We start from the raw sequence: 72,089 nt of genomic DNA on the forward strand, positions 1-72,089 counted from the left end.
GGCTACTACAAATTCGGTATCACGTAAGGCTTAATAGTGTCGTGTAGCTTGGCTAATAGGCTATATGTCACATGCCTGAAAAAGTTCATTTTTGCCGTTTGACTTGGAGATAATGATTTTTGAATGGGGATTTGGAATAGTTTCAATTCCATTTCCTTTAAGTACATTTTCTGGCTACTACAAATTCGGTATCACGTAAGGCTTAGTAGTGTCGTGTAGCTTGGCTCATAGGCTATATGTTACATGCCTGAAAAAGTTCATTTTTGCCGTTTAACTTGGAGAAAATAATTTTTGAATGGGGATTTGGAATTGTTTCAATTCCATTTCCTTCATGCACATTTTCTGGCTACTACAAATTGGGTATCACATCAGACTTAGTAGTGTCATATAGCTTGGCTAATATGCTATATGTTTCATGCCTAAAAATGTTAACTTTTGCCGTTTAACTTGGAGGTAGTAATTTTTGAATGGGGATTTGGAATAGTTTCAATTCCATTTCTTTCAAGTACATTTTCTGGCTACTACAAATTAGGTATCACGTAAGGCTTAGTAGTGTCGTGTAGCTTGGCTAGTAGGCTATACATTTAGAAGTTATTTGTCCGCACTTCTATATTATAAGAGGTGATATATTGGTGTGGAATAATAAGCACTTTATAATTAACTCCGTATATTAAAATAACCAGTTAACGTTACAATGGTCGGAGTGAGACTGGCGTCTCGTTCTCACATTGAAAGGATATTGCTTTTGGCTAGTCAGCTCATATCGCGGTGCGCACGTACTTGAATATGAGCTGACATAGCTATACTGTTCCTACATTACTTCCCCTTAGGGAAGAAAAAAAATTACATAAAAAATTACATACAATTGAATAGTATCTGATATTTGTTACACCCTGTATGTTTCGTATGTTGTGGCTATTCAGCTATCGGACAGGTGCGCGTTTCGCTGACATAGCGTGACGCGCAGCTGTGCGATATGAGTACAATGTTACACAATGGAGGTTGTATTATATGATTACGTTACACAACTATAATTAGATATTAGAACTAAGTTTATTACAAAAATGTTTGATTTTTTTTTACAAACATGTTCATTTATATACTGAATACACTTGATCATTTTGATAGCACTGAATTATTTGTTTTATTTATAACACTTCACTTAGTAAATCACAGGTTGTTGTTTCGGTTGGGGTTGGGCTGGTTCCCTGTGCACTACGACTGCTGTTGGCTGAACTCTAGCTACTGCTTTTAGTAACCAACTTCTTATACATTGTCTGCATTTGGACTGTATGAAATACAAGAGAAACAGTGCCAATATTACTGAGATAATTATGAGGATTATTCCAAAATAATTCAATTTCGTGTCTACTTGTCCAGTAACACTATGGACTTCAGCAATTGCAATACTGTTATGTGAACCATCCTCTTTGCTCTGTGCATAGCCCATTTTAATTATATTCAAAATTTACTTTTATTACACGATAAATATATGACACACGTTGTGTGTTGTTAGTACCAATATTTTACGACAATTGCTTATAGTTGACACAAATACATATTTATAAGACAATATATTAGTAACACATACATTGCAAAATTCATTTAAATTAGTACAAAAATAATTCTGTGATCAAAGTTCATACTTTCACAATACAATCTCTTCAGCATTTTATGCTGTTATACATAACGTAAACACTTACGACATCATGACTAACGCTACCCAGCCAGTACTGTAACCGCTATGCTTTGCTATAAAACAACATCACATCATTGCCTTACTATGATAAATAAGACGGATAATGTCTGTTTTGACCGTTCGTATGTAATATAAGTCCCGTTACTGACGTAAAGTTCAACTTAAAACTTAAAGTATCTGATTTCCTAACTAGGGTGCGGAACATCATGTTGCAGAGTCCGACTTGAAGCTGATTATACCGGTGTAATGAGTTTGAACGTAGTCTTCCCTCTCGAGAGATAAACTACCGATGCTACTTTTCGGAAAACAGGAAAAAACTTCCTGCTCCCGGGGTCCAGGCTCCATCCAGGAGATGCTAAATTAAACACAGTAGCGGACCCGAATGTCACGTTCTCTTATTCATCGATTAAAAACCTTACAGGTTTATTTATAACCCTACCACTTTTAGTGGTCCGCGGTTTCGAGTTAGCTTCGCTTTCGCTCTGCGTTGTAGTGGAGTCGCTTACCTTACGTAGGTTCACGCTATCGTTGACGTCATCATTCCAAACGTGAGCTGGCTTCAACCTATCAATTGAAATGCGAGCTTGCCTATTTTGAAATTGGATGAGAAATACTTTATCGTCTCTTTCTAAAACTTTAAATGGTCCCATATACGGTGGTTGTAAAGATTTCCTCACGGTATCGTCTCGTACGAAAACATATTCACAAGTTTGCAACTCTTTGTGAACAAATAGAGTACGGTTATTGCGAGAACCAATAGTTATCGGTTTGTATTGAGCTATTGTATCGCGAATGTTGTCAACTAAACTACAAGGATCGCTAGGTTCGTTTGACTGTGTGCTGAAAAAGTCTCCGGGCAACCGTAGTGCCCGTCCGAACATCATTTCTGCGGCGCTTACGCCGTTATCGCTACGTCCTGCGGCACGCAGGCCAAGCATCACAGTAGACAATTCGTTTTCCCAAGAGCCGTTGTCCATTCTAGCCATAAGGGCTGCTTTAAGGGTGCGATGGAATCTTTCCACCTTAGCATTGCTCTGGGGATGGAACGGTGTGGTCCTAATTCTATCTATGCCTAACAGTTTCATAAGCTCGCGGAACAAGTTACTTTCAAACTGGCGTCCTTGGTCTGTCGTAAGTCTGGTCGGACAACCGTAACGTGCGATCCAACCGTCGAATATAGTTTTGGCTACAACCTCTGCTGTCATATCCTGTATGGGAAATGCTTCCGGCCAACATGTACGCCTATCTATTATTGTAACTAGGTAACGGTTTCCATGTGGAGATGTCGGAAGGGGTCCGACTAGGTCTACATGGATATGTGTCATACGGTCGGCATCTTCAAACGTTCCTAATTTAGACATCGTGTGACGATTAATTTTTGATTTCTGACAAGCGATGCAACATCTTGCCCAATTAACTACGTCTTTGTTCATGCTAGGCCAAAAGAATTTCTTTGTAACTAGCTTACGAGTAACACGCGTTCCAGGATGACTTAAGTTGTGCACACTTTCGAATGCTGTACGTCTAAACTTTTGTGGTAAATACGGTCTTGTTTCTTCTAAAGAAATTTCACAATAGACAGATTTACTACATGTAGGTATCGCTATTAGTTTTAATTTTATATTGCTATTTCCGTCGTGCTGATCCGATTGCGTCATGTTTTTTAACCATTCATCTTTTGCTTGCTCGTCGGCGAGTTCTGCGTAGTCAAGTGATGTGGGGCAAACAATGGTCTCTATGCGAGAGAGTGTGTCAGCAACAACGTTCTCTTTCCCACTTATGTGCCGGATGTCAGTGCTGAATTCGCTAATGAACAATAGTTGCCTTGTTCGTCTTGGTGTTTCGTTATTATTCTTGCCTATATTTTCGAATGCTCTACATAAGGGTTTATGGTCCGTGTAAATTATCAGCGGCCTACCTTCGAATGATTTACGAAAATGTTTCAGTGACATGTAAATAGCTGATAGTTCGAGATCATATGCAGAATAACTTTTTTGAGCTTTAGTCAATTTTTTTGAAAAGAAACCTAAGGGTTCCCATTTCCCGTCAACCAATTGATTCAAAGCTGATCCTACTGACGTAGTTGACGCGTCAGACATTAAGGCTAAGACTGCGTCGGACCGAGGGTGGGACAACGTAACGGCTTTTTTAAGGCCCATTTTACATTGCTCGAACGCCTCTTCGGTCTCGCTCGTCCAAATTATAGGGGTCTTGTCTCGCTTTTTCGCGTTAACTAAATATCGGTCGAGTTTAGCCTGCATGTTCGCTGCTCCAGGGACGTGAGAGCGATAAAAGTTTAGCATTCCTAAAAATCTACGTAATTGTTCTACGTTCTGTGGTTTTGGGTAGTCGACTATGGCTTGCACTTTCTCCTCTAACGGCCTAATGCCCGTGGTAGTTACCTCATGTCCTAGGAACTCCAGCTTCGATTGTCCAAAGCTACACTTGGCTAAATTGATCGTTATGCCGTACTTGTCGAAACGCTCGAAAACCAGTCTAAGATGGTCCCTATGTTGCGCCTCATTATCGCTCGCGATAAGAACATCATCTAAGTAATTGAACAAGAAGTCGAGACCTTCCAGAACTGAACTGTTCATGAAACGCTGAAACGTTTGAGCAGCACACCGAAGCCCAAATGACATTACTGGAAATTCAAATAACCCAAAAGGGGTAATTATGGCGGTTTTTTCAACATCCTGTTTAGCTACTGGAATGCAATGATACGCCCTATTTATGTCTAACTTGGAAAATATCTTTTTACCTGCCAATATGAACGTAAAATCATGTAATCTCGGTATTGGGTATCTATCAGGCTTAGTTTGTGCATTTAAGGCACGATAATCACCGCAAGGGCGAATTTCGCCGTTCTTTTTTGTTACAACCGTTAAAGGACTGGCCCATTGACTTTTGCTAGGCCTACAAATGCCTAACTCCTGCATACGACGAAATTCCTCCTTAACTTTTTTATACCTGTCAGGTGGTAATGGTCTAGCCCGCGCGAATGTTGGTGCACCCGTCGTTTCGATATGGTGTACCACATTGTGTGTGGGTGTTTCCTTGTATGTCGGTGGCTTTGTTATGCTAGGAAACTGCAATAACAAATCATGATACGGGTGGTTACCATTGACAGTATTAATAGTTGGTTGGTTGCTACGTACGGTCGGTGCGGTTATATTAAGAAAAGTCACCAGATCATGCAATTTGCGATCAGTTAAATTTACTACTAACTTGTGATGACTCAAAAATCGGCTCCCAGTATTGGCTGTTTAACGTCGGCTATAACAAATTCCCATTTGTACGGTCTACGTAACCTTAAATCTAACGTTAAAACTTTAACACCGTATGTTTTGATTTCTGAGCCATTTGCTGCAAACAGTTTTAGATCAGAGCACTCACCCGCACGTTGTTTGTTCTGCACTGGTAATAAGGAAATGTCAGCACCTGTGTCCACTAAAAAATGCAGTCCAGTGTTTAAGTCTGTTACGCATAAACGACGGCTTGGTTTGATAGTACAGATCTCCGTCCTAGTCGCACTCTGTACTATCTCCGCTAGTTTTCCTGTTGGTTGAGTACCCATGCGCAGGGTTGGCGACATTTGGTGGCGGCAGGACCGAATCGGAAATGGTAGTAACAAAGCCAATCTGGTCTCCTCTCGGCTTGGTTCCGGTGGCGTGACGTACTCCTTGGTCTGGACGCTGAACGACCTCCGCGTCCTCTCCTTCCGTAACTGCGACCTCTTGGCCTTGCCCGTTCCAAGTCCATCATTCTGACGCTTAACTTGGCAATCTCAGCGAGTATCACTGCTGTATCTGCGGTTCCTGAGGTGTTCGCTGCGGCTCTGTGCGCCTGACTCTGTGGTACTGCCGCTGCTGCCACGTTAGGGATTCTAGTGGCTTCCGATACGTCATCGGCGATGTTGGCCAGTGTGTCAAGATCGCTCTCCCTGGATGCTACCAAAACTGCGCGCACTGCCGTAGGTAGGTGATTCTGCCACATTATTCTCAGTGTGGCATCGGGGAAGCTGTCCTTAGCCAGGTTGCGCATCTTGGCCAATAGCTGGGATGGTTTTTGATCGCCCAGGTCCATTTCCCCGAGGACCTTCTCTACTTGCCTGTTTTTGGAATCTTCCAACATCTTCAAGAGCTTCGCCTTAAGCTCCTGATATCGGTTGGTGGCGGGCGGGTTTGTTAGAAAATCCGCCAGCCGCAGTATTACGTCCTTTGGCAGCTTCGACACCACCATGTCGAATTTGGCGTCGTCCCCTATCCGCTGTGGTGTTAATACTGCTTCCGTCCGGATGAACCAAACTCTGGGCTGGTCCACCCAGAAATCTGGTATCCGGCTCGACACTGAAATGGCTACCACATCGGTCGTTTCTGCTGCTGGTACATTGTCCGCGCCCGGTTGAGTCTCACTGCCCGAAGTTAATTTATTGGGATCCGGACTCATTTTTAATCACTTTAACTGTTTTTATTATTCACTGATCGTCCACTGATTCACGTCGGGAGGTCACCACTTTAGAAGTTATTTGTCCGCACTTCTATATTATAAGAGGTGATATATTGGTGTGGAATAATAAGCACTTTATAATTAACTCCGTATATTAAAATAACCAGTTAACGTTACAATGGTCGGAGTGAGACTGGCGTCTCGTTCTCACATTGAAAGGATATTGCTTTTGGCTAGTCAGCTCATATCGCGGTGCGCACGTACTTGAATATGAGCTGACATAGCTATACTGTTCCTACAGGTAGTAATTTTTGAATGGGGATTTGGAATAGCTTCATCATGTACATTTTGTGGCTACTAAAAATTAGTTATCACAACTTAATACTATAAGTTTTATTAAGGTTCTAACTGGCTATTGAAATCTGTTTTTAGTACAGCTGTACCTTGTTTACTTTGAACGCAATCACTTAGCAGCCGAATTCATTCCAAATGGGGATTTGGAATAGTTTCAATTCCATTTTCTTTCATGTACATTTTCTGGCTACTACAAATTCAGTATCACGTCAGGTTTAGTAGTGTCGTGTAGCTTGGCTAATAGGCTATATGACTAATGCCTGAAAAAGTTCATTTTTGCCGTTTGAATTGGAGATAATAATTTTTGAATGGGGATTAGGAATTGTTTCAATTCCATTTACTTCATGTACATTTTCTGGCTACTACAAATTCGGTATCACGTAAGGCTTAGTAGTATCGTGTAGCTTGGCTAATAGGCTATATGTCACATGCCCGAAAAAGTTCATTTTTGCCGTTTGACTTGGAGATAATGATTTTTGAATGGGGATTTGGAAAAGTTTCAATTCCATTTCCTTCAAGTACATTTTCTGGCTACTACAAATTGGGTATCACGTAAGGCTTAGTAGTGTCGTGTAGCTTGACTCATAGGCTATATGTTACATGCCTGTAAAAGTTCATTTTTGCCGTTTAACTTGGAGAAAATAATTTTTGAATGGGGATTTGGAATTGTTTCAATTCCATTTCCTTCATGCACATTTTCTGGCTACTACAAATTGGGTATCACATCAGACTTAGTAGTATCATATAGCTTGGCTAATATGCTATATGTTTCATGCCTAAAAATGTTCACTTTTGCCGTTTAACTTGGAGGTAGTAATTTTTGAATGGGGATTTGGAATAGTTTCAATTCCATTTCCTTCAAGTACATTTTCTGGCTACTACAAATTAGGTATCACGTAAGGCTTAGTAGTGTCGTGTAGCTTGGCTAGTAGGCTATATGTCACATGCCTGAAAAAGTTCATTTTTGCCGTTTGACTTGGAGATAATAATTTTTGAATGGGGATTTGGAATAGCTTCAATTCCATTTCCTTCAAGTACATTTTCTGGCTACTACAAATTCGGTATCACGTAAGGCTTAGTAGTGTCGTGTAGCTTGGCTAATGGGCTATATGTTACATCGCTGAAAAAGTTCATTTTTGCCGTTTAACTTCGAGATAATAATTTCTGAATGGGGATTAAGAATTGTTTCAATTCCATTTCCTTCATGTACATTTCTGTCTACTACAAATTCGGTATCACATCAGACTTAGTAGTGTCATATAGCTTGGCTAATATGCTATATGTTTCATGCCTAAAAATGTTCACTTTTGCCGTTTAACTTGGAGGTAGTAATTTTTGAATGGGGATTTGGAATAGTTTCAATTCCATTTTCTTCAAGTACATTTTCTGGCTACTCCAAATTTGGTATCACGTAAGGCTTAGTAGTGTCGTGTAGCTTGGCTAGTAGGCTATATTTCACATGCCTGAAAAAGTTCATTTTTGCCGTTTTACTTGGAGATAATAATTTTTGAATGGGGATTTGGAATAGCTTCAATTCCATTTCCTTTAAGTACATTTTCTGGCTACTACAAATTCGGTATCAAGTAAGGCTTAATAGTATCATGTAGCTTGGCTAATAAGCTATATATTACGTGCCTAAAAACGTTGACTTTTGCCGTTTAACTTAGAGATAATAATTTTTTAATGGGGATTTGGAATAGTTTCAATTCCATTTCCTTCAAGTACATATTCTGGCTACTACAAATTCGGTATCACGTAAGGCTTAGTAGTGTCGTGTAGCTTAGCTAATAGGCTATATGTTTCATTCCTGAAAAAGTTCATTTTTGCCGTTTAACTTGGAGATAATAATTTTTGAATGGGGATTTGGAATAGAGTCAATTACATTTCCTTCATGTACATTTTCTGGCTACTACAAATTCGGTATCACATCAGGCTTAGTATTGTATTGTAGCTTAGCTAATAGGCTATTGGTGTCATGCCTAAAAAAGTTCACTTTTGCCGTTTAAATAACTTGGAGGTAGTAATTTTTGAATGGGGATTTGGAATAGTTTCAATTCCATTTCCTTCATGTATATTTTCTGGCTACTACAAATTTGGTATCGCGTAAGGCTTAGTAGTGTCGTGTAGCTTGGCTAATAGGCTATATGTTACATGCCTGAAATAGTTCATTTTTGCCGTCTGACTTGGAGATAATAATTTTTGAATGGGGATTTGGAATTGTTTCAATTCCATTTCCTACATGTACATTTTCTGGCTACTACAAATTCGGTATCACATCAGACTTAGTAGTGTCATATAGCTTGGCTAATATGCTATATGCTTCATGCCTTAAAATGTTCTCTTTTGCCGTTTAGCTTGGAGGTAGTAATTTTTGAATGGGGATTTGGAATAGTTTCAATTCCATTTCCTTCAAGTACATTTTCTGGCTACTACAAATTCGGTATCACGTAATGCTTAGTAGTGTCGTGTAGCTTGGCTAGTAGGCTATATGTCACATGCCTGAAAAAGTTCATTTTTGCTGTTTGACTTGGAGATAATAATTTTTGAATGGGGATTTGGACTAGCTTCAATTCCATTTCCTTCAAGTACATTTTCTGGCTACTACAAATTCGGTATCAAGTAAGGCTTAATAGTATTATGTAGCTTGGCTAATAGGCTATATATTACGTGCCTAAAAACGTTCACTTTTGCCGTTTAACTTAGAGATACTAATTTTTTAATGGGGATTTGGAATAGTTTCAATTCCATTTCCTTTAAGTACATATTCTGGCTACTACAAATTCGGTATCACGTAAGGCTTAGTAGTGTCGTGTAGCTTGGCTAATAGGCTATATGCTACATTCCTGAAAAAGTTCATTTTTGCCGTTTAATTTGGAGATAATAATTTTTAAATAGGGATTTGGAATAGAGACAATTACATTTCCTTCATGTACATTTTCTGGCTACTACAAATTCGGTATCACGTTAGGCTTAGTAGTGTCGTTATGCTTGACTAATAGGCTATATGTTACATTCCTGAAAAAGTTCAGTTTTGCCGTTTAACTTGGAGATAATAATTTTTGAATGGGGATTTGGAATAGTTTAAATTTCATTTCCTTCATGTATATTTTCTGGCTACTACAAATTCGGTATCACTTCAGGCTTAGTAGTGTCGTATAGGTTGGTTAATAGGCTATATGTTTCATGCCTTAAAAAGTTCACTTTTGCCGTTTAGCTTGGAGATAATAATTTTTGAATGGCGATTTGGAATAGTTTCAATTCCATGTTTTTCATGTACATTTTGTGGCTACTACAAATTCGGTATCACATCAGGCTTAGTAGTGTCGTGTAGCTTGGCCAATAGGCTATATGTTTCATGCCTAAAAATGTTCAGTTTTGCCGTTTAACTTGGAGATAATAATTTTTGAATGGGGATTTGGAATAGTTTCAATTCAATGTTTTTCATGTACATTTTCTGGTTACTACAAATTTGGTCTCACTTCAGGTTTTCTGTTGTCGTATAGTCCTAATAATAATATATACGATTTGCGTCTAGAATAGTTCATTTATGCCGAAACTCTACCTCATTCAGTTTACGCTTTCACTCAGTGGCCGAATTTATTTCATTAATCTTTTAATTTTTAGGTCTAGGTGTATGATTGGTTTCGCAACATTATAATATATGTTTTATTTGACTTCTAACTGGCTATTTGAATCTGTTTTTAGTAGTGCTGTACCTTGTTTACTTTGAACGCTATCACTTGGCAGCCGAATTCATTCCAAAAACTCGTTATTTCTTTTCATTTTATTTTTCTGTCTACTACTAATCATGTACTATTTTAGGCTTATTTTTGTCGTATAGTGTGACTCACTGGATATACGGTTTATATTTAGAAAAGGTTTATTTATTCGTATTAAATGGAGATGATAATGATTTAATGAGGAAAAGTTTCATACTAGGTATTTATTGATTATGTTAATTTCTGGCACCTTGAAAATCGGTATCACTTAAGATTTGTTTTTGTCGTAGGTATAGTCTTTCTTACGGATTACACGTTATTTCCCCTTAAGGTAGTCCTAAGGTTACAATATATGAGTTAATATAACTTGTTTGGCCGCTGATAATAAAAGTTAGCAGCCGAGCTCAAATGTTATGTTTTTCTGATTTTCAGTGTATTCTTTTATATTTACTTCATAAATATCATATTTGGAACAAATTAGTAGCTTTTATGCACCAAATTGTAAAAAAAAAAATTTACTTCTTAATTTGGTCGGGTTATCGGCGGCTGCTAACTTTGGCTGCTAACTTCACGCCGGTGACGAAACCCTGTTTTTGAAAAAGGACGGTTACTCATTTTAAATGTTATTAAAATTTAAATCGCTAGCAGTGGAGATATTTTTGAACGAAGTTCACGAAATCGAATGGTCGACATTCAAAAATCGGCCCCCTGGTTATACATTTTTATTCTAGAGAATAGTGTTTCTTTTTTAATACCGTATACAGAAGATTCGTCGACCGAATATTCAGCATGATATTATTATTCATCAATTTTGAATCACAATTATTATAAAAACCATTCGCCAACAAAGTACAGTGCTTTATTTTGATATCTTTTAATATTTTGCTGATTTAAACTAGTGAAAGATCTTGGAATCAATGAAATCGTATCCGTGATAAAAACATTTTTGAATCAACATTTTGCTCATAACTTGGTCTTCGTATTTCAAAACTTTCCGACAATTCCTTCGAAATAGAAAATATAGAGGTAGGTATGGGCAAACCCTTTAATTTTCTTTTTTAACCCCCGACGCAAAAACGACGGGGTGTTTAAGTTTGACGTGTCTGTCTGTCTGTCTGTCTGTCTGTCTGTTTGTCTGTGTGTGTGTCTGTCTGTGGCACCGTAGCTCCCGAACGGGTGAACCGATTTCGATTGAGTTTTTTTTTGTTTGAAAGCTGAGTTAGTCGGGAGTGTTCTTAGCCATGTTTCATGTAAATCGGTCCACTATATCGCGGTCGGGGGTTTTTTCAAAATTTTAATTTTGTGGTTAGGTTATTTCAGTTAGGTGTAACATATATTCGGTACATTGACTTATGAAGTCTGGTATGAAACTTTCTTTTTTTGTTACCGAAACTGTAAATAAATCTGGTAACAATCGTAAACATTCCTGGAACATTTTGGGAAATCTGGTAGAGCATCATGTAATACTGTATCAGCCTACCAATTTTGATCTATATCAAATACGTCGTCCAAATGTACAAACTTTTTGATAATTGCTCTAATATGGCTTATTCCTTTATCCGTTTTGTAGATGCCATTTTTGTCCAAGGGGAAAGAACAATATTTCCTTATTTACTCAATTTACAGTGAAGTGGAGACATGATAAGATTGACGTTGATGAATATTTCATTGGATTCGAACGTTGTTGTGATCAGTGTGCGTATAGCCAAACGCACAAACGCTCACGAACCGCTCACGATAATATCTCTTTCGTAGCTATCTATCTCTATCGCTCTTGTGTATTGGCGCAACAGAGCCAGACTACATTTCTGCGGCGTTTTGGTGGCGTTTTGCGTCGCAGAAATTTTATTCGGCTACGGGGCCGGGGGCCGAGTTTTGAGTTTCACGGCATTCGAATTCAGAAAATTGTCACTGAAAATAATAGGCAATTCACCATTTTCAACCGGTATTTTAGTGACAGTGAGACTCAAAAATCGGCCCCCTGGATGTAATATTTTCCTTATAACAGAGACCAAGGTTGAAGTTTCAAGTAGAGACATTAGATGAAAAGACTAACTTTTTCCATGTTAAGTTTTACAAAATGTCCAAAATTTAATACTATGTCAATCTTATATGGTGCCGAAATATGTCATCATCCTCCATGCGCTTTTCCAGACCCATGGGAGTATGGGGTCGACTTTGACAACGAATCCCAAGATGCGTCGTAGGCACTAGTTTTACGAAGGCGACTGCCATGCGCTTCTTTGTTATGTATTGTTGTAAAATTTGTCTCCTTAAAGTGTCAGTGAAAAGGAAGGTGTAAGTTTTATATGGGGTAACAATAATCTCTAAACCGATTTACTACGACAAGATGGCCCGTCGATTATTTTTTTTTTATTTACTGCTTTTTAATATAAGCTTGCAGTTATGTTTAATGATACTAACGAATCATCCTCCTTGCGTTATCCCGGCATTTTCCACTGCTCATGGGAGCCTGGGGTCCACTTTGACAACTAATCCTAAGATTTGGCGTAGGCACTAGTTTTGACGAAAGCAACTGCCATCTGACCTTCCAACCCGAAAGGTAAACTAGACCTTATTGGAATTAGTCCGGTTTCCTCACGTTGTTTTCCTTTACCGAAAAGCGACTGGCAAATATCAAATGACATTTCGCACATAAATTCCGAAAAACTCACTGGTGCGAGCCGGGTGCGGGTTCGACCGCGACCTCCGGAACGAAAGTCGCACGTACTTACCGCTAGGCTACCAGCGCTAATACAACAACGAATATGGACACATAATTGAAGCTCACTCACAATCAAAAACCTTAGAAACGGGGCCATCTTAGGCGCCAGATTTTTACAATTTTATTATTACAAAATACAAAGTAGGAGTATTCATTTTCTAAGAAGAACTTTGTTATTACAGAATATATTTGCTATTCTTTCATAAAAAATCAGAGTATGTTTTCTATGTAGACGAACGACTGCTAACGTATACGGAGAATTCTTGTCATTGTTAGCAAGTTTCCAAGCTTCGGTTTGTTTGTGATTCGAGTTTCGAAATTCAACATTTCGCTCTTCAAAAGACTGGGTAAGAATAATGTTTTCTAGTGATTTTTAGCAAACTTCAATAAAAGAGTAAGTCCGAAATTTATCGTCGATTCTGTTGGAAATACTTACGTTTGCTTAAATAATACATTGACAGTCGAATGTGACTTTCAAACCCGGGGTTGTGAGCTCGTAGTTATCTTTGTACTAATTTGACCGATCTGGCTCAGTCCGTAGTGACCCTGCCTGCTAAGCCGCGGTCCTGGGTTCGAATCCCGGTTTGGGCATTTGTTTGTGTGATGAGCACAGATATTAAATTTGTTCCTGAATCATAGATGTTTTCTATGTATATAAGTATGTATTTATCTATTTAAGTATGTATATCGTCGCTTAGCACCCATAGTACAAGCTTTGCTCAGTTTGGTGTTGATCTGTAATGTGTCCCCAATATTTATTTATTTACTGTATCCTTATAGCAAGTTTAGATTAAATCTCATGTACCTAAGACTTTGAAAGACAACTAGTAAAACTGATAGTTTAATCCAGTACATAACATTGGTATTGATTAATGAGACAACATTATAATGTCGCAGCATGACGGCTGCGTATGATGGATGGTCAAGTATGGAAAATGGTCTATACTTGAGTTTGACTGCGATACAGCATCTGTTATTTGTATGACCCGAATAACTTTTAAATGGATTGGTTCCTGGCTGGTAGTGATGACATTGATGACAACCGAAGTGATGGGCGTCATTTGTTTTTGACGTGAGAGGAACCGTCAGTCAGATTCGAATTGGAAAGTATCGCAGTCAACTGCACTGAATTCCTTTAAAAAGATTTTCAGGTCTATTTAACGAGGCTCCAGTCTGAGCCACCGACAATATTTTTTAAATATTGACACACGATTCATGTCATACGAAGAATAATATAATAAGCGTTAGTAGGGTAGCACCGTGCTTTTTAATATTTTATAACTTAATAAGTGGGTGAATCAACTTTTTTCTTGCCTGTTGCCATGGTTACGGTCCCCTGAGTCACGCTGGTTTTATGCAAAATTATGCTACTTAAACTATGCATACATGCATTTTTCTGGTGTTAACAAGCCCTTTTCTTAATTTGCCACCTACAAACATGGACTACATGCATGCGTGCATAATTTCAGTAGCATAATTTTGCATAAAACCAGCGTGACTCAGGGGACCGTAACCATGGCAATAACAGGCAAGAAAAAGTTGATTCGCCCAAGTATAATATAGCTTGAGTTCTTTACCGACTAGAAACCCTCGGTGCGTGGCTTCCACTTATCAAATTGATTACCCCCAGTGCAGCTTTCTTCCTGCACTCGGCGTATTTGCTGCGTAAATACTGCGCGGCGTCTGCCGAGGACGCAAATATTTGTGGCTCATTAGTGTAAGCGGAGGGGACTAAACATTCGTTTTCTGCTGGCATGTGTACTTGGTGACCATACCTCGAGAGTTTAGTGTTTAATGCATGTAATGCAAACGTTTTATTTAGAAACTAGTTTTTGCTCGCGGCTTCGCTCGCGTTATAAAGAGACAAAAAAACCGGCCAAGAACGTGTCGGGCCACGCTCAGTGCAGGGTTCCGTAGTTTTTCATATTTTTCTCAAAAACTACTGAACCTACCAATTTCAAAACAATTTTCCTAGAAAGTCTTTATAAAGTTCTACTTTTGTGATTTTTTTCATATTTTTTAAACATGTGGTTCAAAAGTTAGAGGGGGGGGGACGCACTTTTTTTTCCTTTAGGAGCGATTATTTCCGAAAATATAAATATTATCAAAAAACGATCTTAGTAAACCCTTATTAATTTTTAAATACCTATCCAACAATATATCACACGTTGGGGTTGAAATGAAAAAAAATATCAGCCCCCACTTTACATGTAGGGGGGGTACCCTAATAAAACATTTTTTTCCATTTTTTATTTTTGCACTTTGTTGGCGTGATTGATATACATATTGGTATCAAATTTCAGCTTTCTAATGCTAACGGTTACTGAGATTATCCGCGGACGGACGGACGGACGGACGGACGGACGGACGGACGGACGGACGGACGGACGGACGGACGGACGGACAGACAGACATGGCGAAACTATAAGGGTTACTAGTTGACTACGGAACCCTAAAAAGTAGCCTATGTCACTCTCCATCCCTTCAACTATCTCCACCTAAAAAAATCACGTCAATTCGTCGCTCCGTTTTGCGTTTGAAGAATGTTACCGTTTCTCGGCTCCGTTGAATAGAAAAATAGTACCTATACACACCATGGCCAGTAACTAAGAAAGTCTCAGATCACATATTTTTTAATTTTGGCTCCGCCTTGACCGACAATTAGGTGTGATAAGATATTTCTTACTTTACTGGCCTAATCTAGTATTTTACTACTAAGGTGAATCAATGGGGGGAAAACAAGCTATGTGATATAAACAATAATTCTTAATCTATTTGATGGCTGTCAAATACCTAAATAATAGTGCCCCATATCCACCAGTTTCGAGTCATCAAAGAACTGCATTAACCAAGCAACCGTGTTCGTTAATCATGCGAACAGTGCGTTTGTGAGCAACGTAATTCTTTAATTGTTTCCTACGATTCAAATTCCCCAACAGTATCCACCTCACAATACTGTCCAAACATTTTATAATTATGTTAGGGCCCGATTGTACATGTTCCAGGGGTGAGCAGTCAGAATAAATTATTTTGTAAATCAGGTAGCCAGTGTTCCTATGCCAAAACGGAAAAAAAGTTGTTAATAGCATTTGTTGGTTCAGTCAGCTTTGCCGGGCCACAGCCAACAATGAAAAAATACGCCAGTTTTATAATATTAACTTCTACATACATAATATCAGAATATTGTTCTCTGATTTGTAGCCGGCTATCACAGTAAGATATAATATGTAAAAAAAATTAAGGTGCCTTTCTTTTGACATAAAATTTTCAATTTTATTTTATTATTGTATGTGGCACATTACTTAGTTGGCGACGAATAGGCAAATACATCTCTATTGGATTTTTATTGACAACGTGTTGTGTGAGTGGTGGCCTTTAAGTAAGTAAGTTTTAGCTCAATACAATTACCTAGGCATAAACTTATTTTGCACGCTTCTGTGACCGTATCGTGGACGTTTTTTTGTCACTTGTCATTATCTTGCGTCACATCCGCACTTTAATACTTCTAAGAACTTATAACGTGACAGATATGGAGAAAAATGATAGACAGCCGGTCATTATATGGTAGCCCTGCTGACAAGACCAAAGATCCGAGGACTTAACATTGAGAATATTTCCGTACTGGGCGGGAAGAAGTTGACATCTTCACTTACGTTATTTTTTTTTTATTGGCGCAATCGATTCCAATGGGTCTATATTTATATGTATAAAAAAGACAGCCAGTTTAATACATTAATTTTGAAGTTATTGGTTTTGAAATCAAGTGAATATCTCGAAATTGAACGACATTTATTTGACGAATCGAGTTATTATGCCTTTTGTTTTATCACTTCTCGGTTCATACATGAACATGTCTTACTGTTAAACTTCGCTAAAATTTATAACATAGTACATCATTTGACATATTTACTTATGATTTTTGTCACTATCATTGTATTCTTAACTTGCATTTTGACATAACGACATATCAAGTTTAGTGAAATGTTATGCTATGATATAACGACATATCAAGTTAAGTGAAATATTATGCTAAGCGTGCAAAACCGAACAAATGAAGATATCAAATTGGACTTATTAAGCCCCTCCGCTAACATTTGAACATGTCTTTATATGAAATAAAGTTCAAATGCGAATCACAGTGCATAATCGTATAAACCTACTTGTACAAATAGTAAATTGTTTGAATAGAATAAAAAAAAAATGATAAACTGAGATATCAAAGCGTAGCCCTCAATGCTATTCTGTTAAAATGTGAATATTTATTTAAATGTCAATTGGCGCTCAAAATAGAAATCAAATGCGTAATAGGATTTGAACATCGAAGGACATTATGAGGTTCAAACTAAAATTATGGAGCAATCAAGTTACACATACTCCTGAGCCTATGTGTAAACTCTTTAGTAAAACTGTATTCAATTGTAATTAATTATTAACATCAAATGTTAATCATGTGCATGCATGTCAAAATATCTATTGAAAACCAACTAAGTGTACTTATATTGACCTTCCAAGATGATCACTTATTCCTTATAAACAAGTGTAGTGTAAATCATGTCAGTCATGATCATACCAATAAAATAAACCTCTCCTGATAGGAACATGACTATTAATCTAATAAACCGCCTTAATGTTTTAATTGTGTAATAAACCATACTTATCTGAAAAAAAGATGAAAATAAAAGCCTAAAATGTATAAATATCTTGTTTCGGTGTATGCAGAAAACTTTTTTTATTAACTGTAAGTGCAGCTAAGATCACAACGAGCTAATTTTAAGCGGTTACTTAATATTTTACTCAATTGATCAATAGAAAAACTTGTTCCTCTTATAACATCTTTCAGGTAAACAAATGTCTTATATTGCATATTTTAAGTTATCAACATTTGCACGGTAAAATGTTACGGAAACTTATTGAATAGATCCATATATCAAATTAAGTACCATCACTTGATAGGATTGAGTAACTGCATATGTCCACATATTCTGATTGTAATACTGTGAACATAAATAAATATTTCAAATTATCTAGTTGTTCATATACAAAATTATTTATTTTCATACTCTTTTGTAGACATGTTATAAAAATACTTCAAAATAATGTTTTTGCCAGTTGAATATTTCTAGTTATCAAATTAAATACTTATGTACAAATAATATTTAATGAGTTATCAATGATGGATTGATCAATAATTGTGCAATATCTATAGTTATAAATAATTTATCAAGCAGACCCTAAAATATTATTATGTATGCAAAATATTTAACTATCTTAATACGTGTAGCTGATGGCCCCGGTTAGCTTCCCAACAAGCCATATAGACTTCTTGTGTTGAGATGAGACCACACCACTGCATCTGATTTATTCTTAAGCGCGCACGAGCTCTCGTTCCTAACAATACGGAATCAGTGTCATTCCTTGGCATTACCATGTTGTTGGTGGCAGATGTATTGGTAGACATATACCCACAGTCATAATACAAGGTCTAAAAGATAAAAGGTCTGTAAATAAGTTCCAAATAATCCTCTACAAAAACCTGAACAAAAAGTATAGTAGTAGTAGTAGTAGTAATAATTACTGTATTGTGTACAACAGTCTAAATATACAATTTGTAGGAATAGAGATACAAGTATATGGAAGTAATGTTGCCATAGTTATAATCTGTTTTATTTAAGTTTCTTCAACAAGCGTAAAAGCTTCAATACATAAATATTCATGCTGTGAATGTAAATTTGGATTCGTGTTTCACAAGATATGAGTATTGTTTGTTTAGATTAAGGCGGCGTCTCAAAGAGATGAGGTACGTTTTATTCCTGCGCGCACGCACCTCGCTTGGCAATCACAGTGCATAGGTGTGACAGAAATGGCAAATGATGTCGCTCACTCTCGTCTTAAGCTGAAACGATTATTACCTGCGATTACCATTATACCTCATTTTTTTAGCATTAGAGAGAACGTAAAAGCACGAATCACGAGGTCTTTTATATGAGAAATTTTTGCCACAACTAATTACTGTCATTCATCAACTGTCAGTATTATAAACAGATGTTAGCGCGGCGGTTTAATGTTAGCTACTTTAATATAAAACTAAATTAATTTATTAATAATGGTAACATAATGGTAACTTTATTAGTGACAGTCACTATCAAAAATAAAAACTTGGCTTAAAGGTCTAGATACCAGGCCATAAAATTACAAAAAAAAATGTCAAAATATTTTTTGGCGAACCGGACAGAGAATATTGGCCAAAAAGTTTATTTGGTCCATAGATTTTATATCTCCGGTCCCAGGTTCGGCCACATGAGAGGACAAAGTTTGGGCTGGTGTCTCACATGCACATTATAGACATTGTGCGAGTGAGGCACCAGACCAATCTCGTCGCCCTCTCACGTGGACCGTTTTCGATACAGACGACTTTATGGCTCAGTGATAAGATTCAATTTAACATATTACAAAAAATATGACAGTGCAGTCCCTACTAAAGGCCCCATACACGGTACGATTAATCGCTTTGATCGACTCTTTGAGTAATTATGTTAACTAGAGAGGGCACCTCAACTTGATTTTGTGTAACAACACTTAGAGCCGATCAGCACAAACGCGCTTAGTCTGTGCCGAACGGCTGTGGTAGATTGACGTATCACAATCAAAAATATTTCGTCTAAATAATGCCGTCATGTGTAGTGAGGTACTGTACAAACTGCTCAGGAAAATCTAACAAAAGCCAAGGAGTGACTTTTCATACGTAGGTTTACTGTATTTTTGTTTAAACACGCTTACTTTTTAAAAAATGTATCAATATAAACTCATGCCGAAGCGCCATGTTGCGGCGGCCATGTTTCGTTGAAACCAAAGACTAAAAAATACAACAAAAGCAGACGTGACAATATCGCAAGTTAGTTCAAGTTTCCGATCATATATTAAATTATATATATTTATCGACGCAAAAAAGGTTATTTAATTATTATTGTCAGAATTGCTCAGTTTTCCAGCATGTCGGTCTATAACAGATTCTCAATACGCGTGTCGAATTTCATGTGAGTATGTAAATGTAAGTGCAGTACCTAACCTGCCTGAATGAATTTGGGTAGGTAGACGGTCAAGCAAATTATGAGAGTATAAAAACGCGCGAAATTCAAATTTTCTATAGGACGATAAACCCGCGCTCATACATACATGGATGTAGATAAAGTTATGTATGCGACTATACATAATTAGGCATTAAAACACTCATGTTATCTTATTAACACAACAAAAACAACACTCATGTTTTAATTATGCAAATGTCACATAAATAACTAATATCCAGTTGCGGCTACGTGTACACATGTACGCTCAGTCCGTATGCAGCTTTATGTGGGCATTTAAAAAAATTGGGACTCACAGAGTTGTTAAAAAAAAGTTAAATCGCTGTCAGTTTTGAAACGATAATTAAGCATGGAATTTCAATAAAAACATCGTTTTTGTTTTAATTATGTAAATTATACTAAGCTATAATCTAAATTCAGAACGTGAAAAAAGTTTAGTTTTAAATACAGATTTCAAGCTTGATAGTCGTTACAAAACTAACAGCGTTTTATGTTTTTTGTTAACAACTCACGCTAATTGAGAGTCATAAATTAAAAAAAATGCCCATGTAAATCCATGTCACTTCTATACTACGACTTAATCTATGCACTCTATGCAAGGCTCATCATCGCGACCGAAAGGTCGTAAGCGCCGAGTAAAATAGTAGCGCATGCGACGTTACGGAAGCGGGCCATTGGTTCACACCCCGCCCCCTCGCCCCGCCTTCAGCTTACAGGCTGTGACACATTCGTTGTTTGCTATAGCTCCTCTATACGAAGTAATAATTACTCAATGGATCGACTGGACGAATATCGTGGCGATCGATCGCATTGAAATTGCCAGCCATACACGAAGCAATTTATCGTTACGTTCGAGCCGTACACGAAGCAATACACGTTACGATGGATCATTTACTCCTACGAAACGGAATAATGAAGTCACTTTAAGTACTCAATTTTAAAAATGGATTTATAATTTACGAACTTTTTTTCTACTGTATGTTGCGTTATATTCTTTCATTCGGCTACGATTATATCCAAAGATAAAAAGAAAAAGAACTAAAACAGAGTATGTTAAAAATTGCTCCTAAATCAGAGGCTTCTAGAGAATTTCAAGTAGGTACCAAGTAGGTCGTTTCTATTAAAGGTGCGACCACACCGTGACTTAAAAAACGGCGACGGTATACGAAATCGCAGTGACGCATCGTATCCGTACCATTTTTACTGCATGCTCCCCACACCGTGTCCCATACGAAAGTCACTGCGTTTCCGTACTACCGTCTGCGTATTATAATCAGCGGTCTGTGGACCATGCGGTAAAAACGGTACGGATACGATGCGTCACTGCGATTCCGTACCGTCACCGTTTTTTAAGCAGCGCTGTGGTCGCATCTTAATTTGTAACGGGTGGATAGCAAAGATGAATCGTACCGTGTATGCGACCCTTTATAGGTTAAAGTAGCAAATCTTAACTGTCACTTGTCACTACCGTATTTCAGGTATTAAGGGCTATTTTTCTTATAATTTGTATCAAACTATCGCCTTATCGACTTTTGTTCTGTAACAGTAAAGCCCACTTGCACTAAACATTTAACTCGGGGTTAGTGAGCTGTCATCTGTCAATTTCCGTATAAAATGGTGGGTTAACCCTCCATTTTCGTTGGTGCAAGTGGCCCTTAGTATGGAAGTATAATAAAATTATTGTATTTGTTTCAATATTCCTCGAAATTTTTCCATAGCTATTTTCTTTCCATATGAACTTTCCCTGGACTTCTACGAATATTTTAAGACCACAACTACCTAGCCAAATCGATTCAGCCGTTCTCGAGTTCTAGCTAGACTAACGAACATCATTAGATTTTTATTTTTATAGATAGAATATAGAAAAAGTAAATAAAATTGGGTCAAAACTTGATTTTTTTTCATCATTTGTCTAATGACAATCCGTTCATATATAGATAAGTTGTTGGTACATTTGTTAAAGTTGTCATTTTAGAGTTATCAACTTCTTCCCGCACAGTACGGATTTTAGAGTCTCGAAAAAAACTAAAATATGTGGGTTGATTTAGCCCAGTTTCCCTGCTGGCAGACCTGGAGTGCTGAGGTAGGACATAAAAGAAAAGAGAATCAGAATTTGAGAATTTTCCAGCTGGCCTCAACGGCTTACTCCAAATTTCTGCCAACTCTCAGAGTTAGAACAGCACCGTCGTGCACATAGCGGATATTGATGAATCTTCTCCGCTAGACTGTGCCCGCTGATATATAAAACCGGTGAAAATAAAAGGGTCTGATTAATTGAACACCATTTGTAATTTAAATTTTATATCAGGTACGGCGACGTAACGAGTTAATTTACATAAATCACTGATAATTCCTTTATTGTAATATTTCAGGGCACCGGAATAGAATAAAGTTATTTTATGGAATTTAAATTACAATTTCAGGTTAAGCCGAGATGGGGTCCGCGTTTGTTGTTTTACACTGTGAGAATTTGCTGCATCAGTAATCTCCTTGTCTAGTTTATGTTTTACTCTATTTTGTACGCCGTTTTTTAAAAAAAATATAGGTATATTCGATAATCAAATGAAGTCAGAATGGTATTTTTATAATGGTATTTTCGTTCGTTCGTAATAAAAAATAGTATTTTAATATTGCAAATTGCATAAAAGGCGATAATTTTTTTAACATTACAATCACGCCTGTTTCCCTCCAATTTTTTTAAAAGTTACTAATAATGAAGTTAAATCAATATAAATGATATCAACCTTTTTTTTTATTTATTGCTTTCTATTATGTTTTATTAGTCAAAATTTTTGTCTCAGACCTTATGAACACACTAGATAATTCAGACTCAGAGTCGACTGTGGGATATGGGTTAAATTGTGGAGTAGGCGAGAGGCTGGCAACCTGTCACTGCAATGTCACAGTTTCGTTTTCATTCAACCCCTTATTTCTTAAGGGTGGCACTGAAACTTGAGTAGTTTCATGTGCTCTGCCTACCCCTTTATGGGATACAGGCGTGATTGTATGTATGTAGTAGTAATTCAGAAGCGTGGAATGAGCCTCTGGCTTTTCGGAGAATAGCGCCTGTGCTTTATGCTTGCAGTTTATTTGAGAGAATTCTCGGTAAAGATCCTTTATAGTTTATAGGACTGAGCTTATAAAAATGAATTTGCGGAAGTTGTGTTCAAGTATGTTAACACTTATACACTTAAGTAAATAAGCCCACATTTAATAAGTGGCCAACATTTTAAAGCAGATTTTACTATTTTGGAAGCAGATTATACTATTTCTTGTAAAGTATTGGAATTAATAAAAAAATAATATTTCCTTTAATCTTGATGTATATAATTAAGTCCCGTTTTAGTTTAATAATATGAGTGAAGATCGTGTTAGTTTAAATCAATATATCTTGATGTATTTCTAATAGATAGGTATGTGAATGTATATTTGAAATACACGCAAAGGCACACTAAATGCTCCACTTCATACTTAAAATTTTAAAAGCATGTGTTTTCGAAAATACGTAATTTATATTCCAGCTATTTACCTATAATTTTTATAACACTGTGACATGTCGATGAAATATACTTTGAGAATTTAATACAAACGCTAAAGGATACATAGGTTCACAGCTGGTGTAAAATCATAAACTGTATCATGAATAATTCCAGGCCTAGATACTCTCCCTCGGGACGCCATCAATGGCATCATCCATCAATTACAAAGCATTATTAATATAATATATGTATAACTAGCTTTTGCCCGCGGCTTCGCTCTCGTTAAATTCGTAAATTGCGCAATGCTCTAAACAAATTTTCACCCCCTCCCCATTTTAGGGAAGTGGCGGGTTAGAAAGAGACAAAGAGTAGCCTATGTTACTCTCCATCCTTTCAACTATATCCACTTAATAACCACAAAATTAAAATTTTGAAAAAACCCCCGACCGCGACATCGTTGACCGATTTTCATGAAACATGGCTAAGAACACTCGCGACTAACTCAGCTTTCAGACAAAAAAACTAAATCAAAATCGATTCATCCGTTCGTGAGCTACGATGCCACAGACAAACACACACACAGACAGACAAACAGACAGACAGACAGACAGACAAACAGACAGACAGACGGACAGACAGACAGACAGACACGTCAAACTTATAACACCCCTTCGTTTTTGCGTCGGGGGTTAAAAACACGTCAATTCGTCGTTTTTTTTGCAGTGAAAGGCAGACAAACAAACAGACACACACTTTCCCACGTATAATATTAGTATGGACGTGTAATACATTATCAAACTAATATGGGAATTGTGCTGCTTATAATTGACCTTGTCGCGATGATGGAACGTTTTATTTAGATCATTACTTACGTTTTGATAATAAGTTTTGGTCGAAGAAATATCACTCTCGACGTTGACTGATGCAACCAAAACTATTAATTCCAGAGGTTTCCAGAGGTCTTGAGGTCAAGTTTCCTTTGCTATAACTTTTTTAATTATGCATTCTGAAATGTTTAGAAACGTTTTAATAATTTGTTAAACCAGGTAATTAATGTTACATTTATTGCTTTGATATGTATTTGTGATTTGTGAATTTTCATACTTATAGTTAATCATATCCTAAAACTTACCAATTGAAACTTTTCGGCATAATTTATTTTTTCCACTCTAAAGCGGCAAGAAGTTTGATTTAGGTGCCTATTCCAGAGTTCAGGTGGGCCGGCAAAAAGTTCCCGGCCGCAAAGTGTGAGGCAATCAGAGGCGTGAGGTTCTGTAGACTTCGCGATTGAGAAATAAATTAATTAATGACATCGTGAAATATTAAACAATGTAGGTAACCCTTTTTCGGGTTGAGAATTTCATCACCCCCTTTCCTCCAGCGCGCGTAGAAGTCGATTGTTGGATACGTCCCCAGTCTACCATCGGACTCTTAGAGGCACGGCCGGTTTCCATCCTTATTTGGTAGATATTCCGCGAATTCGCACGGAGCGCTTTACTTCTTCTTTTCTTATGCGCAGTGCCAAGGAGCGGAATTCGTTTCCGGCGGCTGTGTTTCCGAACTCATATAACCCGGCAACCTTCAAATCAAGGGTGAACAGGCATCTTCTGGGTCACGTCTTTGCCTTTGGCTATTAGTCTGTGGCCAAGAGTAAGCCCATTTATAGTTTAAAAAAAAATTGTTCCATTGTGGCGTGGACGATGGACTAGCAACGTGTCACTGCTATAATATATCACAGTTTAGTTTTCTTCAACCTACTTTTATTGGCAAGAGATACACTGAAACTTGTGTATGTGTAGGTAATACGAGTAGAACGCCCGTTTTGAAAGCGAAGCCCTTTAACAATCAAAGAAAATTATTACGAGCAATTACTAACTGAACCTTTAGTGTAAGTACCTAAATTAAATTTCATTGGAAAACGTATCGTACCGTTAAAGCTTCATTTTGTATGGGATTCCGAGTAGCGCGCCTAGTGGGTTTCGAAACCACAGCGCAGCGAATATAACGTTACGTTTTCAAATTATTTTACCTATGTACAGTCGTGCAGCACAATCAGCAACAAAGATAATGAATACAGCCATAATCCAAAAAATAGTACTTACCTATACGCGACCTTACTTAAAAAAAAATGTAATGACAGTGGGCGTAATTATCAGACGAGAACACTATTTTTTGTTTATTCAAGGACTTAACATGCAATAATATGTTACACGACGTAAGCCACAAAAATCTCTGCCACGAGTCAAAGCGTGTCACATGTTTTTCTGCCTTTTGTATAGTCATACTGTCCATACTTCCATACTAATATTATGTATGGGAAAGTGTGTGTGTCTCTGTTTGTTTGTCCGTCTTTCAAGGCAAAACAGAGCGACGAATTTTGAAGTGAAGATGAAGGGACAGGAGAGTGACATAGACTTTCTGTCTTTTTAACCCCCCTTCTTCCCTAAAATGGGGGTGGAAGTTTTTATGAAACATTCCGCAACTTTTGAATTTAACGCGAGCGCTAGTATCATATTATTGCACTTGACTGTATGTATTTTTATCGACAAATATATATTTCCGTGTGGTGACGGGTTAAGAATTTCACCACCCCCTTTCTTTCTGTGGGTGTCGTAGAAGGCGACTGTGGGATATGGGTTAAATTGTGGCGTAGGCGAGAGGCTGGCAACCTGTCACTGCAATGTCACAGTTTCGTTTTCTTTCAACCCCTTATTTGCCAAGAGTGGCACTGAAGCTTTAGTAGTTTCATGTGTTCTGCCTACCCCTTTATGGGATACAGGCGTGATTGTATGTATTTTTATCGACGTCAGGGCCGACCTGGCACAGAACCGCCGCTTATGGAACAGAATGGAAATCAAGAAAGAGGCATATGTTCAGCAGTGGACGCAAATATGCTGAGAAGAAGAAGAAGAAGAAGATATTTTTAACCGCCTTCCAAATCTCAAGGGAAGGGGTTCTCAATTCGTCTGTTTTTTTTTTTAATGTTTGTTCCTCGATATCTCCGTCGTTACTGGACCGATTTTGAATTTTTTTTTCAATTGAATGTATATGCATATAGATTGGTCCCATTTTTCTCAGAACCCAGTTCTGGTGGTGGGATCCTGGAGAAATCGAGGGAACTCCTCAAATCTGAAAGGCATACATATGGTGATTTTTGTGTTTTTAATGGAACAGCATGCATTTACATACGGAACAGTGACATTTGATGCAGTGCAACTCCTGATGATGGTCAGAATGGAACTCCTCAAATCTGAACGGCACACTTATAGTGACTTTGGTATTTTTATAAGAACAGCATGCACTTACGTCCAGAACAGTGACATTTGGTGCAGTGGAACTGTTCATGAAGAGTGAGCCGCCCCTGGTTAGAGTTCCGTTCTGATAATCATTCTCATCTGTAAGTACTTCAGAATCATCTAAATTTCAAAATTGGTTCAGAAATGACGGAGATATCGAATAACAAACATTAAAAAATATACAGACGAATTGATAACATAATCCAACATTTTAAAGTATTTATCACCAGAACCCCAAAGGAAGGCGGTTTTTTTTTTCTTAAAAATTATTACTAGGTAGGTACTGACTGTACGATGACACATGCGCGCGTTCGCCCGTTTTGCACACCCGCGACAGTTAGCAGAATTCTAAGCAATATGTTCAACGGAGGTAGTCCAAAAAGGGTATTCATAAAATTCATATTACTTCAGTATATTTTTATTGCGTTGGATGGTTGCTTTTCTATTTTGTTCCTTTTAGGTAGGATCATGTTTTAGTGACATGTATTTCATTCGTACTTATCCGCAAATGTATCAATTAGGAAAATCAAAACGCACATCTGGCCCCGTAGCCGAATGGCATTTCTCCGACGCCAAACGAAAGCGATACGCCGCTGGCTCTGTCGCGCCAATACGCAAGCGCGATAGAGATAGATATCTACTAGCGCTTCGTTTCGTGAGCGTTTCGTGAGCGATTGTGCCAATAGATATCTACTAGCGCTTCGTTTCGTGAGCGTTTCGTGAGCGATTGTGCCATTCGGCTAGCCACCCAGAATCGCAATCGAATTTGAAAACACTTTATATAAAGGGTCATTTACATGGTGCGTATGCTCGTATACCTACGAATTTCAATACATGGCGGAAGGTATTTGATTGGCCCATTTTAACTAAAATCGCATTCTATTACGCACGCCGTGTAAATGGGATCTAAATATAAATAGGTATAAATAATTCTCAGGTCAATTTGTAAATCAGAGTGATATGTTAATTATGTTAGTTAAATTTAAGCGATATACTCTATAAATAGATATTATTCTGATGGCAGTTCGAATTAGTGTTTGGATATACTCCATTTCAAATACAAGAGCCTGGTATTACCTACTTGAAACTTAACAAAAGGGCTTACATAATTGCTGTGTTCTAGACGTAGGTTTCTAAAGAAAACTCCAGATTTATAGAACACTGATGTGCTACGTTTAATGCTCGGACACAGACTGACATGGGTTACAACTACCCTCTATATGAAAACATAACAATTCCTCCACCAATAGTAAAGAAAGCTTAAAATTAAAATTAAAATATGACCTATCTAAGCATACTAATACATTAGAAAGGTTACACACTAACAAACATAGGCAGCAGTAGGTATTTATCTGTACACTGGGTTAGGATTGCGAGTGGCACGGATATTACGACGATCTGCATGCGTCATAGGGTCTAAGGTAGTCTCGGTACCCTCCGCCTCACCGTCTAGAAAAACATCATTCTGGGCCACCGATGTGGCAGCAGGCGGGACTATGGAGTCGGGGGGTACACCTTCCCGTGGTATCAGCGACTGGCAAGGCTCATCTAAATTATTTCCACTTTCAACTAAACTTGAGTCAGAGGTCTGGCCTTCAATCGCTGGAGGTGACACTGCATCATGACTTGGAGATAACGACTCGTTGATTGTTATTTCCAGGTCAGATGAAATATCTTGGGTATCACTAGTAGTACCTACGCTATTATTACCTTTATACAATAGTAACTGATCTACATGTTTCTTAACTAATATATTTAAATCTATTATACGAACTAAGTACATTTTATTACCTATAAGTTTTTGTATACAACCTTTTTTCCATACGTGCTTATTTCCGTTACTAAATATATGTTTAACTAACACCTGATCTCCTTCCACAAAACACACCTTGCGCCGCCCTCCATAGTTCTTAGTTTGTGAGATCTGTTTAAAACAAACATTTTGGTTAGCTTCGGATGATAACGACATGTTAGGTGATTGTGAGTGTGATGAGTCATAGTTGTTGTCTAGCGACGCGTTATCGCGATGCAACAGATCGAGACGACAGCGGAGCGAGCGCCCAAGCATCAGCTGTGCGGGCGAAAAACCGGTTGTGCAATGAACGGAGTTTCTTATATTAAATAACAGCTGATGTATTCGCCTGGAGACAGGCTCCGTGTTGCTATTCGCCATTATTATTTTTATACCTCTTTTCAAAAAACCAATACTATTTTCTACTTGGCCGTTCGACTGCGGATGGTAGGGGGGGCTAGTCAAATGTTTTATGCCGTTTGCTACGCAGTAAACTTCCATTTCTTTCGAACAAAAATTCGCTGCGTTATCGGATACTAAAACCTGCATTAATCCAAATCTACTATTTACTTCTACCAACCTATCAATGATCGCTTTTGTTTCCGTTGATTTCATTAGAAAACATTCGACCCATTTAGAGTGTGCATCAATGATTGCCAAAAATTGCGTTCCTTCAACTGAAAACATGTCCATATGCACACGACTCCAAGGTCGTTTAGGGTAAGGCCACACGGCAAGCGGTGCGCGCGGCGGGGTCTTACGCATTGCGTTACAAATACTACAAGAACCTATCTTTTGTTCTATGTGTTTGTCAATATCGGGCCACCACATTCGTGATCGGGCTTCGGTCTTTGTTTTGACGACGCCGAAATGTGAACTATGTAACTCGTCTAACATTTTTTCGCGAAGCTCCCGTGGAATTATTAATTTGTGACCCCTTAGAATGCACCCATTTTCGACATGAAGCTCAAACCTACATTTAAAGTACGGTTTCAAAGTTTCATTTTTTATTTTGCGCGGCCACCCATTTATGACGTACCGTTTAACCTCATTGAGATTACTATCAGCTGTGGTCGCCTCTCTTACCTCTGATAACGTAATCGGCCTGAGCATGTTATCCGTAAAGTAATTAACGTATAAGCACGTATCTACGAGCTCACTATCACATTGTTCAACCCTTGATGAATAACTGGATATCGAGCGCGAAAGAAAATCCGCGATGTTTTGTTCGCTTTTTATATACTCAATATTAAAATTGTAACTTGATAAAAACAATGCGTATCGCTGTAAACGATTTGCAGCCATTTCCGGTATGCCCTTTTTATCGCCAAAAATAGTAATAAGTGGTTTATGATCCGTTCGTAAGACAAATGGCACGTCACGGCCATACAAGTAGTGATGGAATTTTTTTACCGCAAACACTAAGCTCGCAGCCTCCTTTTGTATTTGAGCGTAATTACACTCTGCTTTTGAAAGTGACCGTGAAGCGTAAGCCACTACGCGCTCCTCGCCAGAGGGCTGCGTCTGTGATAAGACCGCCCCGAGGCCGGCGGGCCCTGCGTCAGCTGTCACTATCGTCACTAACTCGGGGTTGTAGTGCGCGAGAACCCTTTCGGAACCCATCTCCTCCTTAATACTTTTAAACGCTTTTCCTTGTTCTTCCCCCCACTCCCACTTTACGTCATTTTTTAAAAGTGAATACAAAGGCTTTAAAACGCTGGAAGTGTTAGGCACAAAACATCTGTAATAATTGACTAAGCCCAGGAAAGACTTAAGTTCTGTAACATTCTTTGGAGGCGTACACTTTAAAATGGCTTCAACTTTCTTTGGTGACTTATGCAATCCGTGTTTATCAATGATGAAACCGAGATATTCGACTGATTTTTTAAATAGATCACACTTCTCGCGTTTTAATCGTAACCCGGCATCCTCTAACCTACTTAAAACCTGTTCTAGCCTTTTTATATGAATATCGCGGTTTTCTCCGGTCACCAATATATCGTCAATAAATATACAAACGCCGTCTATGTCACCTAGTACGCTTTCAAGCGTCTGTTGAAAAATATAAGGCGCGTTCGTGAGTCCAAACACTAAACGGTTATAGCGAAATAAACCCTTATGCGTATTTATGCAAGTTAAGTTACGCGACTCGTCCAATTCCAGCTGATTGTACGCCCTAGACAGGTCGAGTTTTGAGAACTCTTCCCCTCCATATAGCTTAGCAAACAAATCCTCAATACGTGGAACCGGATAGTTATCAACATATAACGCCTTATTTAACGTAACCGAATAGTCCCCACAGATCCTAATATTTCCGTCGGCGCGCAACACGGGCACTATCGGCGTAGCGACATCGGCGTGGTCTACTTTCTCAAGGATCCCCAAATCTACTAAACGCTGAATCTCAGCTTCTATTTTACCTTTTAATGGCAATGGCACAGGGCGAGGCTTGAAAAACTTCAATGGCATGTCCGGTTTAACCTTAAGAGTGACTTTATATTTATTAAAACACCCCAGTTCGTCTGTGAATAACTTAGAATATTTAGTCATGATTTTAGAGCCTAAGTCATCTCCTACTATATTGTTAACGTTTTGTCTACAAATTTGTAAACGAAATGCTCTAAAAAAATCGCGCCCCAATAAAGTAGGTCGATCCTCGCTCTCCACACAAACATAGAACATAACCTGGTTAGTTTCCCCATCGTAGGTGACGGGTAAGCTAACGGTACCCTTAAGTGCCAGCTTACTTTTATTATAGCACCTTAATACGAGCTTCGGCGACTTTAACTCATATTCTGAGAAATACCTATCGTAGATGTCGTGGGGCATTAGTGACACTGCGCTCCCACAGTCAATCTCGCAACTAATAGGCTCGCTCGCTATCGTAACGATCTGTACCATCGGTTCACCATAAACTGTAACAATACTGTAAACACTCTCACCTTGAATGATATCGTCATCCTCCTCTGCTACAAAATAATTCCTTCGCACTTTGGTTTTACACATTCGCTTTAAATGTCCTTTTTGTTTACACTTTTGACATGTATAGTTAATAAAACGACACTGATCCTTTGTATGATTTTTATAGCCGCAAACTTCACAACTTTCCAAGTTACTCCGAGGGTTACGTTGCGCGCGCGACGTGTTGACGGCAAACACTGGAGTTTCGGGTACCGCGGGTTGTGTTTTTTGCAACGCTATTCGCGCGCACCGCACACTTTGCGCTAATTCTAATGCCTTGCTAAACGTTAAAGTGTCAACGCTCTCGGCAAATAACTTTTCTTTTTCTTTTACATTTTCCAACCCTAAGACAAACCTGTCGCGTAATACACTGTCCAACTCCGTTTTAAAACCACAGTACTGGGCCAGGCTACGCACTCGTGCGGCCCAATCTGGCAACTCTTCACCCGGTCGCTGTTCAGCCTTATAAAAAGTGTAGCGTTCAGCAAATGTACTCTTCTTTGGCGTAAAATGCGTATCCAGATGTTGTAACAAAACCTTGTATTCTACGCTGTCAACTTCCTTTGGCGCCACTAAGTCTCGAAGAATGCGGTAGGTATCTTCCGATAAGGCCGACAATAACACGGCACGGCGTTTCACTTCTGACTTGTCTGTTGTTTCCGTAATATCATTAACAGTGCAGAATTGAAACAATCTGCTCCTGAAGATACTCCATTCGTGAATCCGATGGTCAAAATTGAGACTGCCGCCGAACATTACATTTGCACTTGATGTAGTCATTTTTTCCAACCAATTAATTGAAAAAAACGTTCTCTGCACACGTAGATATCGATCTCGTCGCCAATTGCTGTGTTCTAGACGTAGGTTTCTAAAGAAAACTCCAGATTTATAGAACACTGATGTGCTACGTTTAATGCTCGGACACAGACTGACATGGGTTACAACTACCCTCTATATGAAAACATAACAATAATATAATGTTTGCCTTTTGGGATCCAATTAAGGGTATTCAAATTGGCACACATCGGTGAAAACTGCATACAACTAAAGCGAAAAAGCGTGTAAAAAATACGACGCCGAAATAGGATCCTGGCCCCGTAGCCGAATAGCATTTCTCCGACGCGAAACGAAATCGAAACGCCACGAAAGGTAGTCTGGGTAAGTCGCGCCAATACGCAAGAGCGATATCTACTAGCGTTTCGTTTCGTGAGGGTTTGTGCCATTCGGCTACGCACCCTGCACGGGAAACATGGTCGCGCGATAAATGATAAAATATCTGGCCGTCCCTATCGCACTTTTATTAATAGTGCGATAGGGACGGCCTGATATTTTATCGTCTATCGCGCGACCATGCTACCCGTGCTGGTCAGGTATCTTTTGTTTTCACTGATCCTATTTTAACGCCTAATGACCGTCTCAAGTGCTATCGGGCGTTCGTAGTTCGTATTTGAAATGAAGTATATAAACTCAGCGACTCGACTTATTATTAAAATAAAACGGGAAATAATTTCTAGAGTGAAATTAACTAAGGTTTGCTTACCGTAAACATTTAAACAGCTGGAAAACGATATGACGCCGTATCGCGCAGTCACAAAATGACACGAAATGACGTAACTTATCATTTTCATGTCGACGTAAACAATAACCGTGTGAGGGGCGTTACGGTAATGACGACATTAAAGCATTGGCGGCGGGACGGTAACGATAATATTACTATCTACATTCATGGGAGCGTGTATTTGATTGTGAGGGGGTGTGGAGCCGAAAAGTTGTACGAGTGAGTAAAAAGGAAGTGCTGACGTTAGCTTTCAATTGTTTTATAAATTAGCAAAATTTTGTGGGATATTTTCTTTATTATATATTCATTGTACAGTTATAGGAAAGTATTATGGATCTTAAACATCTATTATATTTATCATAAACTTAAACATCACAAATCAAATTATAAGCAGTTATGTTTGTATGTTACATCTTTTTTTAAATATTATTGTCTGTGTCACATGAATCTTTAACATACTCAATCACAACGCAGTTAGGCAGTTACAATGGTAAGTTTGGCGAATCATTTGAAAATTGAATATGTACATTATGTTAGTTATTGTGAAAATATTTTAATTTAAGACATCACGCTTTTCATAACATAAGTAACTCCGCGTGCGTGTTGCATATATACAGTGGGAGTGTGACGAAAAACATATAATTTTAATTAGCCTACTACACTTTCAATCGGCCAAAGCCTGTTTCATCGCCCGAAAGTGAAATGTCACATGGCCTCATTGTCTCCGCTCGTCATGATAATACAATAGAGGGCGGTAAAAAATTCAAGGGAACCTGCGACGGAATCTCAGCTGACGTGATTCTGCCGCATCCTCCCCCTTCCCCCCTGGACATGCTGAATAAATAAGTAAGTGGGTTCGGTTTTATTCGTAGGAGTTGTCGGAGATAAAATGGCGAGACTTTAAGGGTGCCTTCCCACCAGAGTTGTGCTACGTTACGTTGCTATGGATGCGTCTGATATCAACAAACCAGCTTAGTCGTACCCACTAGCGCTATGCTTTGTGGAACAATGAACATGATTGGTGGATATCAAACACTTCCACGTAGCACATCTGTAGTGGAAAGGCACCCTAAGACTGCGTCAAACAGTGCCGCTCTCATCAGGGGATTGTGTTTTGTGTTAAAGAATCTATATTAGCTTTATATAATCCAGTGTTTTAATTTAGGTATAGGTTATAGACTAAACTACTTATGTGGTTTTAAGTTACTTCACATGTCAAAATTAATAATGATAAAATAAATCTTTGAAAACGTTTGTATTGCCAGTTTAATTTATTGAGATTTTAGAAATAAGTGGCAAAAACTTTATGGAATAAAATATCATTTCCAATGACTCTATGGAAAATATTTATTTATTTACTCATGTAAGCTTTTAGATATACATGAATTATATGTATATGCGTAAAATTGATAACTTATGGTATTTCGATTGTAATGAAATTTTGTTAAGATGTTTTCGGTCAAATTAAAAATTAATAAGGAATGTGGCCAGTTTTAACAAATACTTTCTTCCTGCTTATAGAAATTGAATATTAGAATTGTAATTTTCATCTTTAGTATATAATTTAACACTAGTGTAACATTTAGTAGCTAGCTACCAACTTATAATAAATTAAGAGTATACTATAATGTGGTTCATAAAATCTTAAATTAATACCTTCAGACGAAAGTACTCCCGAAGGAATAATACTCGACCTAAATTTCAGAAGAATGTATGTGTACAATTTTATCTTTACGCTTCGTATACTTAGCTGATGCAAAAATACCTACGCATTACGCAACCCCAAAAATGCGGCTATTTTTCTTACCAGGTTTTATCTCGCGCCAACAAAAGAGCTAAGTAGCAGTTTGTGCAAAAAACCAGAGATACCGTCAGTTTTTGTCTCCGTCCCTTTGATCAATCACTCTGTTGTGATTACGATACCGAAACCGATACCACACGACTGTGGTATCGGTCAATTCTCCATACAAACGCTCTCGACTATTTTCTCCCTGGTTTTTGAAAATAGAGCAATGTTTTTTTCAACATTGATTGTTATTATGTTTATCTGTGTCGGACCGTTTTGTTTTTTTTTTCGATATTCTGCTTTTTAAAGACTCTAGAGCCAATCAAAAATTTCCAAAAACGGCCTTTTTCATTGTGGCGCAAAAAAGGTGTGATACTCAAGATTGGTAACAATTAACCAAAAAAGCTAAACGGTCCGACATAGATTATTTCATTGTTATTCAGATTCTCAAATTTCGTTCCGATTGATTAAGTTTTGAAGGAGGAAAGAGTCGAGAACGGAACCTCGATTTTAAAGATTTTTTTGAAATATCTTTTGACTGAGTTCTTATGAAATAAAACTATGGAAACGGATTAAATCGCGTAGGTATATGAGTTGTTCTTAATGAACAATTTTTTTTTCGATAAATCTAGTTAATAACACTTGTATATTTAACTAAAATTCCCAAGTTGAAAGGGTAGCTCCTTTCCATTTTAGCATTTTCGCTACCGTATCCTCTTAACCAGTTTTCTCGCAACGTGTGATACTGGCGATACAGCGAGGAAACACGGAGTATAATGGGCACAGTGCCCGCAGCCGGACTTACTAGATGGGGTTTTCTATTAACTATGACTGATTTTTTTCTTTTCTTGTGGGTAAGTTTATTTTTAATTTTAATAAGTGAGATTATATATGTGTATTTTGTAATAAAGTTGACCCGATTAATTTTCTAAAAAAAATAACCATAAATATTAATACGTACCAAAATAAATAGTCGATGTTGCGTGTACATGTATAATTAACCTGTTCTACGATAGTGTCAACGCGGCATAATGTATTTTTGACGTCGATCGCGATAAAAGAGTTATTTCATCGCTGGGATATTAATCACCTCGTATTTCTGTATGTTTAACGATACGTAAATATGCTCATTAACCAATATAAATTGTAAATAAATATGTCAGATGATTTTGTAAGGCTCTCAGGGAAACACACAATGATACTGATGTCACTGATGGGTGACAATTTGTTTTACTCTGAAACTTTTGTAGGTAGCTTAATATTATATTGGCAAAAAGGAAACCGATTACTTGAGTAACGCCAGTTTGAGTTATATTTGAGATTGAGTTGATGTCACTCAAAATATATAAATGTATATTGCTCATCACAATAATTAGCTTATTTATCTATAAGACCACTTTCTGCAAAATAGTAGGTAGATTTTAATATTAAAACGCCTTCACACACGATTGTTACCTGTTACCCATATCTTTAATAATATTACATACGTTTTATCAAATTTAATTATCACCTATTACGTGATATCCACCTACTACAGTACCTATGTCAAATCCTGGGTTTAATTTTGACCGATAGGTAATGAAATCACGAACGTCTTAAATGGCCTTTACCATTCTGTTCCAGTTCCAACACACATAAACTGATATGCGAGGTTCCGTGCTGGCATATTCATCATTGACCTACGCCCAGTGAGAATGCGAGAAGAATGTTTTTTCTCGTCATCATCATCTAAGGCCTCTTACATCTGCAAAGATGATTTAAACAACGTGTGAATGTGAAAGACAACTCTCGTGCCTAAGCCTAAAAGTAATAACTGGTTTCCAATATCGCCGTGTGCCTGCTATACGGCCACAACTCAAATTTTTTAATTTTCTGGATTATTGCAGATTCGTATTCAAAATTGTTCAATTTACGACCTTATTTCGAGAGCCATAGCAAAAAACGTCCTTAAGAGCCTTTTTCTCACAAGTGGCCGTATGGAATTGACCATAAATTGTCAGAAGATTCCCTGCAATACGGCCACTTGCCAGTTTGTTCACATGTAAACCGACGGCCGTTTTGAGTTGTGGCTGTATAGCACACGTTTTAAATGTAAGTTTTGAGTTGCGTCCTAAAAACTTGAGTGATAATATTGTGTCAAACAGTCAGTATCACACTTATTATTACAAAATTACCAGCCCGACGCCGAAACTACTACACAAAATGATTAAACAAATCTCTACTTTGTTTTCTTACAAGTGCAGTTCAATATGTCTCATTACTAAGGTCATAATTATTTTTACCAGTCAGTACACGTTGCTCTCTACTTAAATTATTAAAAAACTAGACTTAAGATATTCAACGGCATTTGTCGAAAGTGTCTTAGTTGTCAAAGCGGACCCCAGGCTCCTATGAGCCGTGGCAAATGCCGGGATAACGCAAGAAGGATGATGATTTGTCGAAAGTGTCTTAAGATCTGCCCTTTTTCCGCTAAACTTGGTTATGGGGCACTCGAAGGCTATAATATATGGTGCACCGTCGGATCTGGGTGGCCACACTGTCACTCCACAGACTCACACCATCTCCATCTGCACCACAAAGATGAGCAGTTTCCGATGCCTGTCCTGATACGTTTCAGCCGACACCAAACCTGTCGAGGCTCCTTAAATCACACCGGTCGGGCCCCAGTATCGAACTCGTACAGCTCTGTAGGAAGAGCTCTGGCTACCCAGTCCATTATCCATGCCTCTAAGGGGCTTACTTGTGACCCACTTTAGTGGAATTCAATTTGGGGGGGTAGTCGAGACTTCAGTCTGAGAGCCTTTAGCGCGTCGAGGTCTCGGTGGATGGGTAAACTTGTGTCTGCTCGAATCTTGGCGATTTCACGAAATAGGCACTTCTTGGCGGAAGTTTAGAGGTAAAATAGTCATCCCCGACAACCAGTGTGTGGGAGTTCGTTTTAGGCAGCCTCTGATGAGTCGCATAGTGTGGTTCAGCTGGGCGTTACCGCGGTAGTATGGGTGCTGTTTAGCCACACCTCTGAGCAGTACTCGGCAGAGGAGTAGACTAGGGATAGCGCGGTTGTCCGAAATGTTGCTGCGCTGGCACTCCAGGTAGTTCCAGTAAGCTTGTGAATGATGCTGTTCCGGGCGTTGAGCTTCACAGAGAGGCTGGTCAGGTGTTCCTTGAAATTCAGGCTTCTATCCAGGGTGACACCAAGATACGTAAGCTACAAAGTTTTATTTGTTTCAATTTTAAATAATTAATATTACTTTGTAATGACGTAATAAAATGTTGATGATTATAAGCTAGTTACACATAAATATTGCTATCGTTACTGTTAAAGTTCGTAAATAAAATTATTTTAACTATTTGGTGTTTTTTCATATATATTTGCATGATACCTTTATCGAATAACATCGTTTAATTTTGGACGCATCTCAAAATCATAAAAAAATGTTTCTGCAATACAGCCACAACTCTAAATACCTATCTTTCAGGCATTGTATCTTAAAAAAAAGATTTTTTTTGCGAAAAGTGGCGTGATCTTATGGAGGGTTATATCATTCCGAGTAAAAATAGCTAAATTTCAAATTCATAGACCTAAAACTCAAGAAGTAAGATCCTATTTAACAGCCTCAACTATACTCTCAAAACTTTGAGACGCGATTTCTCGAAAAAATGGTTTTTTGAATTGTGGCCGTATAGCAGGCACACGGCGATATGGAACCCGGGTACATCACTACGGGCTTATTAAACCGGCCGGTCGTTAATGAGCGGTTTTTCTCCCTACTGATTTACCTAAGACCGAGATTGCCAGACTGGTTCTACTTTTTGTGATTTGCTCTTTGTGAAACAAATTGGGATATTTTATTCATTAGCCGAGGGAACGGTAAGTGTCTTATTCTTCATTTTGCCATTACTCGAATCCGTTTCTGAGTTTCTGACATTATTGGAGTTATTCGAAAAACTTAATGCTTGGAAAAAATATGATAATTATGTGACTATTTTAATTGTACAAAAGTTGGAAAATTCAGTAAGGTACAGCGGGGCCATTTCGACTGGGGGACAAATGCAACTAATCCATTTTTTTCATGTTTTACAATGTTTGCATTATTATTTAGAGTGTCCACTGGGAATATATGGCACGCGTGTTCTGTGAATACATGTGGAACACGATAGTGTAATAATGGAAAAAAGGATCAGTTTTATTTGTCCCGCTGTACCTTAACGATTTCAATCACCTAGTTATTTTGTGCACAAATTACTTAGTTGTGTTTTAATGAACGAATCGTGTAAAGAAGATAATATATTAAAGTGAATTATTCAAACATGAACTTGTTTGAGCAATGTGTTTCCGATATGCCGTGTTCCAAGTTCTCGGAAGAACTAAAGCAATTTCTAACTTTTTTTCAACACTTTATTAATAAGAGTATTACAAAAATACACAGCTGCAAAGCTTTAATGTGTCATTAGATGATCTTAAATGACGTGTATTATATCACATACGTTTATGTATACAATAGAAGTAAATATATTAGGTGTAGAAAATTAATATCGTAAACAAGGCTCCATTAGCGAGTAAATAAATACATAAAAGATTTCAATATTTATACGAGAATAAAGTGAAATGGCTGAACTTAAGCTTTTTCTTGATCTTACTCATAACATTTATGAAGAAAACGGTTCTGCGATTTCTAGCCGAGTAAGTACCTAATTACGTGGTGCCCGTAACTCTCTGTAAAACTGCAGCGAGCCATTTTCAATAGTACCCAAGTTGGGAACGAGTTCCGATGCAGTTGCTTAATTTAAAACAAGTCATTATACTAACGATAAGACTAGCTAAAAGTGAGGAAGTTCGCTGGAGGATTTTATAGAGCACTTTCTGAAACGCTACAACGCAGAACACAGATTTCATTCGGCAGTCCCACATCAAAACCTAGCAAGGGACATGTATTATCAATACACTTACTAGTTTTAGGTTTAGTACACCCGTTCCGTCACTAAATTTCGTTTTTTATTATTTGCTTATTAATTTTACTAAATTATGGTTATAAAAGCTTGTCATGCTAGTATTTTTTGTCTATTAAGTGACTTTTAAGCATGCCACTTTATGGTAAGTACGCATAGAATAAATGGAAAGTCTTCAAAAAGGAACATACTGGTCTTTAGCTGGCCACCTTAAACGAAAAATAAATTCTATTGACCTATGTATAAATAGAAATCATTTCGGCGGATATTTGGATTACCCATATAAGTAATTACAAGTATAAGTAAATAGATAACGGATTACCCACATAAAGAATAGTTAACAAGATGAGTCAAATTCCTACAGCGGTAGGGGCAAAATTAAACATGTATATCGGTTTCCATTTGCCGCATCAATCGAAGTTTGGGCGAACAACACACATATAATATTGCAACACGGAATAATGAAGTTTCTATAAACCTCACATCCTGACATCAAAGACATATATAACTTCGTATAGACAGATAAAGTCTAAGAAAAAAACGTACCTCAGTACCATACAGAAAAAGGTACGGTGGCCTAGATGGCATTACACCTTTGGGGTACGCTCAGCTAGATGGCGCTACTATTAATATTTGACATTTTAACACATATCAAGCTAAGAATATGGGCCAAATTGTCAAAACTGATGTTCAAAAGTTTTAAGGCTGTGTCAAGAGATGGCAGTCTATGCACCGTGATTACACATTTTACTTCGACAGTAACTCTCTATAATACTCGATCCTCTTTGCCTGACATTGTTCCGTCCGACAACGTGTCAATATTCCTTCCTAGCAGCAAACGGGTGAACGGCATTTATGTCCACACGTGCAAAATGGCGCCTGACAGGTATGTCCGTCACGTGTTGTGGTCACACGAAACTCGAAAGGATATAAAATAGTACATTACGATACAAGTGCGTAAAAAAGGAAGTTCGAAACGAGTGGCGATAAATTAAAACACGACCGAAGGGAGTGTTTTAAATCGACACGAGTTAAGAATTTCCTTTTCGCACGTGTATCGTACGACGTTTTTTAGTACAGATGAGCCTCCGAAGTTTCGACCTGGCATATAATGAGCCACTTCTCGCACTAGTGCGTAAAAAAACACCATCTGTACTGAAAAATCATAAACCGTTTTACTCATTTGAGTAAACCTTTTTTTATAGTGAAGACCTTATCTTAATCTGAGGCTTGTTTACGTCGTAAGGATACCTCAGTCAAGATAAAGCCTGTTTTTAGGACTGTCTTTCGAATTGTGGACACCCACACCGAAGGATATTAGACTGTGACGAGGGTTTCCATGTTCTAATCCATTTATTTATAGGTATGTAAGAGGCAGCATTCGGATGTTTTCATGACATTCCGACATATAACAGTTTCTTATATTGTTGAATGTGCGACGGTTTCGCCTCGAATGTTTCTGTACCCTTTTTAATTTATAATATACACGTACATTACGTGACGCCTGTATTCCCAAAAGGGGTAGGCAGAGCCTCAAGTTTCAATACCACTCTTAACAATAAAGTCGCTGAAAGAAGACGAAATTGTGATACTTATTGACCCCTACATCACAGTTGAACATATATCCCACAATTTAGATACTTCTACAACACCCAAGGGTAAGAAAAATTGTGGCGAAACTCTTAATCTGTCACATTCCAAAATTTGTATCATTATGATTCAGGTATATGGAACCTTAATATCTATTTAATTGATATTTTGGATATTAGACTTAATATTCCGGAAATTCAAAATACCCACAGAATATATAATAGTACAAGTACAGAAGGCTCACTCCTTTGATGTTCACAAAATGCCGTCATTCTAAATTCTTACCTACATTAATAAACGGACCGCACGCGAGCAGCCAACATTGAATTTTATTGCGCCGCGCGAAGGTCGTCGCCAATGAATGGGCCGCGAACTCGCGGCCGCTGACATGTACTTGTAGCGCGGCGATAGAATCGCGGAGTGAGCCGCCCCTGAAATACCGGCAAATCAACCATGTTTATACAAAACAACAGACAAAGTGACGTGCCACGTGTATTGTAACATTGTAAAATGTCGAACTGAGTCAGGATTTAAATTTAATTTCAATTAAATTTGAGACTTTAGCTTCCGTTTGTAATTACGACGGTCGTCTGTCGTTCCGTGACTCGAAATTACGTGTTAACTTCGTTAATATTGATAATTGGCATCGTAGTACTAACTTGTCTTGTGTAGTACTTCTACTCATGGCAAGATCACTAATTCTAAACAATATAATATTAATAGCAAGAAATTAAGAATAAAATGAAAAACAATCAGTAAAACCTAAACAAAAACAAACAATAATTTATTTTCAAAAAAGGGTATGGTTTACAGATGTTAAAGAAGTAAACAGTTGTTGGTTTCACCTTTTTTAGCCGTGTACAAACAGCATGCAAATATGTGAAGGTGTCTTAAAATAGTAATTACAATTTTATTGCTGATTGAGGAGATTTTTATACTGTGGTCTTGGTTTAGGACAAAACAAGAAACCTTGTCTATTCTCTTACCATGTGAACAAACAATACATACATAGTATCCGAACGTCAAAATACCATTTTCCATTAAATACGAGTAGGTTAGGTGCAGATGTAATGCGAAAAGCTTTTCCACATACACATCCATAAACATCAATGTTAAAACAAACAAGTCAATCATTTGCCAAAAAAGTTTTGCTAGAAAAGTTTCTTGCTCGTAAATACATATTTTCGGGCTGTTATTATTATTAATATCAAAATAATTAATATCCAACTTTCGGTTAAAAAATAAATATATCAATAGCTGTACCTAATTATTGTGTGTTCAAAGTGTGGTGTAACGACTATTTGAGAGTTGATGCGAAAACCCATTTGGTATTTCGAGTGTCCGTGGGTGAAGAGGATCGCTTACCATCAGACGACCTATCTGTGCTTGTATGCCTCTCATAAAAAATGGAATCAAAAATGAACAGGGCTCATGGTTCAAGTGAAAAGGGCTATGAGATAAAAACGGGACGCCAACCTAATAAAACGAATACCGATTTATTCCCACAGACTGTGACTCGCCCCCTACTTGATACCTCCTGACAAAAAGCGATATCTAAGCTGGCTCAAGTGCGACACTGACAATAACATATTTACATATAACCTACAAATCTAGATACAACTACAAGTAATGCTATCTAGAAGTAATTTACATTAAGTTCAATTTATTTTTGTCTCCTCTATAAATGTAATTCTTTGATAATTATGATTCCCCTTCTACTCTAAAACTGAATTAATCCGGAAAATCAACCCGGTTTGCAATACTTCTAGGGAACCATACAAACGCCATTTTTAGTGTGTCCGGCGGCCTAGCCGAAGTGAAAATCGCAGACGCTACGTGGCGTCGGGAGACGCAGCCTGGCTCTGTCGCGCAACTACAAAAGAGCGGGGCTATAGGGAGAGCTGGCTACGAAATTCTTACGAAGTGTACCTATGTCAGTGGCTAGCCCTAGGCACCCTGCCGCGATGCCGGCCTAGCCGAAATGACAATCGTTGACGCTAAACGCCGATCGAAATGCAGACTGGCTCTGTCGCGTCAATACGGAAGAGCGATAGAGATAGCTAGCTAGCTAGCTACGATAACGATATTATCGTAAGTGGTTGTGCATTTGGCTACGTTACCCTGTGTGCGTAGCCGAATGCACAGACGCTCACGAAACGCTATCTATCTCTATCGCTCTTGCGTATTGGCGCGACAGAGCCAGACTACCTTTCTGCGGCGTTTCGATTTCGTTTCGCGTCGCAGAAATGCCATTCGGCTACGGGGGCTGGTTGTAACTCGCGATCATAATTCGCACTGATGAAAATCCAATATTCATGAGCCGGTCTTTGAGATTGTGAGTTCGTGACATTTCAGAAATATTGCTTAATTTATTTACCATTTATTTTCAAAGAAGGCGAAGTAATGTTGTTTCTATAAACTCAAGTAGGAAAACAAAGTAGACATATGTAAATGGGAAGGAATGTCTGATGCTAAATTGTGAGTGTGTACGGAAAACGTCCCACTTTGTCGATTGCTATAAAACCGTTTGTCAGTTTATGCATATAAAGATACAAATAAATATCTCGTCTTAATGGTAACCGAAAAAGTGGGATGTTTTACTAAACACACTCACAATTGAAATAAAACTATGGAAACGGATTAAATCGCGTAACCGTTCGTGGTCAAAAAGTTCGAAACGTCGGGATGTATTTTTCATTATACGCGATTTAATCCGTTTCCATAATGACATCGCGGTAACCGAAGACAATATTATGTACACTCACAATTGTTTAAGTATGTTAGTAGACGTATTAATCTATCAACGACGAGCCTCAATTTGAAGTGAACCTCGGCTCGTAGGTACTGATTTTCTCAGAACTTATGTGCGAAATGTCATTTGATATTAAATCCTGGCCAGAAACTACGCGCCATTTTGCGGAATTTCATTAGAACTATTTTTTCATTAGAACTATTTCATTAGAACTATTTTTTTCATACTATACTGAACAGTCAACCCATACATCAGAATAACAGCGCCCTCCTGTCAATTCATACTTCCATACTAATATTATAAATGGGAAAGTGTGTGTGTCTGTTTGTTTGTCCGTCTTTCACAGCAAAACGGAGCTACAAATTGACGTGATTTTTTAAGTGGAGATATTTGAAGGGCTGTAGAGTGACATAGGCTACTTTTTGTCTCTTTCTAAAGCGGGCGAAGCCGCGGGAAAAAGATAGTAGTCACATATTTCGTGAAGGAAAACATCGTTAGAAAATCGGACTTATCCCAAGAGAGCCTAGTTACCCTTCAGGTTTTAAGGTCAGATGGCAGTCGCTTTCGTAAAACTAGTGCCTACGCCAAATCCTGGGATTAGTTGTCAAATCATACTTCAGGCTCCCATAAATTCCGGGATAACGCAAGGTGGATGATGAAGCCTCAATTTGTTTGGAAAAAGATTATCTCAGATATTTGTTTCTGAGTCATGGATGTTTTCTATGTATATATGTATGTATTTATCTATATAAGTAAGTATATCGTCGCCTAACACCCATATTACAACCTTTGCATAGTTTGGGGTTAGGTTGATCTGTGTAAGGTGTCGCCCAATATTTATTTATCTAAACTTTACATTAGGATTTCAGGTTGTTTTAAAGAACAATAGTAGCTTTGCGGTTAATGAGATAATTAGGTACTCTTTCATTTTACCTGCGCATTTTCGGTTCTATAATAATCATATAAACGGCATTGTTTTTAAAAACTTGTCAAAAGTAAACCAGGGTAATGCTTCCAACTTTACTCTTCAGGCATGTAGCAAGAGACCTTTCATCGCGGCACGCTTATAGGTATGATTCTGACAGCCTACCAAACATGAGCACTTTACTAGCATATAAAAGCACAAGTTGTTACGAGGGGTGATCCAAAAGTAATGATAATGTATTAGAACATAAGAAGTATTTATAAAAGTATTAAAACATAAGAATATGAGTATCCTTATACTTTTATAATTAAAAGTAGTTATTTTGTGATTTATTTACATATTTTAATTTTTTCATAAAAAATTTTTTTGCCCCCTTTAAAAAATAAAGTCTAGTCTAAATACCGTGTCAGTAAGAACTTCATTTCATTATACTTCAGAGTAGCGATTATATTACAATTTTATTTAAAGGTCGGGTATAAAATACTATGGCCCTTATATTGCCTTCAATATGAGGTATGTCACTTGAAGCTTTAAATACACCAACTTGAGCAGCACCCCCGGCAAAAGGTTCGGCCCTGTCAACTGTAATTTTGAAGGCCAAAAAATGTATTATTATTTTTTTTGTTTAAAATTGTAAGTAATCATTTTTTTATAGGAAAATGATTGTATGTTCTTCTTTAATACCAACGTATTTATTCATGAAAACATGCTCTTATTTTACTGAAAATTTTCATCCCCCACCTTGTGTCAATTGTTTCCATATCACAGAAAAACAAATGAATGTAGTCAAAACTGGAATTATGTAATTTCACTTTAATGAGTACTGCTACACGGACAAGTAAATAAAAATTAGGAACATATCCATCATCATTACTTTTGGATCACCCCTCGTATTTTGATTTCAGGGTTATAAGGGTAGAAATGTCAGAAAAAATACATTATAATAATTATTGTAATGACATATTAGCCACTTTCCATGTTTAGCAGTAACACAATGGTTTTCTGCGACATAACGCATAATTGCTTGGTCAACGACAACCCAAACATGTATATATAGGCATACCTTTATACAATAAAGAATTCTTTACTTGTCCACGCTTTACCTACTACTCGTGTCTATCATTTGACTACACCTCATCCCGTGACGCGGCAGATCCTCCTCTATACTACACATAACTTTATTATTACAATATATTTATTAAATGTACCTATAACCAATTAACTAAAATGTAACATAAATTACTTATACATAATGTTGTGTACAAAAATACAATTTCAGAAAATATTTGTGTTTATCTAGAAACTCCGCTTAACAAATTTGTTATAAAAAGTATGATATGAGCCTAAGCCTATTCGGGAAAAGGTGTAATTTTGTAGCAATGCATTATATACATAGCTAATTAATACATTCACACAAGTCTTGGTTTAAATTATTGTTTTTAATATGAACCCTCTAGAACTGCTCTGCGTTTGCATTAGCCATTTTCATCTTTTAGAGGTCTAATATTTTAATAGATTAATATTCTTATTTAGAATATTTCTTATTTCGTATATCCATGTGTAGTTATAGTCAGTTAGATAGAGATTAAACGTAACATACGTCGGTACGGTTCTCTCAAAATAGGCGCGGACTCTGGGTGATCCGATAACTTAACCAACGGGAATACAGACGGTCGTTCGAACGATAAGCTTTCTGCAATTTAGGTGTACGCCGACGCTGATGTTGCACAAAATCGATTTACTTGGCAACTGCAAAGTATTTGTGAATATCCGGACAAAGTCAGTAAGTATAGTTATTAAAGTAAGTATAGTTAGTGTAGTACATATTACGGGTAATTCCGAATGACAGAAATGCTCGGATAATTTCGAAAGGGATTGATTTTTATGTGACTTCCGTAATTAAACGACTTTCGGAATTACCCTAATGCACCTTATCTACAAACGGCCATTGGATTAAAAAGTCGCAACATTGTATAATAAGGTTTATTGCTGATCAAATTGTACCTATATTATTATTGTACTTACTTAATGTTACTCTGTTTGGGCTTATGTTTTATAACAGAAAATAGCTACCTAAGACAATAAACCTAATTGTGAGTTTGCACGGGAAAACGTCCCACTTTGTCGTTTGATATAAAGCCGCTTTGTCAGTTTATTCGTATAAAGATACAAGTAAATCTCGCCTTAATGGTAACCGACAAAGTGGGACGTTTTACTAAACACACTCACAATTATTCACGACTCTTTTCATACATTTAAATGTAACCGTGTTCACTGGGTCGCAAACAGCCTTCTTGTACTACATATTATTTAGTAACGGAATATTTCTGAGATAGAATAGATATTCTCGTCTCAAGGTTTTCACATTATATTTTCATTTTGCGACATTATTTCCATCTCGAGTTGTTACTGTTGTTAGTAACTTCCAGTGAATAACTTGCCAAAAAACTTCAGCATGGCGTTATCATCGTAAACAAAGACCGCTTTAGGGTCAGAAGTAAATCGTAATAAAAAGGCAGACGCCTACGTATGGCTCGAATAAATAACAATCTTATCTTATCTTAGCACTCCTTACTTTCCTGGCACTGTTTTTCTTATATTACAATCCGTTGGTTAAAAACTAAGAATGAGATAAAGTAATATTATTATAATTATCCCACTGATACAATTAAATTGTGCTGACGATTATACTTAAGAAATAAAGTATCATATTCATATCATAACTTTTAGCAAAATAAAAAAGTCACATTTTCTACATTAATAGCAAGAAACAAAAGTAAAAAGTATAAAAGATATTTATTTTACAAGTAATGTTTTGGCAGTTAATGAGATACCTATGTTATGTAAGCTAAGCTGATTATTAAGATGGGTAATTGCCTACCATAATTGTACATGTACTTGTACGTCCTTATGTATGTACACAGTTAATAAATAAATAAAATAAATTATTATTCTGTGCTATTCTCTGCCTGAATTATATTAGGTAATTACCGCACTTATCGAAGGCGAACCTAAAGGGCGTTAAAACGCCGTTCATTTTGCGGTATAGAAAATCGTTTTGAGGCAAAGTTGAGAAATCAGGCAGGCAAGCATGGTCGCATGACCGTCTCTATCGCACTCACGAATAGTGCGATAGGGACGGCCTGATGTTTTTTCACTTACCGCGCGACTATGCTTATACACCAGCTTACTTACTACTGTTACTACCTCTTCTACATCCTTCTATCTATCAGCATCGAGCCGCATTTTATGTATGAGAAATCGCTCGTTAGTATGAAGCGAGTAAAAAGGTATACCAACGACGTAGCACCTATTAAAATAAGTTAGGTTAGGGTTTTCTTGCGACCCTTAAGAGCGAAAATAAAGAGGGGCTCGGAGGCTGAAGCCCCCGCCAAAACAAGCGATTTGTCATACACAAAATGCGGCTCGATGTTGATAGATGTGACTTCACCCTAATACTAATAGGTACTCTTCTCCGAACCTCATGCGAGAATGACGTGTGATCGTGTGAACATTAAAAACTTTCTGAATAACAGTATCTGACAAAGGAATAAGTGAATAAAAGAAACACGCTGGGTGCGTCTCAAAAGTTTCCGGTGTCTAATGGAATTTCGAGGCGAAACGCCGCCGAAACGCCGCAGAAATGTGGTCTGGCTCTGTCGCGCCAATACGCAAGAGCGATAGAGATAGATAGCTACGAAAGAGATATTATCGTGAGCGTTTCGTGAGCGTTTGTATATTCGGCTACGCACACTGTTGTGACTGGTTATGGAACACGAGTAGAAAATGTAGAAATAACATGTCACAAAATTTGGCAACTATTTATGACACTGTTTATCAAACGAATAAATGTTTATAATAAACTAGCGTTTTCCCGCGGCTTCGCTCGCGTTAAATTAGAAAATTACGGAATGCTCCATACAAACTTCCACCACTCATTTTAGGGAAGTGGGGGTTAGAAAGAGAACAAAAAGTAGCCTATGTCGCTCTCCATCCCTTCAAATATCTCCACTTAAAAAAACACGTCAATTCGTCGGTCCATTTTGCCGTGAAAGACGGACAAAGAAACAGACACACACACTTCCCCATTTATAACATTAGTATGGATAGTATGTATAAACAAACTTTTTTTGTTACCACTTTCGCCCTGTTTCTTTTTACAATACATTGAAACGTAAGATCCAAGTGCGTAAAAAAGGAAGTTCGAAACGAGTGGCGATAAATTAAAACACGACCGAAGGGAGTGTTTTAAATCCTTACGAATTTCCTTTTCGCACGTGTATCGTACGACGTTTTTCAGTACAGATGAGCCTTCAAAGTTTCGACCTGGCATATAATGAACCACTTCTCGAACTAGTGCGTAAATAAAAAAACGACCATCTGTACTGAAATAGTACATTACGATACAAGTGCGTAAAAAAGGAAGTAATTTCCTTTCGCACGTGTATCGTACGACGTTTTTCAGTACAGATGAGCCTCCAAAGTTTCGACCTGGCATATAATGAACCACTTCTCGAACTAGTGCGTAAATAAAAAAGCGACCATATGTACTGAAAAAGTCTTTCTTCTAGTGCTTTGTCCCTAAGACTGCTACAAAAGTCACGTTGTATTTTATGATTCTAAATAGGTAGGTACCTAATACCTAATGTAATGTAATATTTACCTTGGATGGGTATCCCTGAAAATAACTGGGTATTATAAACTCAGGCCTACAAAGGTACGCAGAGAACATAATCCTGTTCAAGTTTCAGTGCTTGGCAATTAAAGGATTGAAAGAAGATCAAATTGTGATATCCAAGTCGACTTCTACTACACCAACGGGAGAAAAGGGGGTGGAAAAATTCTTAACCCGTCACCATTCATGGCCCTCTGAAATGTTGATAATATCTAAATAGGTATAATTTATACTTTATGGATACCTATAGTAAAATATCATAGTTTCTAGTTTTGTTCTACATACATACAAATTTGGCTTCTAAAGCAAAAAAAAAAGAATTTGATACCGATACAGATACAGATACAGGTACTTTATTGATAAAAGCCAGTCATTTTACAAGTCAATTTTTAAACTTATGCTAAAGAAAATGTTTTCATGCAAGTTTAACATTTTACTATACATAGTTACTACATTATATATTAGGTATATGGATTTCGCTAGGATTAGTGATAATATTTTACGAGTTAAAATAAACATCAGAATAATATTACTTAACTCAGTTCATCCCAGACCAACAATTTCATAAATTCATATTTAAATATAAAAACCACCATAATTTTAAACTAGGTCATGCGTCGCCGTGTCGTTCCAAATTTGCTAGGCAGATTTCGGAAATCAAATTTGCTATAATTTGTCTCTGAAACGCTGAAACTGTCGCGCTTGACGCTCCAAGTATTTGTAACGATAAGAGTTTTTACTTCCATTTGTTGCGAATAATTCGCCTCTGTCAATCCAGTATAAGTGCAACCTCGAATTAAGAGGATACGGTAGCGAAAATTCTAAAATGGAAAGGAATATACAAGTGTTATTAACTAGATTTATCGAAAAAAATTGTCTATTAAGAACAACTCAGTCAAAAGATATTTCAAAAAAATCTTTAAAATCGAGGTTCCGCTCTCGACTGTTTCCTCCTTCAAAACTTAATCAATCGGAACGAAATTTGATAATCTGAATAACAATGAAATAATCTATGTCGGACCGTTTAGCTTTTTTGGTTAATTGTTACCAATCTTGAGTATCACACCTTTTTTTGCGCCACAATGAAAAAGGCCGTTTTTGGAAATTTTTGATTGGCTCTAGAGTCTTTAAAAAGCAGAATATCAAAAAAATCAAAACGGTCCGACACAGATAAAAATAATAACAATCTGTGTTGAAAAAATCATTGCTCTATCTTCAAAAACAGGGAGGAAATAGTCGAGAGCGTTTGTATGGAGAATTGACCCCTACCGTATCGTCTTAATGTCATCACATCACTGTGTACCTACGTGGTTTTGTATTCCTGATGATAAAGCAGGTTGTGAAATATGCAACATTTGAGCTCTGTAAAAATAGCTTCCTCCGCACATACCCAAAAAAAGTGTGTAAGGCAATGGTCCCACCAAAAGCGAATAAGCTTAGACCTATCGGCGATAAAAAAGAATAAAAAATTTTTTTCAAAAATAAGTTGAAAACCCCACTTTTTTTACAAAATAATATTTTTTGAATTCAGATTCATACTCAGAATCGAGAGCTCTTTCGATCCAAATAGGAGAAAAAATGTCCCAAGATTTCCATACATTTTTCGAACCTTCCATTCCGTTACCGCCATACAAAATGTATGAAAAAATAATGGTAACGGAATGGGAAAAACATTTGGGACACTTTTTTTCTCCTATTAGGATTGAAAGGGAGCTCTCGATTCTGAGTCGAAAACACATAAAAATTTCCAAATCCAAAAAAAAAATGGGGTGGATAACTTTGAAAAAAGATGGCCCAAATATAGTCACTCCCGTGTGAATAAAAGAGAGAGCGAGCGATTTATAGTTCATAGCTTTACTCGCTTTTGGTGGGACTAATGCCTGAGAGTGGTGCCCACACTGAATATGGTGTTGATGGCAAGCAAATACTGTTAACAACAATTTTTGCTTGAGGCTGAATCCGATACAATCAATTCACTGTAAGATAAGATATATTTACTAAACTAAACTGGTAAGCTGTCTGTGTTGATGTGTTTGTGGTGAGTATAGGGGGATGGTCGTTTTTCAAGATCGCCAGGATCTTTAGACTATGCTCGCGATGCATTTATAACAACATCCAACGGCCAAACCTGTTTCTCTCAAGCGGGAAATTATCATTTTAGAGAAACAAGAATATTACTCGGAGTAAATGCGTAAGTGATACAAATTTGAGCAATCCATACAATGATTTGTCTTGGTTGTATTTTGCTTTGGGTTGATTTTTGTCTCTAGAGTGCTATGAAGTGATTGTTTCTTTAATCTTACACACAACACGTATTTTTAAACGAAACAAAGAAAATGGTACAGCCCAGTGCCACGTACCTATTGGTCAACAAAGAGAAATTCGAGTAATTTTGTAGAAAAGATTACGACCAGTGCTCCTTAAGTAAGTATATTATAATAAACGTAGTCATGATTTCCTCTCTGGATATTGTCACAGTGGAATTATTTTACAGGTGTGAAATCTAGATGGAGAATCAACTGCGGGGATTTGGAATGAGCTGGAACAAAACCAAGGCGGCGGCTCAGGAATCTCAAGATAGCAAGGCGTGAAAGGATCTTTTGAAGGCCCTATGGGTGTGTCCTAGCAGTCCTAGGACCCTTTTTTGTTTACCCAGGGGAATCCGTTATGGATCCGACTGGCCCGGGAGAGCCAAGTGGGTATGTCTGACTCCCACGGACTAAACCCCCTGTTGTGTTCCGAAGCTCGCCTTGGGCGGGGTTTCGGGACCACCGTTGCCCCGCCAGCGTTGCCCTTGCGGGTCCGGCTCTCGTGGCTGGTCATGCAGCCTACTCCGCTGAAGGCACCCTTGGAACACTTGGTACAAACATATCTACTACGAGTACTAACTACAAAGGTACCTACTTATACCATTTAACGACTCGTTTATGATGCTCGTACCGCTTGGTTTAAATAAATGAAGGTACAATATTTTAATAGGCCATAAAACGTCGTATGAAGATAATAAAACAATGTTTTCAAGGGTGCAAATCCTAACATAACTGATGTTCGGGTGAACCCAGACGTAATTCGGTGCGGCGCCTCTGTGCCATTTGGAACGCAGAATTAAATTAAACAATGTCGTGTATGGATAATCTTAGTCCGAATTGATATCATAAGTAACAAAGCTATTACCTGATTTTTCTTACTAATAGCTAATAAAATTATAAATTGTTGGTTTATGTTCATAGCTGGGCATTAACTCGTTAATCCGTTAATCGTTAATTAACGAAGTTAACATTTTGGTGAACGGATTAACTTTTAAGTTAACTTTAAAAAATGTTAACGGATTCGTTAACTTCCGTTAAAATTCTTCAAGTCCGTTAATCGTTAATCCAGTTCCGCACGCGTCGAGTAAAACTTGCTCTGCCTGCTACTGTAAAAGCCCGGAGTACGTCGAAACCTAGGATTTTCCCGTAAATTCACAGTCTACAGACCAATTGGTGCCTCTGAATCACTTGTTCGAGACCTGCTAAAGTTTATCAGTCCTACTGCACCCATCACTAACTGGGGAAATAGAATGCAAATCATCAGGCATGACACAAATCGCGCAACCGACGCATCAAGCCAAAGTTCGGCGGGCCGCGCTATCTACTAAGTTACCGGGGATCACAACTTCGATTAGATTCGAGGTGTCTAAATTTCGCTTTTACAAATTGGCAGCTGGGATTTTTTAAGAGATTTTGGCGAACTTCGGGCTTTTACAATAACGTATAAATAAACTTACGCAAATACTAAATAGTTGATAATGATAACTGATGCAGCTAGCTACAGTAAAATTATTTTTTTATCACGATTAACGGATTTACGATTAACTTTAACTTCCGTTAAATTTCTTGAAATGTATCGCTTTAACGATTAACGAAGTTAACTTTTATAGTAACGGATTAGCGATTATCGAAGTTAACTATTTGATTAACGGTTCCCAGCTATGCGAATTGATATCATAAGTAACAAAGCTATTACCTGATTTTTCTTACTAATAGCTAATAAAATTATAAATTGTTGGTTTATGTTATTCAAAACTCATCAAACTTGAGTTAACACGCTAATTTCCGGTAAAGGTCTTTATTCCCATCTTACAGTTTGTTCCACTGATGTGCCTTCCTCCTTTTTTTACTATTCCTGAAAATCTTCCACCAGGTGTCACAGAAAAGGCATTTATCTAGTCGACAAGATTAATGAGTCACTGACTTCGAAATCATTTAAGGATACGTTACAATCAACGTAGGGAACAAATCAAATTATTTTATTATTATTTTTTTTATTTGTTTTTTTAGTAGTAACACTACTATATATAAACTATAAACTGAAATAGATACCATACACTAAAGAAAAAGCGATCAAGCCCACTGGTGGCGAAGCCGGCTCCCACCCCAGCAGTTTATAATTTATATATAGTATAGATTTTATCGTCGTGCCATGTAATGAGGAGGGATGAATGTCATATAGGCAAAAGAATGTTGGAGATGAAGGTTGATGGATGGAGAGGGAGGGGTAAACCCAAACAACGCTGGATGGATTGTGTGAAAGAGGATATGAGGAAGAAAGATGTGAGTGTTGAGATGACGAAAGATAGAGGAGAATGGAAGAGGAAGACGTGTTGTACCGACCTCACATAACGTGGGATAAGGGTAGGAGGAAGAAGAAGAGATTTTATCGTCGTATCACCAGTGGGCTTGATCGCTTTTTCTTTAGTGTATGGTATCTATTTCAGTTTATACGTTACAATCATTTAATAAAACGTTATATTAGAGTCTTATCCCAGTTTTTTTTAAATATAAATTGAACACAACCACGCTCGTGTTATCTATAGGCGCTAATTCCTTGTTCCAAGCCGGGCCTCGCCATTACAATAAATTCTTCCGAGCGATAGTCCGAGTTGTCGTCCGCGTTACATACCGATTTTATCGCGGCTTTTAATTCAAATTTATAGAATTGTACAATTGCAAGAAGAATGTGCTTTTGGTGATTTATTTGGATACGGATAATTGTGTTTTTGTTTAAATTGAAGTCCTTTCCGGGATTCCTTTTGTAAACAATGAACTGGGTGTTTGATATTGTGTTTTATCTTTAGAGAAAACTTCCTTATTGTATATACACTATGAATACCTTTATATGTATATCAAGAAAGAGCGACACTATAAGGTTTACAAAGATTTACCATCAGGTATCTCCTCGTTTGCCTAAAAAAAACATGCATTATAGATAATTTTTGTTAAAGTTTCTTGTTACTATGCATTTTTGTCTGTCAAATAGCTCTCGACTCTGTTACAGGCCTCAGCATCAATTACTAATAATGTACTGTTTCTATTTCAAGGGTTTGGATAGCTGGAGAGTTGGAAAATCGCAGGAGCGTTTTATTTCTCAGTAGTCGCTCATGTAGCACCGCACTGTAGCAACAGCAGGCCACTACGAATAGCACGAATGTAGGTTAAGTTCCGAGTATTAGCGCTTATACCTGAAGTGTGGACTTATACACCTCCAGGTGTAGACCCTGCCAAGAATAACATGTTAAGGTACAGCAGAGCAAATGTCGACTGGGGGGCAAATGTAACTGGTCCATTCCTTCCATGTTTTACAATGTTTGCATTATTAAATAGAGTGTCCACCGGTTATATGTAGTAGGCGTGTTCAGTGGATACAAGTAGAACTCTACATCATAGTGTAATAATGAAAAAAAAAATGGATTAGCTACTATTGTCCCCCAGTCGAGATTTGCCCCGCTGTACCTTATACTAAAGTAGGTAGTATTTGCAGGACAGAGCCAGCGTACCGTTTGCGCCGGAATGTCAACGATTGCACATTTGGCTAGATATATACATATGATGGCTAGATCCCTGTTGTCATAAGTTTAAAGAGGTCCGTAAAATTAAAGTTGAAAATGTTTTTGAATTTTGATCACTAGCTTTTGTACCTTTTATACACATTTAAATAACGATTCCATTGCACGCTCCGATTGTTAACCTAATTCAAAATTAGCGAATCCAAATAAAGGTCAGAAGTTTAAGGAGAAGGTCAAGCACGTAGCGTCCTTTCAAGGACAAGCGGTCACACGAGATAGGTACTCGTAATCAGACCTGATTTATGTAGAAAAGATTGGAAACATAAAGTAGAATATAATATCAAAGTATTTGTGCGAAATTGTAATGATATCATAAATATGTCTGTCAATTACAAGTATTACAGTATGTCTGTCAATTACATAGGCAAGTATGTATGAATGAGTACCTGGTGAATTGAAGTGTCCAAGTCCCCATTTTATTGTATCTGTATCAATAGTAATGTCATTAATTTATATGTTTTAATTTTGTGTTATATAATTTCAACAATATTATTTGTTAATTAATTTATGAACATGTAATGTGAATATAATGAATTGCTATTTTTTGTAATTTATACCAATAAAAATCTATCTATTTCTCTATCTATCGCGATAAAGGATAAAATATCAGGCCGCACTATTTGTAAGTTTGATAGGGACGACGGCCTGATGTTTTATTATTTATCGCACGACCATGCTTGTCTGCCTGGTCTAAAAACATTAGTATAGAGCACAGACGCAAGTAAGATAGGCAGGGCTATAGAAACGTAACCACAGGTCCCTGTTAATTAGGTTAGGACACTATTGTAGTGACCGGCGATGTTGCGGAAGAGTACCTAAAGGCTTTTTTATCTTATTTTATTATTTATTTTATTTTTATTTTATTTATTTGGGTCATCAAAAGCAATACAAAAAACAAATTTATGACATAAGGAACCATTAACATAGCCAATAACAGATGTCCACAAGTAAGTATACAATAAACATGCAAAAAAAATAAGTGGTAACAAAAGAAAAATACAAATTTAGTAGATAAGGAATGGAGAAAAAAAAAAACAAAAACAAAAAACGCTACTTCTTATGAAGTAGGCACTTAGGCAATACTAAAGTACATAAATATAGGTATGGCTTGTTAGCTTGCATAATGTAATGTGTGTGAGTGTGTGTGTGTTATGTAAAGAATCAAGTGCAGACTGGTGATAAATGATTAGGGGAAGGCTGCTATCATTGGACCACTTAACTTAGCTGCTCTATAATTCATAGATACTAAAAAATAAGTTAACATATTTTTACCCTGATTAGCTTTCAGACCGCGCTTCAATTCTCATAATAATATAATCATATTTAAATTTTAGAAAGCGTCAAATTTCAGGCCACTGCGCTAACGAAGATATCGCTTCCGCAGAGCCTCAGATCACAATCATGTTTGTTGGCCAACAATTCTGAACATATGTGATCTGAGATATTTCTTACTTTAATTGTTTTGATGAATACGTCTGTAAATTTGGTATAAAAAAGGTAAGTTACATTTCAATACAATATGATATTTTATATTGTGCGTGACCTTTGCTTGCGGTTCAATGTCTATTATATAGGTACCAAATCAATGCGCCCGTCTATAGTTTACTTTTATAGACAGTAATAAAAAAACGGGTTCGCAGATTTTCTCTAAACAGGTGACCCGACCCAGTGACCCGTGTTTTTTTATAGCTTCGCTTGCTTAGTCTACAGTCCCTGAGAGAAATACGAACTTTATTACCATTTTATTGTTTTGAGACACTTTGTTGTTCTATTTACTCCGTTTGCTATTTTATGCGGTTGTAAATTATTCTCCACTGTTCGTAAGTTAAGCGGTTAAACGTGGCAGTTTCTTAGAATATTACTTTCATTCATAAAACTTCATGCGCATTCATTAGTCAATTTATATTTCATATTTTTCTTACAAGTGAAGAAGTGACAGACTAACAAAAACTGTAATTACACGCTGTATGTTCTGAGGTGCCGAAAGCATACTGTGTGAAGTTCTGTACACGACCCTGTAAATGACAAATAAAAGTACGAGAGTAGATAAAAATAAGTTCAAAAACTAAAACCCGACTACTATAAAATGTGCTCTAAAAAGTATGAAACAAGATAGAATTATTTTATGAAATTATGACAGATGTGTAATGATTCGGTTATAAGTACTTTTAGTATTTGATAAATTTATAAGCATGAGAAGGAAAGTTCTTCATAATACATTCATCCATCTTCTTAACATAAAAAACCGGCCAAGAGCGTGTCGGACCACGCTCAGTGTAGGGTTCCGTAGTTTTCCGTATTTTTCTCAAAAACTACTGAACCTATCAAGTTCAAAACAATTTTCCTAGAAATTACTTCTAAAGTTCTACTTTTGTGATTTTTTTCATATTTTTTAAACATATGGTTCAAAAGTTAGAGGAGGGGGGACGCACTTTTTTTTCATTTAGGAGCGATTATTTCCGAAAATATTAATATTATCAAAAAACGATCTTAGTAAACCCCTATTCATTTTTAAATACCTATCCAAAAATATATCACACGTTGGGGTTGGAACGAAAAAAAATATCAGCCCCCACTTTACATGTAGGGGGGGTACCCTAATAATACATATTTTTCCATTTTTTATTTTTTCACTTTGTTGGCGTGATTGATATACATATTGGTACCAAATTTCAGCTTTCTAGTGCTAACGGTTACTGAGATTATCCGCGGACGGACGGACGGACGGACGGACAGACAGACATGGCGAAACTATAAGGGTTCCTAGTTGACTACGGAACCCTAAAAAAGCAATGAATATGTTAATAACGAATATAAAGTCGTAAATAGAAAAGGCCTGCTTATAAAAGAATTGTATTATTTAGCAACTTATACTTAGCCGAACTGACAGTCGGTAACGCTACGTGGCAATGGCAATCGATCGAAAGCTAGTCCGGCTTTGTCGCGACACTACAGACTACAGAAGAGCGATATGAAGAGCTAACCACGGTGTTTTCAGTCAAAGGAAATAGTAAATCCGATGTACTTGGGATATGTTTAGGAAACTCAACGATAGAGGGCGTGAAAAATAATTATACGCCGTAGTGCAAGTTGTTCGCTAGATGTCACTGTTACCCCCGCAAACTGGGTAATGACTTGTTGTCGTAAAATGTATAAGTATTTTATGATGTCCAAACTTTTCGCTAGATGTCGCTGTACCACCTGCAAACTAGCGAACGACATTCTATGGTTAATCACATGTAATAAAATTGTAAATTTTATTATTGACATCTTTTTTGGCATACAAGTCCGTGTAGAAGCAGGCCTGTCCCACTCGCGCGTGTAGGTATCGAATCGTAAGCGCCCCTTGCAAGTGGCAATCAGTGGGGCCTCACGGGCGAGCGTTGACGCACGCGCGAACGGTGTTCGTCGCATACCTACGTACTGATTCGACCGCTGTCACAGAATTGATACGAGTATTAATAATCTAATAACAATGAACAAAAAAAAAAGGCCAAAGAAATATTGTGCAGTGTTTAGCTGTCTTAACACGGATTGCGAACCAAATTTAACTTTATTTACGCTCCCTAAGGACGATGAAAGGTAAGAACTGTTTTTAAATTGATATTATTATGATTATACTAAATAGGTTTAATACTTCTAGGTTAGTATAATAGATACTAGTTGGGTTACCAAAATAAGTAGGTAGGTTTCCAGTTGTTGGCTCAGCCTAGACTATTTGTTCGCGTCCTTGGTATGTCATTTTATATCGTGAATTACTTACTATCCGAAACCTCATTTGTTTACAAAAATAACTAAAGGGCAGAATTATTCAAGGCCTTTGAGTAGGTTATATCAGGCCTGTTTCAATTAAGGTACCTATCTAAGTAAAAACTCCTAACTAGTTACACGGGAATTTATTAAAATCAAACCTACATACCACTAAGACATATCTTAGTTTATTCGAGCTAAAGTAGAGCAATATAAAAAGGTACTAGTTAAATATGAAGATTATATTATTTTTTAAAAGGAGACTACCCTATATTGTCAGAAAAGGTACGAGTTACGCGATAGAAAGAGAGCGCGCTTCTACTTCAATATAATTGTAGGCATTTAGCGTTGCGCGGTCGGAATTTCAACTTAATAGTAACGTAGCGCGAGTCGTTATTTCTTTAGATGGGCTGTTGGAGTGGGCTTTCTGTACTTGTACTAATATGTATTCTGTGGTAAAGTAATAATTTATGTGACTGGTTGATGAATGATTACATCAAACTTAATTAAAGATCCCGCCATAAATATGTGGCGTTCCATGTTTAAAGGAACCACTTTTAGACATGGAAAGTCACATGAAAATTTGTCGTAACTTAATAATAGATGGCGCTGCATTCGAAAATTTTGACTGATAACTCTATACCATACTATCCAATATACTCTATGGAGCTAACTATGATAAACTTACGAAGCGCAAGCTATTGTGGCGTTGTTGACTGGGTACCCTGAAAAGAAATAGCTTTGCTTCTGTTGGCTAGAGGTGAAAGAAAGCGCAATTAGAACCAGCCAGAGCATAGATTATGCAAAACAGGTGCAGAGCTCTAAAGAGTTTACATTTGTTTATTGCCTTTTTCTTTCTAAATTTACGGTACCTACAATCTTTTTGGGAAAGTATTTTCATTAAACTTATTCGTTATTCATTTAGACACCGCTTTCGAATTAGTTAGATAAACTGGGCCAAGGTTGGATTCTCTTATCTATTAAAGTCTTTTAACTTATTTAGGGGCTGTGTCTTATATATTTAAGCAAAACGAGGTTTTGCTGTTCTTTTAAAAAAAAAGTCATTATAATTTATTAAAGTTTTAGTTCATCGTGACATTGTGAGTTACATGAAAATAATTACCTACACATATCTTACCTAGGTCTGATATAAGTCACAGTCTTGGCCTCCGACACAAGTTTAGTTCACTCGCACTCTTGTTTTCTGGGTCCTATGCGATCTCCCTCTAGCTAGTACCAATAAAATCGACACGAGCTACGAATTTCCTCTTCGCACGTGTATCGTACTATTTTTTTCAGTACATATGGCTTTTTAAAGTTTCCACATAGGCACATGATTAACCACTTTTCGCAACAGTGCGATATACCTACACATCTTGCTGAAAAATATTAACTTAAAACTAAATACTATTTAGCCGACAAACTAGCGCGTGCTTTCGTGTCAAAATAACTTTATCACGAACCTAACAACACACGACCACCCTTCGGCCAGGGGCCCATTTCTCAAAACTGAAAGTTACAAGTTACAAGCGGAAGTCTCTTTCCAACTTGTCATATTAGCCATTGACAACCACTTGTAAATTGTAACTTGTAGCTTCGAGAAATGCATCGCAGCGCTCTACAATAAGGTCAAGTGAAACAAAAGCGGGAAATAGGAATGCCCATGCCCAGCAGTGAAACACTGGGCAAGCAACTCAAATATCATTCGCTATGAGTTGCAACCGACATCAAAGTACCTAACTAGAGATGGGCCGAATATTCGGTAAATATTCGGTATTCGGCATATTCGGCAAGTTTTTCAATGTTCGTATTCGGCCGAATAGTACGGTTGCATTGCCGAATATTTACCGAATAAACAAAGTAAATAACTAATGAAGATCTTACGTATTCCATTGGATAATAAGCTCCTATTTTAGTAGTTTTCTAAGGAACTACTAAAAATACGTCAAAATATAAACACAATTGTTCTGTAAAATAGTTAAAAAACCGTAATTTAGGAGTTGAGAAGAGTTCAGAGTTGTTTTAACTAAGTTTTAGTTATCCACTAAATCATAAGAACATAGTTGTAGTATGTATAAACATTATCAATCATTTTATAGTTTTAATCTTAACATTAGCTTTAAAAATATGGCGTAACCGAATGTTCGGTTCGGTAAGAGCTGAACCGAATGTTCGGCCGAATATTCGTATTCGGCAAAGTCCATATTCGGCCCATCTCTATACCTAACCTACAATCCGATCAACAATTCAGTTTAAATTCACTCACAAATCTGATCCTTGAAAGGTTTCCTCGAAATGAAACAATCAAATAGAACCTACTGATAGCGGCTTTGCAGATATTCGTGTTAATAGGTTTTAGTTTGCTGGTGTAGTTTTAGCTAATTAATAAAGACTTTCTATTGACGTAGTGATTCGATGATGAAATTAAATTATAATCGTACCTTCATTAGTAGTTCCCTACCTACTTGTATTATTTCATTGTTGGGTAATAAAAATCGTATTACGTCGTACTGATAAACTATCTGACACTCATTTCACTACGCAGACTATTAATAGAAATCAAGCCGAGCGACCAGGCAGTCTGGCATAAGTTGCCCTCTCGCGCGCGAGTTCATACGTCAAGACAAGTCGCGCTAGATGTATGGACTCGCGCGCGACAACGCAAGCTATGTCAAATGGCAGTCAAAATGGCGGATTTATATACTATACAAAGCTTACGGCTTACATTTGGCATACTTACATCCCAGTGTGACTTACCGACTATGAAAGAATGCTCGGTGGGCAGTAGCTACATAAGTGACAGTGAGATCACATGAGATAGTAACATGGCTTTTTTATTTTACCTACAGAAATCGCAAAAATATACATAAGTGCGAAAATTGACAAAATCACGGCTAATTTTTCCGATGTAGTGTGAAACAGTCAGACGACTGAAAACAGTGAAAACTGAAGTTGAACTTATGCAAATGCACGTGATATCTATTTTGCTCTGTGGTCTGTGACGGATAATCCGCCTATGGTATTGATCCTGCAAATCTGATCCGTACCGTAATTCACGAAAAGGTAACCGAGTGGGCTAGTAGATTTTAAATGAATACCGATCAAGTAAATATTTCCAGTAATTTCTTTCTCGCATCACTCGATTCACTTGACTACGTCGGATGTTTTTATCCACAACGATAAAAGACATAAATCCAACCATCATAGTCCCCCAAGGGGCAAATTGTACCTACAATTTATTGTAACTCGGAGCCGTACAGCACCGTACCATTATTCTGCGAGAGCAAGTCGGGCTCTAAAACAGTTGTGCGGCGCGTTTATTTGCCCGTCTCATTGAAGCGGTTGCGAAATTGCTTGTGAAAACAGCTCCTTAATATTGTTAACATTGTTTTCACTAACCAGAAATCACAGCATTTCTCTAAGTTAGACTCTTCACCAAAGTTATAAGGTTGTTTTAGTATAACATTTTGAAAAGAATCCATGTTTCTATAAGTTTCTAAGATGTCTTGCTTGAGAGGATAGTGAACTACTGCTTTTCCTCAAAATTACAGGTTTAGCTGGGCCCCTTTGTATTATTTTTAGATTTTTTGACAACGTAAGTATGGTGAAGCGTTATTGTTCCATTTTCCACCTTCGTTACATTACTTTCTACTCGTACTGGAGAAACTTATAAGAAGCATACTTGGAGTTCGTAGAACACCGAACAGCGCTCCAAAACCGGTATAGTACATGAGGGTGTTAAAGCAGCCTAGTTCAAGTGGGACTGGGCGGCCAGTATATTTTCTGTAATCATTCCATTGCTGTACCTAATTTAACTATTCTACGAACTTTACAACAATTTCACTAGTAAATTCTAATTCAGCTCAGGGTACGTAGCCGAATGACACAAACGCTCACGAAACGAAACGCTCGTAGATATATATCTCTATCGCTCGTGCATATTGGCGCGACAGAGCCAGACTACCTTTCGCGGCGTTTCGTTTTCATTTCGCGTCGCAGAAATGCCATTCGGCTACGGCACCTGGGGGTTACCATGACGTGCTAAACAATGGTGCTTGTTCAGGTTGAGAAAGAGGGACGGAGCTATGTAACTGCTATAGCTGTGTCCCTTTCTCTCAACCTAAACTGAACGTCTTTAGTACGACATGGTAACCCCCCTGATATATTTGATAACCTAATCTGATTAATCTGCTGGCAGGAGTAAAAATAATTTATAACGAAACAAATATTTCTTATTTCTCAGACACAAATCCCAAGTGAGTAAACTCATAAAAATAAAATAAAACATTACTTAAAACAAAAATTCATATCAAACGTTTGATCTCCTTAGAAATTGATGTACAAAGATGAGATATTCGCATGGAAAATGCACAACATGTTGATTTCATTTATACATACATACAATCACGCCTGTATCCCATGAATGGGTAGGCAGAGCACATTAAACTACTCAAGTTTCAGTGCCACTCTTGGCAAATAAGGGGTTGAAAGAAAACGAAACTGTGACATTGCAGTGACAGGTTGCCAGCCTCTCGCCTACGCCACAATTTAACCCATATCCCATAGTCGCCTTCTACGACACCCAAGGGAAGAAAGGGGGTGGTGAAATTTCATTTCATTTCATTTATTATGAACCAACTTACACTAACAGATAAAATATTACAACACAGGACTATACAACTATACATAAAATTGAATTTACAATCTAGACAGCACTACGGAACATAATACACTGCACTGCACTACATTCTTAACCCATCACCACACGGGCAAATGATTTCATTTATCTCATCTGTTATCGGTATTCGGTTCAAAGTATCTTAATATTTTCGATGAAATCAATAAACATCAGATACCTATACAGTTACGTACATATGGATTTGTCGAACGACGAAATAAGTAGAAAAAGAAAAGAAGCGGCAAAACCTGTTAAAAGATATGAAAATAAGGGTGAATCGTCTTTTAAACCGACTCAAATCTGTCCACAAATTTAAAAACTTCGTTGTGAAGTTTCACTCTTATATAATGCATTTTATACTTTTCACTTTATGGTGTATTCAAGACCTTAACCATTAAACCCAATAAAGTGAAACTCAATTCATTCGAAGTCCGAGGTCTTGATAATTCCAGAGACATTTTAAGTAACGCCAAAGAAACTCAAAAATGTCGAGATTGTTATTTGTTTTAAATTATAAACTTTTTAATTCAATTGATTTCCACGCATATAACATTTTTATTTCAGGATGTAAATAAATATAAAAAGTCACCTATTTTATAGAACTTATAAGAAGCGCGCGAATAAAAGGCACATGAATAGCGACGCAACGGTCATGATTATATTTCAAAGGCTGAGATGCGAAGCTTAGATTAGGTTCGGATATCCATTACGTATGTGGATATAAATCGATTCGAGGTCAGCCGCCATGAGGTATGGAGCAACGTGGAAATGCCCATTCTCAAGGTTACACATAATGGCTATTTTCTGATAGTAAACATAGTTATAGTCATAGTACCTTCTTTATTCAATAAAATATACATTGTGTTTGAACATACACATGTACATGAAAAGACACTAAATTTGGTTTTAAAAACGGTAAACTTACCAATTATTCTTATTCTGAGTCTACCCATCGATCTAGTCGGAATGCTAGTCGTTGACGCAACGGCGAACGAAACGCAGTCTGGCTTTGTCGCACTACAGAAGAGCGATAAGGAAAGCTACTTAGTTATGTTAGGCATTTTCCACCAGTCGACAGTACGATGTACACTCTAGTCACCCTAATAGTGGCTATATAACCTATCAGTGTTTTGGGTTGCTAATTTCGGCGCACCTAGGTACTTGTTCTTATATACTTCTACTTGTTTACACTACAGAAGAAAGTGTTTAGTCGTCACTTCTGCTTCCATGCACGCTCTGAACGTGGGACTGTCGGTTATGTTTATGTATGTACCCATGATATTGAGGTGTTTGTTTAGTGTATTGTGTCATCATAAGGGATAGCTAGCTATGATTTGCTCACGAAGCGTAGTCAATTGTGATGTTGGCTAATAGTATCCAGTATTAAGTTCGATGGCAGGCACCATCTGGACACAATACCGCCATCTTTCGGATGATGCATCACGCCATTCGTCACGTTCTTGGCTAGGCTGCCGCCCTCCCAAATTGTTTCGAAGCTCCCAACCCACATCGACGGCGATGCATCATTCTGCAAGATACATTGTAGAAGATAGTGACACGTTAATAGAGAATGGCGCAAATGCTTGCCGCAGTTACGTAATTGCAAGTTTAAGAAGACTCACGGTCGAGCCGCTTGTGAATTGAAAATGAAAATGAAATGAAAATGAAATGAAATGAAAATGAAATATTTATTTTTCAAGTAGGCATATTACAATGCGCATATGAACGTCAAATAAAGCTACGCCGGCTCTAACCCTACGCCTCAGCCTCGAGAAGATTTCAGTCCCCCCTCAGTTGGGAGGGGGGTATCCACTATGGGACCGGCAATAAACTCAGCGGGCAACTTCTTTTCAAAACATTACATCTTATAATTAACATGCATTAAATAACAACATACAATTTATGAGCTGAAATAAGGTTCTCGGCTTTATATACTTTATTGTTAAATACTTATACACGATTTTATAATATATTACACTAAAAGTACAGGAAAGAGGGAGCTCTAACCGAGTAGTGATTAATTAAAACACGACCAAAGGGCGTGTTTTAAATCGACACGACTTGCGAACCACCGTCAGGTCAAGAGATTCGCCCGTATTAGATTTACACACTGCCTGTATGTAAAGAAACATGTAATATTTGACGTATATTTCAGATGGGGCTCCTAAGTGCGTTTTCAAATTATTCGATCCGATACCGGATGTAGGACCGATATCCCATACATTTAAGCCGTCATCTTTGTTTTTTCCTTTAAAATCTTTCTGGCATCCGATATCGGATCGGATAATGTGAAAGCGCACTAATAATCTGAAAATCAAGTACCAACATAAAACAGCGTAGAATTGGATAAATGTCTTTGTTCTCGAACGCAGCTGGGCGAAATGAGTGCACCAAATGCATCATATGTCATGTTTTTGTGCAGCGCTTTGTATTCGTGCCCAGTCAATTGTTTCCAGAAGTGGCTTTAAATCGTTTGTGATTTGTAATTATGGTAACTTCTTGTATTAATAATATAAGGTCCTAATTTATTAGATGCAGATATTTTTACAGCTGATAGTACTCGGTCTCTGGAGTATATTAAACCGTGAAACATTATAGCTTTTACGATGTTTTTTTGGAGAAAACGGAAAAACAAATTTACTACGTAAAAACACCCTGTTTATGTGATTATGAAATGAAAACTCATTGAACAGATTCTAGTACCTCTTTTACGTACCACTTAACTGTAACTGGCCACTTCAATGACATGTGCAGTTTTCCCGCCGAACCTTTACGACATTTACAACAAACAATTGTTGACATGACAGACAGTGTTATTGTGACATGTGATAATGCACATGATGATTTTTTTTAGACGAAATTATAATTAATTTTTTTGTTAGGAAAATGAAATCAAAAAAGTTACATGAAAAGATTTCTTAATTTATATTTAAAGTTAATTATTTTAATGTAAAGTATCATGTGTTAAAATATCTGCAACTAATAAATTAGGAACTTATATAGGTAATGTAAGTATAATATTTTAATTTGCAAAATAATTATCACTATCAATAACATTTTACTATCACTACAACATCCATACTAATATTATAAATGGGAAAGTGTGTGTGTCTGTTTGTTTGTCCGTCTTTCACGGCAACACGGAGAGACGAATTGACGTGATTTTTTAAGTGGAGGTAGTTGAAGGAATGGAGAGTGACATAGGCTACTTTTTGTCTCTTTCTATTAACGCGATCGAAGCCGCGGGAAAAAGCTACTATTATATAAAATATAGTACCCCGGATTTTCATGCGGTTGTCATTATACTCGTATGAATAGAATGATTAGTGAAGAAGTTTTGGAATATAGTTCGTTAAGGTTTTGTTTTTAATTGACTGAAATATGATAATCAAGTCTTCATCTCAATCTAGCTTCGGTTTCCACGCATAATTATGTATATCGTCACTACTTTGAAAAAATCTCGTATCTCACGCTGCTCCTCAAAGTAAAAACGCAGTAAGTCTATACGCATTCCATACATACTTAATACAATTTTCTTTTCATTGACAGAAGAAGATACAAGTTTTTTTAAAAGTAGTGACGATATACATAATTACGTGTTAATGACAAGGTCCCACGCTCTAAAATAAATATAAGTTAAGATAATGGTGACGATAAGTCTTTCACTTGAAAATATGCCCCGTTGCTCCTGGAAATAATAAGAAAACTTTAACTATAAGTAAGTTAAAACGAGTTTGTCAGTTTCATAGATAAAATTCCGCCGTGCATCGACAGAGCTGTTAAAGTTTCGTTGAAAATTGTGATAGGTTCTTCTTTGGCATTTTGTATAAGTAAAATATAAATGGGAAAGTGTGTGCGTCTGTTCGTTTGTCCGTCTTTCACGGCAAAAGATAGTTGAAGGGATGGAGAGTGACATAGGCTACTTTATGTCTCTTTCTAACGTCTACTTCTCTAAAATAGAGGGTGGAAGAATGTATGGAGCATTCTGCAATTTTCGAATTTAACGCTAGTGAAGCCACGGACAAAAGCTAGTCTTATGGCCCCTGTACACATATGGCCAACGGCTTCACCAACCCCCTTGGCCAAGCGTGTAGAGGGCTACTTGGCCGTAAGTTGGCAGTTGGCGCTTGCGCTTGCCGGCCAACCGATTGGTGTCGGTTTTTTGTCCACACATCAAAGGATCTTGGCGCCAATGACCAACTGCGTTTACACGTTGGCGCTTCATTCAGTTGGTCGTCAGCCGTCAGAGAGGACAGTAGTGATATATTTATGAAAATAATAAGTTTATCTATGCCAATAATAGTGTAGATTTTAGGAAATAAAATAACCTTGCAAATGTTTAATATATTTCCTAAAAAAGATAAATGTGCTTATCAGAATATTCAAAAAATTGTTAATATTGCAAATAATTTTATTTTACTACGGGGTTATTATTTTTTAATAATTTTTTTTTCTGACAACGTCTATGACCTAGAATTTCCTAGATTTTTCCATTCCACGTCCATCTTTCATGAAGAGCCAATGCCAAGTGATTGGTTCGCCAATGTGTAAACAGCGGCTCTTATCTTGGCCAAGGGGTTTCACAAAGGGCTGGTGGAACCGTTGGCCATATGTGTACAGCGGCCATTAAATATTTCAGGATATAAGTTAGACCACGATTAACATTAAGAGGTAAAAAAATAATTACCTACGGAAAATTAATAGCTACCGGAAAAGAGGTCGGAACTTTCAAGTTGTGCATTTTGAGCCTCACAGTCAACTTTATGTAACTTCTGCTTTGTTGCTGCTGTTGTTTGCTTTGCCAGCTCTATCTGGACTTTAAATATTAAGTTATAATTACCTTCTGCTGATACAAAATAATAAAAAAATAACAACATAATATTAAAGTATGTAAAGTAAACTAAAATTAAATAGCCTTCTGTTACCTCATATTTTTTACGACTCCATTACCCATTTGCGAATCGCCGGGTCGGGGCCCGTTTCAATGGCCCCATCCGTTACTTTTTAGAGGGGCCAATGATGAACATTTCCGGTAAATACCGCTGACATCGACAGGGCCGTATTGTACTGCGTTCATAATTTATCAGTATCCGCGCCGGCACGTGCGGCGGAAGCGTTTGAAGGGTTACTGTCGTAATGATTGATGTGGAAATTTGCTGGAATTTAATTGATTAATACGTATTTATTAAGGTAGCAGGGTTAAAACGTACTTACTTAATTCACAGAGAGATAATGGTGATTACATAACAACAGTTAATTCTTGTGACCAGTTTTTAGGGTTCCGTAGTCAACTAGGAACCCTAATAGTTTCGCCATGTCTGTCTGTCCGTCCGTCCGTCCGTCCGTCCGTCCGTCCGTCCGTCCGTCCGTCCATCCGTCCGCGGATAATCTCGGTAACCGTTAGCACTAGAAAGCTGAAATTTGATACCAATATGTATATCAATCACGCCAACAAAGTGCAAAAATAAAAAATGGAAAAAAATGTTTTATTAGGGTACCCCCCCTACATGTAAAGTGGGGACTGATATTTTTTTTCATTCCAACACCAACGTGTGATATATTGTTGGATAGGTATTTAAAAATGAATAAGGGTTTACTACGATCGTTTTTTGATATTATTCATATTTTCGGAAATAATCGCCCCTAAAGGAAAAAAAAGTGCGTCCCCCCCTCTAACTTTTGAACCATTTGTTTCAAAAATATGAATAAAATCACAAAAGTAGAACTTTATAAAGACTTTTTAGGAAAATTGTTTTCAACTTAATAGGTTTAGTAGTTTTTGAGAGTTTTTGAAAAATACGGAAAACTACGGAACTCTACACTGAGCGTGGCCCGACACGCTCTTGTCCGGTTTTTTTTATACCACGTCGGTGACAAACAGGTATACGGCCCGCCTGATGGAAAGCGGTCACCGTAACCTATGGACGCCTGCAACTCAAGGGGTGTCACATGCGCGTTGCCGACCCATTAGAAACTTGTACACTCCTTTTTTGTAGAACCCCATACTGTACTTCACCGGGAATACCTCGACAGGGAGCTCATTCCACAGCCGGAGCGTTCGTGGGAGGAAATTCCTCTGAAACCGCACGGTGCGCGACCATTTAGGTTGAAAGGTGTGTGGATTGAAAGGTGTGCCCTGTCGATGGCGAGCGGTGCGATGATGAAAAGTAGCAGTTGGCATCATGTTTATTAAAATGTCTAAAATTGAACCGAAATACAATAAAAATATGGATCGGATATAGATACCGGTCAGATTTTTCATGTGATTATATTAAATTAGAGACAACAAGAATTGCAATACCTATCGGGAACTTTCAAAATATTTCCCCAGAAGTTGATGTGGATTACCTACCTTACATTTGTAATTGTAATTGCTAGTGCGAAAACGTAGGAAAGATTCTAAAATACATTTTCATTTCGATTCAAATTATCTCTCTGTATCATAATTAGAGAACGAGTCTTTATTACTGATGCGCAGCGCATACCATGCACATTTTGAGATGGAAATGTGGTCTAATTGAGATATATTTGTAAATTCGGAATGTTTGGACAGCACAAAATTCCATTTGGATTTGGACTAATTGTACAAATTAGAACACTTCGAACAAGCTCCTAATTTTGATGCTAATTGTTTAAAATTCTATCGACAACTAGAAGCGATTCATTCGTGTCATGGAAGCGATATTATTCTAATTATGATACATAATTATGTAAAACCGAACTAACTTGTTCCGTCTATTGTCCTTTGAGTCGTCGGCAACCCGAACCCTCCTTAGAACTTGTACACTCCTTTTTGCTGTGTACTTAACACAGCAAAAGGGAATGTACAAGTTTCTAATGGGGTGGCAACGCGCATGTGACACTGTTTGAGTTGCAGGCGTCCATAGGTTACGGTGACCGCTTTACATCACACTGGGCCGTATGCTTGTTTGCCACCGACGTAGTATAAAAAAAAACCGAGGATAAGAGAACATATGTGCACATGTCAAAATGCCAGATATTTATTAGATTTCTTTCGCAACTTGAGCACATTGTACTTTACCGGGGTTTATAATAGAGAGGAGAGACGGTAGACCCAACGCAAGATGGTCGGACGACCTATGCAAAATAGCCACAGATTGGCCAACTGTGGCAAAAACCAGAGACAGATGGCTGGAGCTGGAGGAGACCTTTACCCGAAAGGGGTCCAAACCAAAGTAATTATTTTTAATTTATTTTTATATTTTTAAGGTTTTTGGTTTCGGAATAAACAGGCTTTTTTTTTATTTTTTTATTTTAATTATAATAAATATCAAGTTTCAAAACCAAACAGATTGTATATTGATTTAAACTTCACTCATATTATTAAATTAAAACGAGACTTAAAGGCGTAAAACTTACGTTTATATTTAACCCGACGTTTCGGACGTGACATTACGTCCGGGGTCACGGGTAGACTGAAACAGATCATATCGAAAATAAGTAAAAATCACAGTAAAATATAAGGTTTTACGACATGAGGTTAGTGTACATATTTAATTCATCCTCCTTGCGTTATCCCAGCATTTGCCACGGCTCATGGGAGCCTGGGGTCCGCTTTGACAACTAATCCCAAATGCTTAATTAAAATAGCAACACTGCTGTGATGTTAACTTGGTGAACAGTAGAAAAGCAAAAAATAATATTAGGAAAAAGTTTGAAAATAAAATAAAGTGGGTGGAAGCAATTATGTACCCAACAAATTGTGTGTCGCGTGGCCCTGGCTCGCGGATCGGATGAACTGAAAACCCTGATATACCTACGCGGAAAGGCACTAGATGAGGCCTAATATTTAAAGCGATTTTGCACTACATCCGACACGAACCCGTACAAATATGATCCATAGTGGCTGTAGAATTATTTCAATAGTAATTTACGCACAAGATGTGGTCTCCGTTATCCGATTTTTCCCGTCATTCTTCGGATCTAGTGCGTAAATTACTAAAGAAATATATACGTCTACT

At 37.4% G+C, this 72,089-nt stretch overlaps 1 protein-coding gene across 1 annotated transcript; it reads right to left on the reverse strand.

The window, feature by feature from the left end:
• Nucleotides 1-27,919: 27,919 nt before the first annotated feature.
• On the reverse strand, nucleotides 27,920-31,699 carry LOC125229012. The gene is made up of 2 exons (XM_048133774.1): nucleotides 31,541-31,699; nucleotides 27,920-28,730 (listed from the first exon to the last, which is right to left on the reverse strand). Exons 1-2 carry the CDS (start codon nucleotides 31,556-31,558, stop codon nucleotides 28,155-28,157), a joined length of 594 nt encoding a protein of 197 aa, XP_047989731.1. The 5' UTR covers nucleotides 31,559-31,699; the 3' UTR covers nucleotides 27,920-28,154.
• Nucleotides 31,700-72,089: the final 40,390 nt, after the last annotated feature.

Source organism: Leguminivora glycinivorella, chromosome 1 (assembly GCF_023078275.1).
Source record: "Leguminivora glycinivorella isolate SPB_JAAS2020 chromosome 1, LegGlyc_1.1, whole genome shotgun sequence".
NCBI classification, from domain to species: domain Eukaryota; kingdom Metazoa; phylum Arthropoda; class Insecta; order Lepidoptera; family Tortricidae; genus Leguminivora; species Leguminivora glycinivorella.